The 72,089-nt window shown below is 40.6% G+C and overlaps 1 protein-coding gene across 6 annotated transcripts; it reads left to right on the forward strand.

The window, feature by feature from the left end:
• The first annotated feature begins 4,302 nt into the window (after positions 1-4,302).
• ZDBF2 (zinc finger DBF-type containing 2) lies at positions 4,303-52,230 on the forward strand. 6 transcript variants are annotated; one of them, XM_027589491.2, is made up of 7 exons: positions 4,303-4,436; positions 8,384-8,615; positions 25,748-25,800; positions 26,566-26,643; positions 27,696-27,800; positions 34,149-34,276; positions 40,217-52,230. In XM_027589491.2, exons 5-7 carry the CDS (start codon positions 27,741-27,743, stop codon positions 47,472-47,474), a joined length of 7,446 nt encoding a protein of 2,481 aa, XP_027445292.2. In that variant the 5' UTR covers positions 4,303-4,436; positions 8,384-8,615; positions 25,748-25,800; positions 26,566-26,643; positions 27,696-27,740; the 3' UTR covers positions 47,475-52,230. The 6 variants fall into 6 exon arrangements, with proteins under 6 accessions (XP_027445292.2, XP_027445288.2, XP_027445291.2 ...); XM_027589487.2 differs by lacking the exons at positions 4,303-4,436; positions 8,384-8,615 and adding an exon at positions 20,862-21,134; XM_027589490.2 differs by lacking the exons at positions 4,303-4,436; positions 8,384-8,615 and adding an exon at positions 21,278-21,362.
• The last annotated feature ends 19,859 nt before the right edge of the window (positions 52,231-72,089 follow it).

Raw genomic sequence — 72,089 nt, forward strand, 5'->3', positions numbered from 1 at the left:
CCTGCTCTGTTGGAAACCTGCTTCTCCCTCTTCCACTCCCCTTGCTTGTGCTCCCTCTCTCGCTGTGTCTCTCTCTGTCAAATAAATAAATAAAATCTTTAAAAAAATTGTTGCGGTCACATTTGTCTATTTTTTAAAATTCGTAAGTGCAGTATTTGTGTATTGCTTGTGTAATGAATATATTAATTGATTTCACATTGATTACTGTAAATGATTTCTATTACTGGGTTACAAATTGCCACACACTCAGTGGCCTCAATGAAACCCTTGTATTTGTTCACGGTATGTGGTCAGAAAAGCAGGATGTATTTGGAGGTGAGCCCAGTCTCTTCCCCAGTTTCAAATCCCAGTGGCACAGGTTCCTATATGTTTTGCAAAGGACCTGAACAAAGCCTTTCTTACCATCTTAACATGTGTCACTACACTTTTTTTTCCTCATCGAGTGGTCTGCATGAGGAAAAGCTCTTTAGTGCACTGCAGCTCTGAAACCAGGCTCTTGACCTGGCATTACCTGGGCACCTTATCTGGCTCCATCCCTCAGGTCTGCACTGTCCCCTACTCAGCACCACACCTCGGTTCCATAGGACACATGAATCTGCGTGGTTTTCCTTACCATATCGCAGCTCTATACCAAGGTAGTCTTTGGTGAAAGAGATTCTTTACCTCAGTACACTTTATTCAGGTTTCTAAATCCTCACTAGGGCTCATGTGTGCACTTGTTTGTAATTCGAGTATAAGAGAACCCTGATACACGATTTTTTCCAGAACATCCATATCTGAGCACCCTGGGTATGCAATCGGGATCCTCATTTCTCCTTACCTCTTAGGTGACATTTGGTCACCCCCTTCTGTCTTCAGCAAGACTCATGTTAGATGGGTTTAGCCAGAAACCCCCTTACCGTGACGTTCCATCTTAATAATATCCATGCACAGTCCACACGGGCTCCTTGTCTCCAAATGCACACTTGCCCTGCTGTATTCGGAGGTGGGCCAGTCATTCCCGCACTGAGAAGCGCCAGTTGGAGGGGTCCCTGTACCTAGTGCCAAGGTCCTGAAGGAAGCCTGCAATTCCCTTGTTTAACAAGGTCATTGAATACTCCTTTCCTTTACCAGGGTCAATGTGATGCGCTGCTGCTGAACTCTGGGGTGACGTCTCTCCTCTGAAACTCTGTGCAACTTCGTGAGCAGCATGGTACGCAGCCCGGCACGTGCGCCCCTAAGTGGTTCTGAGGCGGCATCGTACCTCGGGACCAGAAGTCAGTACCCTGCCTCGGCACCTTACTGCAGCTGTACCTCTGCCCGATACCTCTCACCGCACTTCCAGGCCTTTCCAGGCGCTGTTTGGTTCTTGATTCACCCTACTGGGTCAGGCAACTGAACTATCTCTTAGACTCTGTGCACTTCCCTTGTCAAATCGAGTTTAAACTCCCACCTTGCTAAGTCTGTTGAGCCAGAACCAGCACCCTCCACTTCTGATCACTTGGATATGTGATCGGGTTTGTCATCCTTATCATTGCCACTGATGTCTCATCACCTTGACCTGTCTTCTTTTTTTTTTTTTTAAGATTTTATTTATTTATTTGGCAGAGAGAGACACAGGGAGAGAGGGAACACAAGCAGGGGGGAGTGGGAGAGGGAGAAGCGGCTTCCCGCAGAGCAGGACCCAGGGGCTCGATCCCAGGACCGCGGGATCATGAACTGAGCTGAAAGCAGACGCTTAACAACTGAGCCATCCAGGCGCCCCTTGACTGTCTTCTTCAGGAATGCACCAGGGAGGGTCATCCAGAACCGTCTTTATCCTCGACATTTCCTGTTAGGATTTTTGATCAACCCACTACCTCTAGTCCTCTCTCTTGGTCTTCGGCTACAATCGCACACTTGGTCAAATTAAAAAAATCACCAAAACAATTACACGTTTGTTCTTGCTATATTCAGAGTGAGTCCTGTCTCTCCCCCAGTGTAAAGCCCAATAGCAGAGGTCCCTATATGTATTGCAGTGTCCTGAATGAAAGCTGCATTACCATTTTTAACAGGCGTCATCGAATATACATTGGTTTTTACCATGGTGTGGTGTAGGAAAGCACATCCTACCATAGTGCCATTCCCTGCACTGGCGAACCTACCAGTAGTAGTATACTTCAACGAAGTGGGGCAAACAGATTTATCTTTCTTGTGACTGGGTTATTTTACTGAATGAAATATCCTTTTTTTTTTTAAAGATTTTATTTATTTATATTTGACAGGGAGAGACACAACAAAAGAGGGAACACAAGCAGGGGGAGTGGGAGAGGGAGAAGCAGGCTTCCCGCGGAGCAGGGAGCCCGATGTGGAGCTCGATCCCAGGACACTGGGATCATGACCTGAGCCAAATGCAGATGCTTAACGACTGAGCCACCCAGGAGCCCCTGAATGAAATATCCTTGATGTGCATTCATGCCATAGTATCTGAAAAGTTTGTTGTTGTTGTTGTTTTCCTGAAGGCAGCAGAATATTGCTTTGTACGTGTGCACTCCATTTTCTCTCTACATTCTTCTGGCGATTTCTTTTGGGATACTCCATCTCTTGCCTTTTTAAACAATTTTGAAATGTACATGGGGGTCCAAATGTGTTTCTAACACTATTTTCAGTAGTTCTGGTTAAAACCACAAGTGGGATTCCTGGATCATGTGATAATCTCAATTTTTATATTCTTGAGTAACCTCTATACTGTTTTTATCAAGGAGGGGTACAGAATTCACATTCACACCAGCAGCATCTTGTGTTTTTAGCTCTCAATTCATCCCTCCTAGCAATAGTCATTTTTTGTTCTTTTGATAGTGGCCATCCAGATACTGAACGATAAGATATCATTGTGGTTTTGATATGCATTTCCCTGATGATTAGTGATGTTGGGTGTCATTCATATGCTAGTTGGCAATTTGTATACCTTCTTTAGAGAAATGTCTATTGAATCTGCTGCCTATATTAATGGGGCTATTTCTTTTGATCTTGTTGAGTTGCATAAGTTCTTGCAATATGCTGGATAGGAAACTGTTTTCCAGATATTTGATTTGTAATTATGTTCTACTGTCCTCTAATTTCCCCCTTACTCTGTTGATTCTTGCAATGAATTGCAAAAGTCTTAAAGGTTGATATCGTATCCTAGGTCAATTTTTTAAAAAATTGTGAGGGCAATATTTGTGTATTTCTTGTGTTATAAATATAACAATTGATTTTGAATTGATTACTCTAATTTTTTTTTATTGCTTTGATAGAAATTGGCACAAACTCACTGGCTAAAGGAAACTCATGTTTTAGTGCCCAGATTGTATTTAGAGCTGAGCCAGTCTCTCCCCAAATCAGGAATCACAAAGTCAGAGTTCCCTATACTTATTGCCGAAATTCCTTATAAAGCCTGTGTCATTATCTGAATGAGTGTCAGTGACTATTTGTTCTCCGTAAGTGGCACTGTGTGCGACACAGTACCGCCGCTGTGCACGGTCACTAACTTTTGCATAGTGCGCACAGTACAGGGGACATGTGCCACTCTGTACGTGGTGTCCTACGTGCACAGCAACCCTAAGCTCCCTGAAACTTTGTGCTGTGCACCGTACGTGGGTCTCCTCCGTGACAACGTTTTTGCTTTCCTATACCTCAGTCAGGCTCCTGAACTTTCTCCGAGGGTCATCTGTGCACCTCCTTGTAAATTGAGCTTTAGGAAGAACTCTGCTAGGTGAGCTGTGGCCAGAACCCCATCTTTCCATCTCGGTACACCCTAGATATCTCCTCAGGATGGCCATCCTTCCCCAGATGCTGCCAGATCCCTCCGAGCTGTCTTCAGCAAGAACCCTGTGTGCTCGCCTTAACCAGAACCCCTGTTCGTTTCTTCTGAGTATTTTTGATCCACTGTCCGCTTTGGAAATTCTTCCCACTTGCCCGTGCTGTAGTTGGAGTTCAGGGCGCTCTCTCCCCGAAGTGAATCCCAGTAGGAGGGGTCCCTCTGTCTATTGCTCTGATGAGAGTCAAGCCTGCCTTCCCATCCTAACAGGCGTCATGGAATATTCTTTATCTCTGCGAACGTTTGTCTTGGCAACAGAGAGCCACCTGAGCGCACCGCGACGCTGTGCTCAGCCCCATCAGCGCTCCTTGGCGGTCCCCTCGGGGCACGGGCACCGCACACGGCCGAGTTAGGGGCTCGTCTGGGTCCCCTGTAGGGCTCTGCGGGGCTTGGTGCTCCTCACCGCACTCTTTGAGGCAGCTTAGGGGGGCCCCACTTTCTAGGGACGTGCTGCTGTTGAGTCCCTTCTGTGAGCCCAGCCATCCAGGGTGTGTGTCCTTGGCTCTGTGGGGGGATCCACGTGCCTGCAGGCCCCTTGTCTGACCTACATGGCCTGCCGTTGTTTTGGGCAGAAAGAGAGAGGAACACAGGCAGGAAAATGATTGCCCTGAAGGAAGAGGTTTGTATTCTGCTCGCGGTCCCCTAAAACAGGAGAGTCGGCAGGGTGGGCAGGGCCAGCGGGATATTTGTATGGTCAGAGTTGTAATGTCTCTTCTTTTGTTTCTGATCTTGTTAATTGGATTCCTCCCTCTTTCTGTGTGTTTAGTCTAAACAAAACATGTCAATTTTGTTTGTCTTTAAAAAAGGGAAGTCTTATTTTGTGGTGCCTTCGTGGCATAGTCCAGTAAGCGATCTCCTCTTGGTTTTTCACCATCTCATGAGATGGTGGTGAGATCTGTCTTTGCACTCATCGCGAGGTTTCCTTAGGACTCTTTTCCCCTCTGGGTCTGTCCCTTCCCTTGCTCGGGCTCTCTCTGTAAAATAAATAAATCTTAAGAAAATAAAGAAATAAAACAGATCTCTTATTTCATTGATCTTTCTTTTTTTTAAGATTTTATTTATTGATTTGACAAAGACACAGCGAGAGAGGGAACACAAGCAGGGGGAGTGGGAGAGGGAGAAGCAGGCTTCCCGTGGAGCAGGGAGCCCAATGCGGGGCTCGATCCCAGGACCCTGGGATCATGACTGGAGCTGAAGGCAGATGCTTAACAACTGAGCCACCCAGGCGCCCCTTTTGTTAATCTTTCTATTGTCCTTCTAACTATTGTTCATTTCTGCTCCATCCATATTATTTCCTCCTACAGCTAATTTTTGATTTAGTAGCTTGTTCTCACTCTTCTTCCCTGAGGTTAAAATTAGGTTGTTATTTGAGATCTTTCTCTATACTTCATGTAATGTGCTTAGTATAAATGTCCTCTGATAACTGACTTTGCTGCATCTCAAACTTTCTTATATATTGTTTTCACTTTTTTCTGTTCAAGATTATTTTTTAGTTCCCTTCGATTTCCTTGGTTGACACATTGATTGTTCTTGTGTTGTGTTTCAATTTCCACAGGTTTGTGAATTTTTCTCTATTTCTCTTGCTATCCATTTCCCTGTTTACCCTAGCGTGGGCCAAAAAGAACTTGATCAGATTCCAGCCTTGACAGTCTAACATGCCAGGCACCCTTGGGGCACTCTTTGTGGGGTAGTCCGATAAAAGCTCTTACAGAGGCGTGGGGCTTGGCTCTGAAGGCTGCCCTGTGTATGACTGCTCTTGCAGGGAGCACAGATTTTAGGCTGAGAAATCTTGGCCGTATTGTACAAAAACAACAGAATGAAGTAGCAGTCAAGCAGCAAGCATGCCAACACGCAGCAGTGTCCCTTAGGTGGTTGCCATGTTTGCTGGGTCTGGTTGATGAGCGCAAGCAGCCTCTTCTTGGGAATCATCCCTGCTGTCTGCACCAATTGTTCTAATAAGATACCCTGGACTTAGTTTTGCAGATACTTACACGCACAGACACAAAAATGATTGTTATAAAGAAAAATACTTTTTCATACTCAAGGTGTCCTAGAATCATTTGACACAGGTAACCAGAAGGGCCCCTGTGGTAACAATGTGTATGATCAACAGGTGCTCTGGGTCAGGGGAGTGAAGGTGGGCAGAAAGTGTGGGCGAGAGTATAATTGGATGTTTCCTCAGGCAGAATGGGTTAAACAAGGGGGTGCCTGGCTGGCTCCATTGGTAGAGCATGCGACTCTTGATTTCGGGGTACTGAGTTCAAGCCTCACGTTGGTGTAGAGCTTACCTAAAAGACCAAAAAAAAAAAAAAAAGTGGGCTAAGCAAGGTAACCAAGGGGGTACAAACTATGGTGAGTTTGAACAGTGTGGACACTCAGCAGGGTAGAGCGATGGTTCCCAGCCATGGTCTCCAAGAGTGTAAGGATCTTTTAGTCAGTCCTGAATCTTAGGACAGCGAGCTATTTGCTTAATTGTTGCTTCTCCCAGACGATGAACCAAGGCTCAGAGCTCAACATACAGACACTTCAAGTTACTTTTCCCTCTGACCTGTATCATTTATGCCATTAAGGGTGTAAAAAATATTTTCCTAACGATTATCTTAGCCGTTTTTGAGTGTATAATTAGTGTTCAGTGTGTTCACTTTGTGTTGAACATTTCCTTAAGTCTTTTTTATCTTACAGTTTTGAAATTGTATAACCAATACACTAATGTCTCCTTTCTCTTTCCCCTAGCCTTTGGGAACTGTGATTCTACTTTTGTTTCTATGACTTTTGAGTAATTTAGATAGTTCAAACAAGCGGGATCATATAGTATTTGTCATTTTTGAGATTGGCCTATTTCTCTTAGTACAATATTATTGAGGTCCATTCATGCAGTCACATGTGAAAGGATTTTTTTTTTCTTAAGGCTGTGGAGTATTCCATTGTATGTATATACCCTATTTTCTCCATCCATTCATCTAGCAGTGAACATGTGGATTAGTTCTACCACAGGGCAACAGTGAATAATGTTGTGATGAAAATGGGGGTCCAACTATCTCTTTAAGATTCTCCTCTGAGTAATTTTGGATGAATATCACAAGTGGGATTACTGGATCATATGGTATCCTCTTTTTATATTTTTGAGTAATTCCTTACTGTTTTCTATTTGCATGGGTAAAGTATTTGGGTGCACTATTTACATTCACACCAATAGCTTTCGTGTTCCAACTGCTTGATCTCCCCCTACTCCTGCCCTGCAGCGAATTGTCATTTTCTGTTCCTTTGCTGAGGGCCATTAGATATGTGTGAGGCATTATATCATCGTGGTGGTGATATACATTTCCCTGATGATTAGTGATGTGGAACATTTTTCATATACTTGTTAATCATATTTATTCCCTTTTTGGAGAACTGTGTGTTGAATTCTGTGCCCTTATTTAATTGGGTTATTTGTTTTTCTCTTGTTGAGTTGTAGAATTTCCTGAAATATGCTGGATAGAAATTCCCTAATCAGTGTATGATTTGCAATTTTGTCTCTTTCTATAAGTTGCCTTTTACTCTGTGGATTTCTGCATTGAGTTATAGAAGTTTTAAAGTTTGATGTAGTCCCATAGATCACTTTTTCAAATATTTATAATGACCATATATTTCTGTATTTTATGCAATAAATATAATAATTGATTTCACATTGATTACTGTATTAGTTTTCATTGCTGTGTGTGTAACAAATTGCCACAATCTCAGCTGCTAAAGGAAACTAATTTACTAGTTCCAATTCTGTAGTCACAATTGCTGAGATTCGATTTTGAGCTGAGCCCAGTCTCTCCTCCAGTCACAAATCCCAGTGGCAGAGGTCCTGAATAACATCTTCTTATGGTCTTAACAAGTGTCATTACATTTTTTTACAGTGGTCTGTGCCTGATACTATACCCTGTATCCCACTGCAGCCCTGAACTGGGGCTCCTGACCTCGCAGTACCTGGGCGCCTTACCTGGCTCCATCCCTCAGCTCTGCACTGTCCCCTACTGTCCCCTACTCTGCACCACACCTCGGTTGTGTAGTTCTGTAGGGATGCTTCTCCTTACCATACCGTAGCCTTGTATCGAGGTAGTCCTTGGTGACAAAGATTCTTTACCTCTCTACAATTTATTCAGCTTCCTAAAACTTCAACTAGGGCTCATCTGTGCACTTCTTTATAAATTGAGTATGTGGGAACCCTGCTAAATGATTTTCACCAAAATGTCCATATCTGAGCCCCTGGGTATGCAGTCCAGATCCTCATGCCTCCCACCTCTCAGGTGATATTTGGTCATCCCCTTCTGTCTTCTGTAGGGCTAGAGTTAGATGGGTTTAGCTGAAACCCCTCTTACCCTGATGTTCCCTCTTAGTAATTTCCATGCATGGTCCGCATGGGCTTCTTGTCTCCAAATGTGCACTTGCCATGTTGTATTTGGAGTTGGTCCCAGGCTATTCCCCACTGGGAAGTCCCAGTCGGAGGGGTCCCTGTACCTAGTGCTGAGGTCCTGAAGAAAGACTGCATTCCCTTGTTTAACAAGGTCATTGAATGCTCCTTTCCTTTACCAGGGTCAATGTGATGCGCTGCTGCTGGACACTGTGGGCGACGTCGTCCCTCCCATACTCTGCGTGCCTTCGTGAGCAGCATGGTACGCAGGCCCACACGTGCGCCCCTAAGTGGTTCTGAGGCGGCATCGTACCTCGGGACCAGAAGTCAGTACCCTGCCTCGGCACCTTACTGCCGCTGTACCTCTGCCCGGTACCTCTCACCGCACTTCCAGGCCTTTCCAGGCGCTGTTTGGTGAGGACAATTCTTTCTTCACCATACTAGGTCAGGCTCCTGAACGGCCTCTTAGACTCTGTGCACTTCCTTGTCAAATCGAGTTTAAACTCCCACCTTGCTAAGTCTATTGGCCCAGAACCAGCACCCTCCACTTCTGATCACTTGGATATGTGATCGGGTTTGTCATCCTTATCATTGTCACTGATGCCTCCTCACCTCGAGAATCCTGAGAGGAGACTTATCTGGAACCCTCTTTATCCTTGACATTTCCTTGTAGGATTTTCCTTTTTTTCTTTTAAGATTTTATTTATTAATTGTCAGCGGGAATGAGTGATTGAGCACAAGCAGGGGGAGGGGCAGTAGGAGAGGGAGAAGCAGGCTCCCCGCTGAGCAAGGAGTCCGATGCAGGACTCGATCCCAGGACCCTGGGATCAGGACCTGAGCCAAAGGCAAACACCTAACCAACTGAGCCACCCGGGCGTCCCTCCCTGTAGGATTTTGGATCGATCCAGTCCCATACTGCTCCTTAGCTATAATTGCACACTTGCTCTTGCTATATTTAGAATGAGTCCTGTCTCTCTCCCAGTGTAAATAAAGCCCAATAGCAGAGGTCCTACTACCTACAGCAGTGCTCCTGAGTGAAAGCTGAATTACCATCTTTAATAAGTGTCATTGAATTAACTTCCCCTTTAACACTGGCTCCCTGTGGGAAATCATACCGAGGTACCACCATACCTTGGCGCTGTTCCCTGCACTGGCGAGCCTACCAATAGCACGATACTTTATAGAAGTGGGACAAACAGATTTATCTTTCTTGTGACTGCGTTATTTTGCTGAGCATAATGTCCTTGATGTGCATTCATGCCATAGTATCTGAAAAGGTTGCTTTTCCTGAAATTGCATAGTATTGTATTGTATGTATACACCCCATTTTCTCTCTCCTTTCACCTAGTGATAGACATTTGGGATAGCTCCATCTCTTGGCGATTGTGAACAATGTTGCAATGAACATGGGGGTCGAAAGATGTTTTAGACACTGCTTTTAGGAGTTCTGGATAATACTACAGGTGGGATTCCTGGATGATGTGATATTCTCTGTTTTCATATTTTTGAGTAATTTTTATACTGTTTTCTATCAGGGAGGGGTACAAAGTTCACACACCAACAGTGGTCTTGCGTTCTTAGGTCTCAATTCCACTCCCCCAACAATTGTCATTTTTTTGTTCTTTTGATAGTGGCCATCCTGATACTGTACGATATCATTGTGGTTTTGATATGCATTTCCCTTTTGATTAGTGATGTTAGGCGTCATTCATATGCTTGTTGGCAATTTGTGTACCTTTTTTAGAGAAATGTATTTTGAACCTTCTGCCCATATTAATGGGGTTATTTGTTTATCTTGTTGTAGAAGTTCCTGCAATATGCTGGATAGGAAACTCTTTACAGATAGAGGATTTTTAATTATGTTCTCCTTTTCTGTAAGTTGCCCTTTACTCTGTTGATTCTTGCATTGAAGTTCCGAAGTTTTAAAGTTTGATATAATATCATATGTCAATTTTTAAAAATTTGTAAAGACAACATTTTTGTATTGCTTGTGTAATAAATATAATAATTGATTTCACATTGATTACCGTAATTTGTTTATCGCTGTGTTAGAAATTTCTATGAACTCAGTGGTTAAAGGAATATCATTTTTTAAAAAAGATTTTGTTTATTCATTTGACAGAGAGAGAGAGAGAGAGAACAAGCAGTGGGAGCGGCAGGCAGAGGGAGAGGGAGAAGCAGGCTCCCCACTGAGCAGGGAGCCTGAGGTGGGTCTCAGGGCTCGGGACTTGATCCCTGGACCCCGGGATCATGACCTGAGCTGAAGGCAGACGCTTAACTGATGGAGCCACCCAGGCGTCCCAGGAATATCATTTTTAGTTCATGTTCTGTAGACACACCGGCTAGACTGTATTTGAAGCTGAACCAGTCTATCCCCCAATCATGAATGCCAATGGCAGAGGTCCCTATACCTATTGCTGAGGTCCCAGTAATCTGTCTCACCATCTGAATGAGTGTCAGTATTTTTTTCTATAATGTGGCATCGTATGCGACACTGTACCTCTGCTCCGCACGCAGCACCTACCTCTGCATGGTATTCAGGAGTAGTGGGGGACCATGCGCCACACTGACTGTGGTGTCCTACCTGCTCAGCGGCCCTTAGCCCCTTGGCGCACCATTCTGTGCACCTTACCTCTGCCTCCTCGGTGACAAAGTTTTCTGGTTTGCCATACCCTAATCAGGCTCCTGTACTTTCCTTAGGTTCATCTGTGCACCTCCTTGTAAAATCCAGTTTTAACAAGAACCCTGCTGGGTCAGCTTTAACCAGAACCCACACGTTTCACAACTGATCTCCCTGTCCTATTTCTAGCAAGAGTCCTTTTCGGTTGCTTTAACCAGAATCCTGCTAAGTTACCTCTTAGTATTTTTCATCAACTGTCCCTGACCATCCTCTTTAGCCATAATTCTCACTTGACCCTGCTGTAGTTGGAGTGAAGGGCGCTCTCTCCAAAGTGAAGTCCCAGTTGGAGGGGTCTCTGTATCTACTATTGCTATGATCCCAGTCATACCTGCCTTACCATCCTAACAGGCATCATGGAATATTCTTTATCCCTGCGGAGGCTCGTCTTGGCAAAAGCGAGCCGCCCGAGGGCACCGCAGCGCGGTGCTCAGCCCCATCAGCGCTCCTCGGCGGTCCCCTCGCGGCACCGCATGCGGCCGAGTTAGGGGCTCATCTGGATCCCCTGCGGGGCTCTGTGGGGCTTGGCGCTCCTCACCGCATTCTTTGAGGCAGCTTAGGGGGACCCCACTTTCTAGGAGGTGCCCGCTGCCGTTGGGTTCCGTCTGTGAGCCCAGCAGTCCAGGGTGTGTGTCCTCAGCTCTGTGTGGGGATCCCCGTGCCTGCAGACCCCTTGTCCGACCTACATGGCCTGCCGTTGTTTTGGGCAGGAAGAGAGAGAGAACACAGGCAGGAAAACGATTGCCCTGAAGGAAGAGGTTCGTATTCTGCTCGCGGTCCCCTAAAACAGGAGAGGCGGCAGGGCGGGCTGGGCCAGCGGGGAAGCAGCCTGCAAGGTCAGCGGGCGGGCGGGGGTGGGGGGGTGGGGGGGTGGGGGGGTGGGAGGGGGGCAGGGCATTGCGGGACCGAGTCTGGAGGGAGGATTTGTCCGGAAGGAGTGAGCAAAGCAAGGTCAAGGAGACGCACCAACTGAGGATCTAACTGCTTCTTCCAGGCTGTCCTGTTGTGGGCATGGAATTGATAGAGTCGTCTCTTCTGCCGCTTTGTCCTTCTGTGGTGGGAGTTGCAGTGTCCCTCTTTCGTTCCTGATGGTACTAATTGGAGTCCTCCCTCATTTTGTCATGGTCAGTCTATTAAAACTTGTCAATTTTCTTTATCTTTATTAAAGGGAACCCTTTATCACTGATCTTTTCTTTTGTCTTTCCATTGTGTATTTCTTTGATTTCTGCTGGCTTTACTATTTTCTACCTACCTGTTAATTTTCGGTGACGGTGGTCGTTCTCTCTATTGTTCCCTGTGGTTCATGTTCGATTGTTATATGAGATCTTTCTGCATTCTTAGTGTAATTTTTCAGTGAAACATTACTCTGAGCACCGCTTTGGCTTTACCTTATAACTTTGTTGTGTTTGTTTCAAGGGACTTTTTGGTTTCCATTTTGATTTCCTCTTCCATTCATTAGTTGTTCTGGTGTTGTGGTTTGATTCCACATGTTTGTGAATTTTCCAAAATTCTCCTGCTAATGAGTTTTATGTTCATACCACTGTGGTCAGAACAAAGAACATGATACGATTTCAGACCTGTCAGCCTAGTCTAATGGGTACTCTCAGGGGTGCTCTGTGTGGAGCGGTAGGAGATGCTCTGCAGCAGAGGCTTCGTGAGCACCTGTGCAAATGACTCTCGACATGATAGCTCAGGGAGCACTCAGCTCTTTGAGCTCTCCAGTTTTAGGCTGGGAAATCATGGCAATACCGGATAAAAAGAACACAGTTCAATAGCCATCAAGCAGCAAGTGTGTCAACAGCCGGCGGTGCCCTTTAGGCAGTGAGCGTGGCTGCTGAGTTTAGTTAGTGAGCCCAAGCAGTTCAGGAGGATAGCATCTCTTTCTGGTGTGAAACGATGCTGCTGTCTGCACCAATTGTTCTAATAATGTTCACTGGACTTGTTTTGAGGAGAAACTCTAAGAGACAGGGACATGAAAGTGATTGCCATGAATGAAAATATTTTCATTATACTGACGATCCCTTAGAAACAGTTGGCAGGTCTGCTAGGAAGGCCACTGGGGAAGGAGTTTGCCTGATTAGCAGAGAGAGGGGGTAGGGAGAGGGCAGGCGGGAGCCTTAATGGAGATTTTCTTGGGAAGGAAGGCTAAGGAAGGTAAGCAAGGCATACAAACTCTAACTGGAGAGTTTGAATAGTTTCTGTGGACTCTGGCTATAGGATGGTCTCCAGTTCTCTGGTACTTTGCCCAGTAGTGATTAGGGCAGGGAATCGAGTCCTGGGGTGTTGAGGTCCGATGAATGGATCCAGGTTGGGGGTATGGACTCCTGGATTGGTTCGCTTGCATATCAAAGCTTTGCTAGTAAGCAAGTTGTTATCTCTTGGATTTCGTTAATCCTGGGTGGGTGGTTTCCCCTGGGGTCGAAAGTCTCCAAATTCCACAGTGTGGAGATTACATAAATAAGAAAATATAGTTAATACTATTGGCCCTGTGGTACTTGGGCATCTCAAGGTGCTTTTGTGGAATTATGGGAGATATGTTAGCCCTAGTAGATCTGCAAGATGAGTATCTTCTATAGATCTGCTGTGCAACATTGTGTTCAGAGACAATAATACTATATTATACACTACCTGTTAAGAGGGTAAATCTCATGTTAAGTGTTCTTACCACAATAAAATAAAATATAATATGTATAATAGTAGGGAACTGCATTATTGCAATATTTTAAGAGGCAAATAAGGAGGAAACTGATCACTAACATTCCTATTAGTAAAATTAAGCTAATTTGGAAGCTGGTTCCTAGCCAGCCATGAAGATAAGTTAGGGATTTGCAGAATGCAGGCCAAAGAATCTTGACCCATGTTTCATAGGTGTAATGCCTCAAATTTTTAGGCAAAATTAGATAGTCTTAGATATTCGTTGATAGTTCTGTGTGACTTGATTTTGTCTGTCGTTGGCAGTGACCCCGGTTGAAAAGCCTGCAACTCCCAACGATATGACCTATTCCACATAATAGGAAACAACAACAGGGTCACGTCAATCAATGCCTTTGCCAAAGTGAAGCTGAAGGGAATGATGCTTGAGACTGATATATAGTCATGGGAAGCCCCGGTGTGAGCAAGACTGAATGGGAATCCAATTTCTATAGGGCAACACCAGGTACAGGTGACACTGATTTTTGTTAATAGGGTCATAAGAAAAGCCCAATCCCAAAGTACATGGCCTCAGGCAAAATTGGGATCCTAAGCATAAATTTTTGTAGGTTTTTGTGAGCTGTATGAAGGCCAAAATCACGCCTGTTAGGATGGAGCAAAAAATGCCACTAACGTTTAGCAGTGAGGGTTGGTACAAATCCTACCCAGAGGATCCCCTTAATTAGTACAGTTTTTTGAAATCTCGGGAGCTTGGTGTAATGGGAGTGTTGAAGTGAATTGGACTGTATCTTGGCTGGTTAGCCTTCACCAGTAAGGGAACTCAGAGCTACGTCAGTCGGTAGGATATGCAAATAGCAGGAGGATTGTGGAAGGTAAATGGACGGCAGGCCCCACAATTGCAGACATTTTAAACTCTGTGCTGCCATGTCAGAGTTGAATGTAAATATTGCTTGTATCAGAATGATTTTGTGGAAGACAGGTTGCTTGGCCTTTGGCTTTAAACGTGTGGGTCGAAAGGTTAATAGGCAAAGAATGAGTGGTGGGTGGGGGCTGTGAAAATTCTTGCGATGAAGTAGCTTTAGCAAGCTGAGTTGGTTAAGGCGTGTGATGAGGAATGCCTGGTAGCAGTCAGGAGCTAACAAGAATCAGCGGAGATCTGTAGCACTACACATAGAAGGGGCCAATCTTGCAAATGGAAAGTTGAACATAGTGTAGTAGTATTACGGGGTATATTTCAAGTGATAGCCGCGAAGATAGATTTTTTTTTTATGATCCCAGGTGCATGGTTTTTGTGTGTTTCGCTTCCCTCCATGAACATCATCCTTGTTCTTCTCTGTCTAAACAGATCCTACCCATCGCTCCAGGCGGAGCTCGTTTTCGCTTAACCATTGTATTAGAGGGTGAATTTTGAGAGATATCGTTAAGATACGGGTTTATGATCCCGTTGTTTATCTTAATGATCCCATGTTTACTAGCATCGCTTTGCAATCACGGGGCTTGTATACTTTGAGTTTGAAGGCAGGATAGGATACAGCAGGGTCCTAGGTGAAGCGAACTGCCAGCTCCCAGAAATAGACATTCGGTGGCTGATACTGTTGCAAACAATCGGGGAGAAGTTCAGGGTTAGGAGTCCGGGAGGATGGCATAAGTGTGGAGCGAGGCAACTGGGCTGAGTCCAAGGGATATTATTGAATAAGAGCTTGAGCAGGAGGTGAGGTCACTTTGAGCTGCTCACTCGTGTGCCGGCGGGGGCCATCCTCCTGCAGTGAGGTCCTCTCCAGCAGCGAGGCAAAATTCTTTCCGAGAAGTCAGTAAGTCCTCTGTAGCCTGGCTCATCTATTTTGATGCGAGGAAGCCACCACGCAGGGCTGTCAGGTGGCGGATGGTCTCTGTGTTCTCAGGCCTGTGATGGCTTGAAGTAAAATTGTTTAGGCGGACCCAGTTTCAGGTGGCAAGCAGCCCTTCAGATTTTGAAGGAAAAAAAACGACTCCAGTTTTGACTTCAGTTTGCTTCTCACTGTATAGTCACCCAGAAGGGATCCTGAAGTCCGTTTAGTTGCAAACAGTGTAGATGGTGTTTCTGATGATACAGACTTCCTCCGTGCACCTTCTTCTCCGTGTCTTCGGGCTGGGGTCCTGCTCCAGAGCCCGTCATCCAAACTTTGTTTCTCCCCTGTCTAATGTCTCTCAGTCTGAATTTTTATCTAGCTGCTATTTTAAGTGGAAAAAATTCAGAAGACTCATAAACCATAACATGATAAGTACACGGTGACAAATGTCACTCTCCCCACCTTCACCCTCCCGTTTCTCACCTCCTCGTTTTTGCCATAACTGATTATTTCCTGAGTTTCATTTCAGAGTTATTTTGTGGAAATATAATTATAAATTTGTATCCCAAGTTCTCCCTTTCTTACACAAAAATGTATTATGCTTTGCTGTTTTCACCTAATATATTCCAGAGCTCTTTCTAAATAATGTCTAAGTGTCATCAATTAAGTTTTAAAAACAGGGTCTATGGAATTCATATTAGCTCCTACATTTGTCCTTATAGCAACTATATTTAAATGGAATAGTTCTGTATTGTTGCAAGTTGACCAATGAAAACAATTGGGAGGGTTTTTTTAAGATTTTATTTGAGAGAGAGAGAGAGAGAGAGAGAGAGAGAGCACACAAGCAGGGAGGGGCAGAGCGAGGGGGAGAAGCAGACTCCCTTCTGAGCAGGGAACCCGATATGGGGCTCCATCCCAGGACCCCGAGATCGTGACCCGGGGCAAAGGCAAATGCTTAACTGACTGAGCCACACAGGTGTCCCAACAATTGGGAGTTTAAATAGAGGGAAAGGCTCAAAAATATAGTTCTCATCTTATAAAGACCGATACTAATTATTTTTATAATATTTTTAGTAAATAAATAATAAATTTTTTTTTTATAATAATCAGTTGAGCGGCTGACTCTTGGTTTCAGTTCAGGTCATGATCTTGTGGTTGTGAGATGGAGCCCCTGAGTCAGGCTCTGTGCTCCACAGGGAGTCTGCTTCATATTCTCTCTCTCTCTCAAATGAATAAATAAAATCTTAAAAATAATAAAATAAATAAAAAAAGAAAAAGCTGTGTCAAACTCTGCCCTATTGATGTCTTTACGTAAAGATGTATTCAGGTGTACCCACAGAACGTAAAAGTGGGAAGGAGTTGGTTTGATTAGATTGAAGCAAGAATAGAATGGGAAGAGTATAACAAAGAAGTTTGATCTCATTGCACATAATTTTAAGTTGATGTGGGGGAATCCGTGACGATATTGGAGCTGTGGTCACCTGTCCTGCTGCCACTCCTTTGCTCCTGACAAACAGAAGCAACTATTAAAAAATGTTTTATTGTCTTTAGTTCTGGTGGATCATCTGTATGTTTAGTTAGAAATAGACACATATCGGGATGCCTGGGTGGTGCAGTCGGTTGGGCATCTGACGCTTGGTTTCAGCTCAGGTCGTGAACTCAGGGTCGTGAGATGCAGCCCTGTGTTGGGCTCATGCTCAGCACAGAGTTCGGAGCACGAGCCTAATACAGGGTTCGATTTCACGAGAGTTCGCTTGGGATTCTCTCTTTCTGTCGCTCCTGCTTGTGTTCTCTCTCTCAAATAAATAAATAAATCTTAAAAAAAGAGGCTTATATTGCTCTGTAGTGTTTTGCCGATTTCAGCCATTATTAAATTCTTGTATGATGGTTGAGGATTAAACTCATCTATCTGCACGATCTCTTCCTGCACTCTTCTCCCCACACTGAGATCCACCACCAGGCTCCGTGTGTCCACCATATATCCCTGCAAATCTAAGCTACACACTTTCACTTGTATTCCTTTTTCAAGAACCTCTTTGTTCCTTCTTGTTCTAACTTCCATCCTGCCTTCTACCTTTCAAATGAAATTTTTGTCAAAGATGGGGACTATCTTACAGGGAAGAATCAAGAACAAGACAAAGTGAATAGAGATATTTTGTGATCATTCTTACTAATTTTAAAATTATGATTTGGAAGGGGCATATGAGTGAATCCTTTTCTATAAAAGATGACATCATACTCTTTATATACTTTTTATAAAAAATTCCAGCCTAGGGGCGCCCAGCTGGCTTAGTTGGGAGAGCAGGAGACTCGATCTCAGGGTGGTGAGCTCAAGCCCCAGGCTGGGGGTGGAGCCTACTTAAAAAAAAAAAAAGCCAGGCTAATGATGGGTAAAAGCTTCATAATGGTATCACCTGACTATAAATAGGTAGATGTGCACTGAGAGAAATTTTGGGAAAAATAAACCAAACTCTAAACTGATAGAATCTAAATTCTTTTATGATCAGGAATGAGATCTAGGTTTTCCCTTTTTCCTTAAGACATTAGCCTAATGTTAGCTTAAACAGCTTACAAAACACAGGCACTATCGGAATGATTTCTGACATGAAATAACAGTTTTTATTCATCCTTTTAAGAAAGAATGTGAAAGAGCACGTATATAGGATCCTTTTTCTCCCTGGAGAAGGAATGGGGTACATACAAACCCAACCTTGATTTTTAGTGTCTTCATTATTTACTTATTTATTTATTTATAAGATTTTATTTATTTGACAGAGAGAGCACAAGCAGGGGGAGCAGCAGAGGGAGAGGGAGAAGCAGGCTCCCCACCCAGCAGGGAACCCGATGCGAGCGCAATCCCAGGACCCTGAGATCATGACTGCTTAACCGACTGAGCCACCCAAGCACCCCTTTAGTGTCCTTTAAATAAGTATTTGCTGATCGGGTTTAGATCTATAATGGGTTAATAAAAGATTGTGGGGAACTGAACAATTTTAAAGCTTAACCTTATAGATAATTAAGCTCTGCCAGAAAACTGCCCATTGCCAGTAACCAGAAATCTAGTCTGGAAGGACTGCTAATCTGATGTAGGATGATACTTCCTTGAATTTTATATGATAGTATCATGCTGAAAAAAAAATGCTGTCAACTAAAGCACGTTGATTTTTTATAATTTAGTATTTTTTATTTCCTATGTAGTGAAATAGCCCTTTCAGACTAATATTTGGTATGTATCAATCTTGCGCATGCATATAAAGGGAAATATAAGTAAGATTGGTTAAGGGATTTCAAAAACTTTACATTCAGAGCCCAACTTTTTAAAATTTATTTTTATTTTTTTAGTAAAGATTTATTTATTTATTTGAGAGACGGAGAGAACACAAGCAGGGGGAGAGGCAGAGGGAAAGGGAAAAGCAGACTCTCTGCTGAGCAGGGAGCCCGATGCGGGACTCGATCCCAGGACTCCGGGACCATGACCTGAGCCGAAAGCAGCCGCTTAACCAACTGAGCCACCCAGGCGCCCCTGGAACCCAACTTTTCTAAGTCATTTTTTGAATCAGTTGTTGATGCCTGTGGTTTTCCATACAGTACTGTCTTCGGTGCCACCAGAAGTGTTGGTGATGCATCAAGTCTTAAAAGAGTGCTCTACTATTGAATCTAGGATTTTTTCCCCCAAGGAGCTGATCTTATTCCTCAGGTTTCAATGCTGGCATTTCCTGATCTAACCAGAAGAGGTCAATGGGTGGTTTCCCAGTAACACACAGGACTCACCTTCCTTCTTCCATGTTTTTTTTTTTTTTTTTGACCAAAACTTATAGGGGTTGTAATTGACAAACCATACCATCAGAAATAATACTTAAGTCATTTCACTATGTGTGTGTGTGTGTGTGTGTGTGTGTGTGTGTGTGTGTGTGTGAGGCTTATTTAACTGTTCAGATGTAGGTTTCCAAAATGCATTAAGAACTAATGTACTTGGTGAGTAACTCAGGTCTCTCAGAAGTCTAAGCTCTTTTTGGCCTGTCCCATCTCTTTTTTATGTGCTGAAGGAAATCTCTTTTGTAGGAAAGTCTGTTCTTTTTTCCTAGGAAAAGCTCTCTTCAAGTTTAAGAGACTCCTATGCCTGTTAATTTCCTCCTTTTAGGGTTGTGGGTTTTATTAAACAATGCACTTAACTCAGTGGAAATAAGGACAATGTGAAAAGCTACATCCAAGTTTCTGCATGTGGAGGTGATGACAACTAGGTTGATACAGCCACCTGGCCAGTACTACTAAGAGACCAGTTTGGAAAATGCACCCTGATTTCTGAGATGTGAAAGTGTGAAAAATGTGTGTCTTCGTATCTGTGAAATACATTATGTCATGGTGGCTGGGTTGATGTATAATAGGTTTTCCTTCACCATTTCCAAGGCTGGGATTGGAAAGAGCTTGCCTTAGAAGAAATCAGTATTTTTTTGTTGTGTTAAAAAATCTAAATAGGGTTATAAACCAAATAGTTGCAATAGCCCAGGTTTAAAATCGCAGAGAGATGTCCTGGGCGAGGCAAGAGCGGAGTAATACACAAAGAATGGAAACTATGGCTGCAAAAGCAATGGAGAATTTTTAAAAACGGGACAAAGTCCCTAAGCTTATCAAAATAAAAAATGTAAGGATAATTACAACAATAGCCAAAGAACAAGGTAGCTCACGCTAAGATTATTTTTACCTAAAACAGAGGCTCTCCCATCGGAGGCTCCCTCCATTTTAGGGACGATTATTTGCCTTATCACAGATTTTAATCGATTCAGGTTTGTGTCGCCCATTACAGTCAGCTGATTTTGCACAGCACCATGTTCGAAGTGGGTGGTACAGAATACCACTGACTGAGGGGATTTTGGTTAATATTCGTAACCCTTTCATGTGCAGGGGAGGCCTTTCAATACCTAACCTCCTTAAGCCTCAGTTTTCTCCTTTGTCGAAAGGGAATAGTAGCATTTCTAGTCAGGTCCTCTAAAGGCTTGCCCCGACCATGAAGTGCAAGAACATAGACATAAACCTGAAACACAGTGCCTAGCACAAAGTAAGCGCTCATTAAACAGCAGCTTTTGTTAGCGGCAGCTCACTGCGGCAAACACAGGCGAACGGCGCAAACGCCGAGCCCTCGCAAACGCATTTTCTTTTCTCTGGTTCCTATGTTGCTGCGAATTGGCAAGCAATGGCTCTCTGGGCCCTCAAATGCTAAAACCTCGGTGACCGTCTCGCGTCCCGAGTCCGCTGTGAGCCCAGTCATTTTGGTTGGTTAGAACAGGTTTGATTTTTACAAGCTCCGAGTGGGGCCCTGACCCCGGAGGAAGTGTTCGTTTTAAAAGATCTCCCGGAGGGGAGGGTGGGGGCGGGAGGAAGGGGGCTCCGGCGCCGGGGGCGGGGGTGGGCAGGGGGCGGTGCGCGGCTCCTGCGTCAGAAGGGGCCCTGTTTTTCGCACCTTCCCTGACGTCAAAGCTCAATCAGGACTGCAGCGCTACGCTCCCGGTGGATGTCTACGTGGGCTGAGTCGTGACTCGGGGTCCGGGGCTTGCGAGTGACGCTCGCACTTCGCTTCTCCTCTCGCACCGGCGGGAGAAGCCGGGGGCTCCACTGTCTGGCTCCGCGGGCTGCGGGCGGCAGGCAGCTGGCGGCCGCGGGGCCCTGGACGGCCCGGGGGTCCGGGCACCGCCATGGAACCGGAATAGGAAGGGAGCGCGCCCACCGGTCCTCGGCCGGCGCCCAGGCCCGGAAAGAATCCGGGAGGCCTCCGCGGAGGTGAGAACCGCGCCGCAGAGCACCGCGGGGGGCGCGGGCGCGGGCGCGGGCGGGGGCGCGGACGCGGGCGCGGGCCGAGCCGAGTCGAGGCGGCGCGCAGCCGGGGCGACGCCCGCGGGCTCCGTGCGCGCGGCCGGGGGTGGGGCCTGCTCGCCTCGCGCCCCGGGCGCCTTCTTCCTCCCGAGGGACGGCCGGACCGTTCGCCCGGCTCCTGCATCCGCCTCGCAGGTCCTCCTCGGCGTCTCGTCTCCCCACTCCCTTTCTGCACCTCCTGCGGGAGCGGGGCCGGCGTCTCCAGGCCCGGATCGAGGTGGCTGGAGCGTGGGGTGGAGGTGGGGCGCAGGCTGCCTTGTGCTTCTGTCGGGGGCCCTGGGTCGGAGGTGCCCGCGGACGAGGCCTTGGGCTGGGCGATGGGGAGGGGGCTGCCCGCGGAGGTCGGATTTGGGGCTTTGTACCCGCGGGGACTTGCGGGGGCACCTGTGGGGCCGAGATCCGGAGCCACCTGTCCACAAATCCCCTTCCCCCCCATGCCCTGCGCTGTGTCCAGCTGTCCCCAGACCTAGGCCTTTATCAGTCTCTGGCGATTGGAATTTATTTTGGAAGCGTTAGATTTTTGTGTTAACGGTCGTTTTACCATTGTCGCGCAACAGTTGTGTAAATCTGGGCAGATTACGCCGTCGTTTTTACGTGCTCCCGAGAAGGCCCTTTGCAGCCCCTAACATTATCCGTCGCGATGATTTTGGCCCCGCAGGGAAGAAATGCATAACGAGATGCTGGCTCTCAAGGAACTAAAACGTTTTTTATCCCCAGAATGGAATTGTATTTAATTTGTCTTACAGTAGTGATATACGATCAGAAAAAAAAAAAAAAAAACAAAAACTGAAAAAGCCCATAGCAGTTTCATCCTCAAGGGCGTCAGTATTAACAATTTGGGGTACGTAAACGCATATTCGTGTTACATAAAGGGGGGTACTAATGTAATCTGCCTTTTTTGCTTAATGCGTTGTGGCTTTTTTCTGTATCAGTGCATAAACGTCTTTCCACTGCCTTCTTGCACTGATTTGGACCCAAAGCCTCGAAGGCAAGAATTTTCTTCTTCTCCCTGCACCTTGGCCAGTGGCCAACCTTAGTAAAACTCGTTAGAGATTTGACGAAGTATCACCGCAATGGCGAAGATACTGGATTAAAAAAAAGCTGAATTCAGGGTAACAGCCATCTTCTGTAAATATTGTTTGTTCTGCTGAATAATGTGAGGCAGTGTTTTTTTCAGATTGCAGTTTTCATCCATTAGTGAATTGTGAAATTAATTTTGTGGGTCATAGCTAGCACTTGAAATTAACCAAATAAGATGGCATAGAAAATACCAGAATGCATTACATGTAGCTAGGATATTTTGTAAGCTTTGTTTTAACTGCGTTTCTGTGTGTGTGTGGGGGGGAGGGCTGGTGCGTGTGTAGGGTGCATGCGTGTGAGGGTGGCGTTGCATGTGTGACTGCGTGTGTGTGCTGGGTTGTGATATAAAATGTATTGCTTCCTCTGTGCCATGCTAATTAAGTTTGAAAGTCCCTAATCCAAGGTACTGTCAGCACTCATCTCAGAATGGGAGCAATGATGCAATTAAGCTAAATGTTATCTTTACTCTTTTCTTTGGAATATGTGACAGTGTTTATTGCAGCAAATTAGATTCCTAATTATTTGTTTTCATGTAATATTAAAACAATCAATTAGTATTCTTGAAAATACAGAGATGAAGCGTTTTATGGGAGTTAAGAGGTTAAGAGCATAAACTGCTCAGATTGACCTAGGGTCAAATCCCTGCTACACAGTGTATTGGTGTGTGACCTGGAACAAGATACTGCTTCTCTCTAAACCTCGGTTTCCTGATTTGTAAGGTAGGAGTTCCTGGGACACCAATTTCATAAGGCTGTTTGCTGTTCAGAGGGGATAATGCGTATGAAACTGTTGACATAGTGCCTAGCCCAGTTTAAGTATTCACTAAAATTTAGCCATTATTATTTTATTAAGACTGAATGGAGGGTCCAGGATAATGCTTGCCACCAGATGCATAAGATGGATAATCCAAACAAGTGGGAAGTTGAAAATGAGTTAATGTTGTAAGGAAAGGGACCCTGAATTAAAAGGGTCTTTTTATTTCATTTGGCTGTTGTTTTGTAATTGCTCTCCAATTGTTTTCCTATTGCTAGACAGGTGATTTAGATGATCTTAATAAACCAAAAGGCTTTCTATTGTCTTTTTAAATTTAATATTAAGTTGGTGTCTCTCTTGTTAGGCGGTTGAAAAATATTTCCCATAGGGATTCTGGATTTTTGTTAGCTCTTACTTCAAAATACCGCAGTCAGCTTGGGAAACACACACTACAGTTCTGAACTCATTTCAGTAGTGTGTTTATCTCTGCAGTGGGTACAGATCTCAGGTGTGCAAGAAATAGTCCAAAAAGAAAAAAATAAATGCAATTTTGAGACATTTGTGTTGAAGTCACCTCAGGGAGTTCAGAGGTCTTTGTTCACGGCCCCTGATCGGTTTATGCAGTTTTAAGTGTTTCATAAACCAATGAAATAGAATGTAAGCATTGTCTTTTAGTATAGCATTATTATTTTTATAAAAAATAAATTAAATCCTTTGCACTAAAAAAAACCCGCCATTGTTAAGAGTACTTAATTGGGTGTGACAACTGTAAAAGGTTGGGGGAAATCTTAAATGTTAATCATAATACTGCTCTCAGTTTTAGAAATGTCCTTAAGTTCTTGTTCTATTTTAGAGGAACCAAAGTGAAAACTCGTTGATGGTAAATTATGATGTGGTTTATGAAAATATGAAAAAAATATGACTGGGAACTCTAGCTGTCCTATCCGCAAAAAAACTAGTGAAACAAAAAAAGCTTAACTTGACCTTAAATCAAACATATATACATTTGTATATTTTAGGTTAGACAAAATATTGAAGATGTATGTATTTTTAAAATCTTCTAATTTTAAATAGTTAGCTCACCGACTGCTAGCTCTTATCTTGTCAGAAAAGAGGGCTTTTGTCTTACACGGGTAAAATACTATGCGATCATTAAAGATTCTGTTTTGGAATTATATATAATATCATGTAGAGGTGCTCTTCTCATTCGGTTAAGTGAGAGAAGAGGCTATAGAATAGACTGTATAGTACCATTCCATTTTTGTAAAAACATGTTTAGAACAAAGAATATATGATGAATATTAATGGTGGGTAGTGGGATTATGACTGATTTTTATGCTCTTTATTTTTATAATTGTACCATCAAAAATTTTTTCATAATAAAAATTAATAAAAGTAATTTTTAAAGAAAAAAATTAACGTGTGTTTTCCTAATTTGCAAGCATAAATGAGCCTAAGTCTTTGCTCTACTACTGATCCTTTGAATTTGGATAGTTTGGATATTAACTCATTCTCCAGTATTCTAGAAAATAGTGCTGAATATTTTAACTTACCCTGTGAAAAGCTCCTTTGAAGAGGGAAGAATCATTGTCCCAGAATTTTCTTAAATTCTGTTCCAGAATTTTCTTAAAGCTCTCTGCATATACTGCTTTCCATAAAAATATCCACACTGCCTAAATATGTAGTCTAAATTCTCAAGTTTTCTTTTAAATACAATCATGTTGAAACTGAATCTGCTTTTCTTTCTTTATTGCCCCTTAAATTTTTAAATGAAATCTTAGCTCCAGCTGAACTTGTCAGTTTACTATCTCTAAATGTACCTTCGCTTTCTTGCTTGTGTGCTTTTGCTTCTTTGTTACTTGGAATATTTTTTCCTGATCTTTGTTTAAGCAAATCCTACCCATTTTCCAATGTCCGGTTAAAAAACCATATCCACTGTGACATTTTGGCACTTACTATTTGTACATTTCTCAGATACCACCTGGTGTTTTTGCATTCATTTCCTAATGCCATTTTAAACTTCTTGAGAGCAAGAAAGCTTGTCTATTTCTATCCTCTAAAGCTTCTAGCATGGAACTCTGCACAGGGTAGGCGCTAAATATTTATTTGATAATACAATGCTGTCACTGGCTCTTCTGAATCTAAGTGTTGGAATTTTTTGTTAACCAGAAACACACTGCCAACAACAATGTGGAGGAATTAAAAAAATGGATAATTTGGCTTTATTGTCTTGATATAGAGAGATGATAAAGAATTGACAGTGTTTTTTCATTGAAACTAACATAGGAGCTGAGGGTTAGTCCAGGACCCAATGTTAATTTCATGTAAATATTTCTTTCAAACATTTCCCATGAACATTTCTCATGGGGGTTATAGCATCTTTGTTCTTAACCTTACCAGAGACCCAGTTTATTCTTTTGCAGCAGTTTGTTCCCGGACCCAGAGATGTGAAATATATGATGTTGGGTTATATGGGTTACTCTGCTCCAGAGCATCTTAGAAGGTCATGTGGGATTCAGTGAGTCATAGTATGTAAAGTCCTTTGTGTTCAAGAGTTAATCTTTTTTTCTCCCATTGAAACATAATTGAGTTATTTTTCAAACTTATCTATGACTGGGGGCTACTTACTTGGCCAATGGTAGATACTTAGGGGGCTTATCTTTTTTTTTAATTGCTTTAATTTACAGATGTTTGCCAAGACTAATACAGCTGATGTAATACCTACCCTTTCCTGCTCAAGGTAGGTGATTTGTTACCGAATGAAAATACCAGGTACCAGTAGAATTAAGAATTGGTATTAAAAGACCCATTGGGTCATGAAAAGTAATATAATCCCAGACCCCAAAGAAATGATCTCTTTAATAAGTAAGAATTTTATTAGTACATAAAAAATGACGACTTATGTAATTGCTTCAGCCTAGCTCAGAATCACCTTAGAGCATTTTAAATATGCATAATACGCATGTGCCTGGCTCCCCGCCAGGCGATTTTGATTCAGTAGGTTTTTCAGGTGGGGTTCCTAGCATGCAAAGTTTTAGAAATGCCCATCGGGTGCTTCTGAGTCATTGTAGCTAATTGTCATAATGGGGCATGTATGTGACACAAGATGAGAGAAATGTCATAGAAATGTCGGATAATAATGCGGAATGGGAATGGGAAATAAAAATGGGAATTGAAGGCTGTAAGTATTGAAGATCAAAAAAATAAAGGAGTTCAATTTTTTGTGTGTGTGATATTAGACTCATCCTTCAATTTTGCCTTTCATTCAATGATTGTTTTAAATATATTTTGAATTAAAGCATGAAGAAGTTTGTCATTTTATGATTTTCAAAGTTCAGGTTTAAGTGCTAGGGTTCTCTCAGCATGAAAATTGCCATATCTATAATACAACTAAAGCTTGTTTCATTTTGTTGCTTCAGGCTAATAAATGAAGTAAAATAATGGAAAAAAGACCAGAATTTAAGGAAGTCTTTTTTTTTTTTTAAATATATATTCTCTCTTTCAGAGGCTGGTTTAATTGATTTATTTTCCCCGTAAGTGTGGAAGTCAGAAAGTCAGAGTTTCTCATAATAAGACGTAACAGGTAAGTGAATGTTATGGTAGCATTTTGATTTACTGTTTTCATTGATTTCAAGGCTGTGATTTCATTTTAAAGGTTGATTTTAATGAGTAAACTTTTTGTGTGTTGCAGGATCATCTTACCAGAGATACTCAACACATTATAGGATCATTCTGTTACATATTCTCCAACAGACACGAATGTTAAAATAACTAGAATTAAAACTTGATGAAATTATTTCTTACAATTCTGTTCGTACTTTAACAAAACACAGCCAAAAAACTGAAATTGTATTGATTTATTACTTAAAATAATTGTTAATTGTAAACACTTTGTCTCAGTGAATAAATTGGCTGTGTATCAAAGTTACTTGGGGAATTAAAAAAAATTTGAATTCTAGGCTCTTTCTCAGCCCTGCTAAATCAGAATTTTGGGGAATGATTTTGATATTCAGCCTGGCTTGTGAACCACTGCAGTATGTAATGTTGAAGGATTATAGTTTTAAGGGGGTAGGAACTTGGAAACTTTTTTATTTGTAGAGAAATCTCATTTCACCAATTGGAAAAAATTCCTCATATTTAATTTGGTTTATGTGGTTGTCAGAAGAGAAGTGTCTTGTGTTTTAGACACGAATTAGTTGTTACTTTGATTTTTAGCAACTCTTTCAGATAATTTATTTTAAAATCTGCCCCTTTTTGGACTAAGCAGAAAGTACATGTGTTATCTTTGTTCTCATGACAGAATTAGACGTCAGGTGTAACACTGGAGTCTGCTGCTCCCTCTGCCGCTCCCACTGCTTGTGCTCGTGCGCTCTCTCTCTCTGTCAAATAAATAAAGAAATCTTAAAAAAAAAAAAGAGAGAGAGAGAGAGAGAAGAAGATGCACAGCTCTCCTATCTACTCCAGGGTCACCGATGGATTCAGCAGCTCATGGCAGCCTTATCTAATTTCATAATTGTTAGAAAGAAGAGGGGGTCGGACTCAGGGATGCATTTCTGTTTTCTCATATTATCAAAGCTGTTTTCCTCATGGTAGTAAGGAATGATTGTGTTTTTACCATTTCTCTTTTTTTTTCAGTTTGAGTATTCCAGGACAGTAGCCGCTTGACTTTGGTTATTCACCATGCAGAACAGACAAGGATATTGCAGTTATTGCTGCGTGCGCTATAATAACCTGGAACAGGTGAGAGGGTCCTGCTAATGTGCTTATACCTCAGAAGCCGTCGTTTATTTAATAAATTAAATTCATTTATTCATCCACTGAACAGATCATGTTGTGAACCTTCTCGTTGGTAGACACTGTTTAAGGTTCTCAGGATATGACTATGAGCCAATCCAGGTCCCTCTTTTCATGAAGCTTACTTTGTAGTGTGGTAAGACGGAAAATAAATAGTCATATACATTTTAGTACAAGATATGTCAGATTGGGATAAATGTTATGAGGAAAATAAAAGAGAGAAGAGAGTGCAGTTTTAGATAGGGTGGCCGGGCGAGGTGAAGGAAGTGACATTTGAGTCGAGATTTGAACGAAGTGTGGGGTCCAGGCTTGCTTATCTCTGGGGGAGGAATTTCTAGGTAGCCGGAAGAGAGAACAAAGACAGAGGCCCCAAGGCGGAGGGGTGGTTAGCATGCTAACCAAAAGCCAGCAGCCAACGGGGCTTCGGGGCTTCGGGGCTTCGGGCTTCGGTGCTGGTCAGGTGGAGGGCAGGTGTTAAGTGAGAGGTGAAGAATTCAGAGGATTAGATTCTATAAGACATCATGGAATAAGGGAAGGACTGGGAAGTTTATGCTTTCACACACAAATCTTTTAAGTTTTGCTGTAGTTAAATGTAGCTTTTTCTCCCTCATATTGTTGCTTGTGTTTTTGGTGTCATAAAAGATTCCCTAATCCGAGGTCATGAAGATTTATGCCTCGTATTTTTCTCTAAGAATTTTATAGTTTTTGTTCTTACATTTAGATCTTTGGTTCATTTCCAGGTAGTTTTTTTTTTTTAATATATTGTGATTTTAATTACCCCCTAAAAGCCCTGTCTCCCAAGACAGTCACATTGGGAGTTAGAACTTCAACGTATGAATTGGGGGGGGGGGGCACAATTCGGTCTGTAGCAATTAAATTGATTTGAGTTTTAGTTGTTAAACCAGTTTTGCATCCCTGGGCTAAATCCCACTTGGTCATGGTGTTTAATCCTTCTGTATGTTCCTGGATTTGGTTTGCCAGCGTTTTGTGGAGGATTTTTACATCTATATTCATAAGGGATATTGTCTGTAGCTTTCTTTTCCTGTGATGTCTTTGGTTTTGGTATTGGAGCTTCATAGAATGAATTGAGTAGTGCTCCTTTTTGTTGGAAGAGTTTGTGAAGCATTGTATATGGACATTTTGAAATAAGTAATCATGGTAAGAGTAGCTGTAGTCTTCTGACCGGGATTGTTAACTTGGAAGAGTCTCAAGGTTTTCTTCAGGGTCTAAGCTGAGAATTGTGTCATAGGTGAAGTAGTAATATAACGAAGCTCTGGTCCTGTTAGTGCTAAGCTGTTTTATCATAAGTGATATCCAAGACAAGTTGTAATACATAAAAATTCAGCTGTTTAGTAGTATTTGTTTAATTGTCAGCAGTCATCATTTAAATTCATACTAAGGAAAAGTTTTTATTGTTGTGATTTCTACATCTCTGCCTTTTTACAAAAAAAAATACTTTCTAATGCTGGTTATAAACATGAGGCAGCAGGTAATAAATCTCAAAGCTCTCTTTAGTGTTTCTGTCACGATTGATAAATTATAGCATCACGTGACTGGAAGATTATTTGCTGAACTTTTGATATTAATAAAACATACTAAATCTTTAACTACAAGCTCTATTCAGTAAGCATTCAGTCTAACTTTTTCTTAAGGTTTAAAATAATTTTTAGACATTTGGATACTCATGCATTAAACAGACATTAAAAAAGACTTTTTTTTTAAGATTTTATTTATTTATTTGACAGAGACACAGTGAGAGAGGGAACACAAGCAGGGGGAGTGGGAGAGGGAGAAGCAGGCTTCCCGCAGAGCAGGGAGCTTGATGCGGGGCTCGATCCCAGGATCCTGGGATCATGACCTGAGCCGAAGGGAGATGCTTAACGACTGAGCCACCCAGGTGCCCCTAAAAAAAGACTGTTGACAGTCAAAGTAATTTGTGCTAAGTATAAAGGCTTCAGTAAATAAAGAAATGGATAAGTTTCATGGCTTTGGAGAACTTTAAAGGCAATAGAGAAATACAGAGCCTAGATCTAGGTGAATATTCAACAGAAACAATGGAAGCCAAAAGGTAGAATACAACTACCAACTTATAATCCTATGCTTAAGAAATACATCCTTGAAAAAAAAGGTGAAATAGAAATATTTTCAGAAAACAAAAATTAAAGGAATTTGTTGGCAGCAGACCCTTACTGAAGGAAATCCTAAAAAGAGTTCTTCAGATAGAAGGAAGATGATTCCAGTTGGAAGCTCAGAGAGATGGGAAGGCATGAAGATCAATGGAAAGGTGGTAGGCAATCTAAATGAATAGTATCTTGTAGGAGGGAGTCACAACAGTGGCATAGAAACTGGAAAGAGAGTAAATCAAGTTAAGTCCTTGCTCAAGAAGAGAGTAAAGGTAATAAGTAATTTTAGATCTTGGTAGGTCAGGGCTGCTTGTTACAATGTTACCACTAATAGACTAGAAAAAGAGGCTAGCCTATAACTAACTGCCAAGTTAACAGAAAGGGGAAACTTGGAATAATAAAAAGCAATCCACAAGAAGGCAAAAAGAGGAGAAATAGGGACAATATTGGACAGGCAAGAACAATAAAACACAGATTTAAAAGTAAAAACAGATTAAATCCAAATATACCAGTAGAATATTAAGTGAAAATAGACTTGGTGCTATGAATTAAACTATATTTAATATTTTATTGGAGATTTAGCCAGGGGAATAAGGAAAGAAAAATTAAAACGACAAAGATTAGATAAAAAGAAACAAAACATTATTTGTACACAGTGTGATTGTGGACATAGAAAATTCTAAAGATCTCTGGGTAAACCGTTAGAATTGATAAGTGAGTTTATTTTTTGTTTTTTTATTTTTTAATTTTTTTTTTGGTGAGTTTAAAAAGTTTCTTGGGCCAACATAAAAAGAAATTGTATTTTTATTTCCAATGCCACACAGAAAATGAGATTTAAAAAAATGCTTACAACAGCATCAAAGAACATCAACTCTTCAGGAATAAATATAACAAAATATGTATAAGGTTTTTATATAGAAAAGTATAAACATCGAGAGAAATTTAAGAAAAATTAAATAATTGGTGTGATATACTGTGTTCATGGATTGAGAAAATCAGTATTATAAACATGTCATTTCTCCCCAAACATATATATTGATTCAGTGAAATTCCAAACAGAATTCCAGAAAAATTAAGTTTAATGAAAATTAAGCCTATTCTAAAAATATGTATGTACATGCAAAAGGCTAAGAAGAACCAGGATAATCTTGAAGAAGGAGAACAAAGTCAGAAGTAATAACTATCCAAATTTATTACTAAACTACAGTCTTTAAGACAATGGTGCAAAATTAGAAAGATTATGGAAATAAACCAGAAACTTCAGAAACAGACATGTGGATATTTGATTTGTGACAAATGTGACACTAAAGAATGGTGAGGATGGGACGTTCTTCAGTAAATGCTACTGGGTCGATTGGCTAGCCATATGGAGAAAAAGAAATGAAACTCTATTACTAAATCATCCTGGATACGAAAGTCAGTTCCAGGTAGATAGATGGTAGATGTAAATATTTTAGGTAAAACAGTCAAGCTTCTAGAAATCAGTAGAAAATCTCCATGATTTTGAGGTAGGGAGAGATTCCTAAACTGGTAACAGAAAGCACCGACAAAAAAATTGGTAAATTGGACTTCAGTTAAGTTAGGAAGCAGTGAGAGATGATTAAAGTAGAAAAGTGCCTTGTAACTATTACTGGAAAACACACACACACACACACACACACACACACACACACAAATAAACTTTATGAACACCCCACCCAAAAAAAGTGAAAAGGTAAGCCACAGAGAATGATACTTGGAACATAAAATTGAAAGAAGAGCTCATGTTCAGAATAAATAATTTCTGTAGTTTATTAAAAAAAAAAACATGCACTTGACAGGAAGAGACTTGGACATGCTCTAAAAGAAGATATCCAGGTGGCCAGGAAAATGAAAAGCTATCACAAAAATTGCAAATTAAAGCAACAGTGATATAACATGAACCCCCCTCTTCAGTAGCTAAAATTAAAGAGACTGACAATGGCAAGTGTTGACGCGGAGAGAGAGGAATGGAAACTATGAAACATTGCTGGGGAGGGTACAAATTGGTACAGCAACTTTGGAAGACTAGTCAACAAGAGGGTACTAAAGCTGAGCATGTGCAAACCTTATGACCCAGAAGTTCCACCCTTAGTAATACACTCAATAAAAATGTATGCACGTGGGTGCCAAAAGTCACATAGAAGAAAGTTTTTTGCAGCATAATTTATGACAGCCATGAGCTGCGAATGATACAAATGTCCATCAGGAATGGAATGAATAAATAATATGCGGTATATTCATATGATGGGATACTATACAGAAATTAAAGCAAACAGACTACAGATGAGTATTACAGATGTGGAGTGAAAGAAGATGAATGTAAAAGAGCATATACATTGTATGACTACACTTAAATTTAGAAACTTTCAAACCTAATCTATATTGTTAAAATTTAGTAATAGTTAATTTGGGGGAAGAGGAAAGGAATATTTGATTGGTCTGGGACATTAGAAGGGTTCTGAGTGCTCATTAGTTTTTCATGGATAGATGGTTTTGGATGTGTTTATTGTGTGGTAATTTATTGAGCTATACATATGATTTGTGCACTTATCTTTATGTAAATGTCAACTAAGAAAATTTAAAGACACTGACACCTTCTGGGCTATATAGTGTGTTTTCTGTGGTTTGTGTCAGTGTAAATTCTCCATTCATGTTGCCTTTTTAAAATTTTTACTGAGGCAGAGAGAGGATGAGGTTGGATTTTAATTGTTTGTTTCCTTGTACCTTTGTTCCCTTCATGAAACAGGTGGGCTAGGGTCCTGGACAATGGGGAGCTTTGAGGCCAGAGGATCTTGAGACTGTCATGATTCAGACTGTTACTGGGGCTAAGGCAGCATCAGAGTAGACCCCTGAAGTCAGCATGGAAGGAGAGAATTCCAGGAGTTGTAATAGTGATCAGGAGCTGGCAGCCCAGTTTAAGTTCTTTCGGCATCTTTACTATGGTCTTTAAAGTATGACTTTCCCCGGGTATTGTTAAATGAAAACATGTTACTAAATTGTCAGTAACTCATGTTGCAAATATGGCATTAGCAGTAGTGTGATATAGGGAGAGAAGATAAGCTTTAGAGGTAGATGCAGATCGAAATCCTGCCTTAATTGTTACTGGCTAGATACCCGGCTTGGGGCAATTTACTCCAAATCTTTGTGCTTTAATTTCTTTATATCAAAATGGGGACAAGATTCATACTCAGTGAAAATTCGATGAGATTACTGCGTCGTGAATGGAATAGCACTGTTTGATATGTTATAGGTGCTCAGTAGATGTTAGACTTCTTTCCCATCCCTTTTGATAGCTCACTAAATAATACTTGTGAACACAAACTGTTTCTGTGGAGAGAATTACAAAACAAAATTCTGTGTATTTATTCCAGAATTCTGTTTAAGTGAGGATTTGTAATCTCTGAAGAGAAATGATAGACTTTTTGTGTATTAATCTTCAACTTTTACAAATACAGTGATCCAACCCTCTTCTCTCTTTGAACAGATTTTTATTATAAAAATATTTGCTTGGTACAAATATAAGAATTTATAGTAAAGGCAAATGCTTAACCATCTGAACCACCCAGGCGCCCCCAAAAATTAAAATTACTTTTAAATGTACCTCACAGATGTAAATGCTTTTAAGATTTTGGTGTATTTTCTTCCATTGATTTGTCTGTACATTTCATTTTATTTTATTTTTGTTTGTATGTTTTAAAACCACAGTTTTAGGTAAGAGTATACATGTGATTTTTGCATCCCCCATTTTTCTCTTACTATCTAACATTTCTCCATGTTATGTAAAATTTTTTGTATTATTTTAGATAGTTTCATAGTATTACATCTTAGGTCATATTATAGATTTTCCTATTAGACACTTTGGAGATTTCCAGTTTTTTGTTGTTATGCTGTGATAAGCAGCATTTTTTGCATAAAGCATCCACATTTAGGATGATTTCCTTAGGGAGAGATTTAGAGAAATGAAATTACTATATCCAAGGGAAAGATACTTCTATGGTTTTTAGATACACATTCTAGAATTGTTTTGCAGAAAGACTCTATCAATTTATACTTCTACCAGGAATATCTAAATGAATCCATTTGTGAAACTCTCACTACTAATGAGTATTACCTGTTTAAAACTGTTTAGTGTGTTTTTTCTTTTTAATAGCATATGTCCAGTGCTCAGCACAGATACTTGACCACACAGAATCGACAGCGGATGGGCACCACTAGCTTGATGGAACGTTTCTTGCAGGACGTGCTCCGGCACCACCCATATCATTCTCAAGAAAGCAGGTAAAGTAGCTGAGTGGAATTCTGTTAGTACAGAGTTATTATATGTTATACTCGATGTTTGTGTGAACTCTCTAGTGCTTCTTAAAATGAATCTTTTCATTAAGGAATATGAAGTGAAATTTTACCTAGTAACTTCTCTGCTGCTATCTGAAAATTTTTCTAGCTTAAATAAGAAATTTCACTCACCACACCATGCTTTTTTCTAAAGAGAAGTCTTAGGTCAATAAATAGTTACACATCATTAAGATGTCCTACTAAGTATGTCATAAGATTAAGCAAGGGTAATGGTGGGGGCAAAAATAGCCTTTAAAAGATCAGGAACAGACCAGCTGGTGACTGTAGCAGAGTAAGTAAAAACTAAGTCAGTTCCACCTTAACTGAATTATTTGCTAACTGAATCGAAGAGATAGCAAATAGAATTGGCTTTTGAATGATCTGTCAGTGTCTTGATAGCTTTCTCTTGTATCAGTGTTTTGGTTGTTTTAATAAAAACAAATATTTTGATAATATTTAAGAGTTAGTGTCCTTTGTCAAAGAAAAACATTGGTAGAACATTAGTTTAACAACTATGTGCAAGTTTGCAGCTACAGCTGTATGAGATAAAGCAAAACAGATTACTAGCATATCTGTGCAGAATAGTTGAGATAAGCACCAGCAGTAGAAAAAGGATATTTTTGAATGCTTTGCTTTGCAAGTCACAACCCAGAATTTAGCAAATGGAGAAAAAGTTTAAATGGGGAAAAAGTTTAAAAAATGTTCTTTCTCAGCTGTTGGAAAGACAGATTATGTTGGGGTCAGTATAAATTTCCAGTTTATAGCTTGTGTAAGGAGTGCTTCAACAGACATATTTGTACATGCAGCTATTTCTGTGGTGTAGATTCCTAGAACTTGAACTTATGGGCTAAAGTTTCTGAGCCTTAAAAAATACTTTTTTATCTTTTAACCTTTCATTTTGGAATAATTTCAGGCTTACAGAAAAGTCGCAAAACTGGCACAAGAAATTCTTGTATAACTTTCCCCTGACCTCTTCAAGTGTTAAATCTAAAATAATGACAGTACAATGATCAAATCCATGAAATTACATCGATGCCATACTATTTATAGACTTTATTCAGATTCTGTCAGTTTTCTTACTAATGTCCTTTTTCTGGGACCAGGATTCAGTCCAGGATCACACATGGCATTTAGTTGCCCCATCTCCTCAGACACCCTTAATCAGGATCAGTTCCACAGTCTTTGCTTTCAAGCCTTAGACACTGCTGGCCAGTTATTTTGTAGGATGTCCCCAAATTGGAGTATGCCTGACATTTTCTCATGATTAAACTTAGGTTATGCATTTGAACAAGAATAAATTATAATTGGTGTTGTGCCCTTCTCAGTGTATTAAAGAGACCCATGTTGTTGTCATGTCTCATGGCTGGTGATGTTAACTTGGATCACTTAATTAAGGGGCTTCTCTACTATTATGTTACTCTTTTCCCCATTATAATTAGTAAGACTTGTGGAGGAGTACTTTGAGACTCTGTAAATAAATATGCTGTTTCTCATCTTATTTCCACCCGCTTATTGTAAGCATTAATTGATGATTGTTCCCTGAAACAGTTATTACGTGTATTAATTAGTCTTCATGAAGAAGAGCTTTCTTGTTCCCTCACTTATTAGAGTATCTATTTATATCATTATAAACTCATGGCTGTGTCTTCTGTGGGTTTTAATCCTTTACTCTTACTTATTTTCTTGCTCAAGCTGTGTGTGGAACTTTAAAATTCTTGAGACTCTTCCTTAGAAGGCTATGCCAATTTATATACAATTTATATAACATACATATACACCAGTAGTCTATGAGAGCGCTCATTTTTCTGTCACTCTTGCTAACACTGGGATTAGCAACTTCTTCCCTCCCCCCCCCCCCAATAACATAATAGGCCAAAAAAGCATATCCCTTCGTTAGCCTTTATTTACTTAAGAGTAAAATAGAACATCTCTTTATATATGTTTATTAGCCATATATTTATTTTATGGATTGTTTGTAGATGTTATCTGTTTTTCTATTGAATTGTTTATATATTTTGGGTTTGTATTCAATATTTGTAGATAATAGTCCTTTGTATTTTAAATATGTTATAATTATTTTCCCAACATCTGTCATATGTCTTTCATCTGTGTGTATTGTCTTTTACCATATAGAAATTAAACATTTTGACATAATATATGTAAGGAAATTTTCCTTTATGGCTTCTTTCATGTCTTTTTCTTCATGTCCTTATTTCTGCTTTTAAATATTTTTAATCTTCCTGGAATTTGTTATTATATGTGGTGTGAAGTAGGACTTCTTATTTTTTTGTGAAAGTATATTAATTATCTCCACTGATATAAAATATCACCTGTTAGGGCACCTGGCTGGCTCAGTGGGTAGAGCATGCAACTCTAGATCTCCTGGCTGTGGGTTTGAGCCTCATGTTGGTTGTGGAGATTACTTTAAAAACAAAAAAATGTCACCTGTAACATAAACTAAATTCCTCTATTTGTGTATCTGTATTTTCCCATCAGTATATCTGATTTTGAATTCCATTTTCTTACCTTGAGTTTTTTAATCCCTTGCTAACACATTATTTATATTTATAAACATTCTAAATTGTAGAGTTTATTTTTAAAAATTTCTTCCCTTCCCCCCCTTATCTAGACGTTGTAGGTTTTTGTATTATTTTAGCCTTCTTGAAAGTCAGCTCTTGCTTTATTTTTGTTTTCTGTTTATTGGTTTTTCTTTTTCCTAATTAATTTCCTCAAATTTCCTCGGTGGGGGGAATTTGATTATCTTTCTTCCTGAATTAAGTGCTCATTTAGTTAATTTGTGCCTACTAATTCTTTTTTTAGTGGAAGGTTTAAAAGTGTGAGGTTTCCATTTTGATCACATCTCATAGATTTGATATGTAGTTTTTAAATTTTACTTACAGATTTCAAAAATTTAGCACAAGAATTATATAAAAGAGAGGGTTTTTAATCTTTAATGGTTAGATTTTTAGAGGGCTTTTTTGTTGTGAAATTAGTTTAAAATGAATAGAAATATTGGGGCACCTGGGTGGCTCAGTTGTTAAGTGTCTGCCTTCGGCTCAGGTCATGATCTCAGGGTCCTAGGATTGAGCCCCCCATCGGGCTCCCTGCTCCGCGGGAAGCCTGCTTCTCCCTCTCCCACTCCCCCTGCTTGTGTTCCCACTCTCGCTGTGTCTCTCTGTCAAATAAATAAATAAAATCTTTAAAAAATAAAATGAGTAGAAATATAGATTGTGATTTCGTTGTTAATTTTAACCACATGCAAATACAGATGCAAATCAAAGCATCTAGATGGTGATTCCTAACTTTTTTGGGATTTTGCCTAATTTGGTTTATGAACCTGCCTTACTTCCTTTTCTTTGTGAAACATACAAGATTAATTTTGAGAATGTTGTGATAGCCTTTAAGACAAATAAATGGAGATGGTCTTCTTAGGGTTCTGAAAAACTAGGGTAAAGTGGTGATTGTACTGCAGTTTTATTGATTAGAGTTCAGAAGTATGAAACCTTCTGGAATTTTTTTGCCCTATCATATTATTCTGATATCTGGGTTAACTTTTTAATTTTACAAATACCAAAAAATGTTCTTTTAGTGTTAATTGTGATAAATTTTTATGGGAAAGAAATAATGATATTTATGACATCTTAAAAAAAGTTACATGTGGCTGACACATGTATATGTTTCTCTTAGATGATTGAAGCATCTCAAATTGAAAAATATATAATAAAGGTATTTTTAGGTGTTAATCTATTTTAAAATTATTTATTTTAAAACATTTATTTTTAAAGATTTTATTTATTTATTTGACAGAGAGAGAGACAGCAAGAGAGGGAACACAAGCAGGGGGAGTGGGAGAGGGAGAAGCAGGGTTCCCGCCGAGCAGGGAGCCCGAGCAGGACCCTGGGATCATGACCTGAGCCCAAAGCAGACGCTTAACGACTGAGCCACCCAGGCACCCCAAAAAACTTATTTTTAATAGACTACATTTTAGGACAGTTTTAGAGCAACAGAAAACTTGAGAAAGTAGTACAGAAGAGTTCCTATATACCCTCTCCACCTAGTTTCCCTGTTACTAACAACTTAGATTAGTATGGCACATTTGTTATAATTAATGAACCAATATTAATACATTAAGTTCTGTAGTTCATTCAGCTGTTCTTAGTTTTTAGCTAATGTCTTTTTCTGTTTCAGGGTCCCATCTGGGATAACCATGTTCCATTAGCTTGTCTCCTTAGACTCCTCTTGGCATTTAAAATTTTTTTCCGGGGGGGGAGGGGTAAAGGGAGAGGGGAGAGAGAATCTTAAGCAGACTCCACGCCCAGCACAGAATCTGATGCAGGGCTTGCTGTCATGACTGTGAGATCATGACCTGAACCGAAATCAAGAGTCAGATGCTTAACTGACTGAGCCACCCAGACGCCCCTGATTTTAGCCATCCTGACAGTGAGGTGTGAGGTGATATCTCATTGTAGTTTTGATTTGTACTCCCTGATGATGAGTGATGTTGAGCATCTTTTCATGTGTCTGTTGGCCATCTGTATGTTTTCTTTGGAAAAATGTCTATTCATGTCTCCTGCCCATTTTTAATTGGATTATTTGTTTTGGGGGTGTTGCGTTTTATAAGTTCTTTATATAATTGGATACTAACCCTTTATCTGATACGTCATTTGCAAATATCTTCTCCCATTTGGTAGGCTGCCTTTTAGTTTTGTTGATTGTTTTCTTCACTGTGCAGAAGCTTTTTATTTTGATGAAGTCCCAGTAGTTTATTTTTTCAGAGACATATCTAGGAAGAAGTTGCTGTGGCCGATGTCAAAGAGGTTACTGACTGTGTTCTCTAGGATTTTAATGGTTTCATGTGTCACCTTTAAGTCTTTAATCCATCTTGAATTTATTTTTGTGTATGGCAGCATTATCTACAATAGCCAAATTATGGAAACAGCCCAAATGTCCATTGACTGATAAATGGATAAAGAAAATGTGGCACACACGCACATATGCACACTGGAATATTACTCAGCCATAAAAAGAATGAAATCTTGCCATTTGTAATGACGTGGATGGAGCTAGAGTATCACGCTAAGTGAAATAAGTCAGTCAGAAAGACAAATACTATATGATTACACTCGTGTGAAATTTAAGAAACAAAACAAATGAGCAAAGGGAAAAAGAGAGGCTAACCAAGAAACAGACTCTTAACTATAGAGAACAAACTGATGGTTACCAGAGGGGAGGTGGGTGGGGGGAATTGGTGAAATAGGTGATGGGGATTAAGGAGCTCATCATTTGTGATGAGCACAGGGCGTTGTATGGAAGTGTTTAATCACTAAATTGTACACCTGAAACTAATGTTACACTGTATGTTAACTAACTGGAATTTAAATAAAAACTTAAAAAACGCAACAGTGTGTTAAATAATAGCTAACATTTGTGGATGATTATATTTTCCAGGCTTTTAAAAAAATGCTCTTTACATATAACAACTAATTTACTCCTCAAAACTATCTCATGAAGGAAAGTAATATTCCATTCTTTCTTGGGGAGAAAACTGAAGTCTAGAAGGTTATGTAACTTACATAACACTTTTTGCTGTGTTTACCACTCTGATAACTGACAAATATATGGCTTCCTTTTTTTTTTTAACAGTTTTTTATGTTTAGGAGCCATTTGTGTTTATTAAGTAGCAATTGGTGGAGCTGCGTCCACCTTCTGTGCTGATTTCCCTGCCTGCAAATACGTACAGGGTACAGCCTCATGTGATTGCCTTGATTCTTTGTCCTCTAACAAGAGGGCCCAGGATAGAAAGAAAATAACATTATTGTGCCTTTATTGTAACATTTTAAATAGATATTAGAGTATTTTTATGGATTCTCCCCCCTTCCTTTTTAGATCAACCCAAAATGAGAGACTTCTTACGAATACTGCGTCACCTCCTGAAGTGGTTCCTGTTGATGATTCTGTTTCTGAAGGAGCGACTGAGGATGCTGCTGGAGTCAAAGGAGAGAGCTCCACCAAGGGTTTTGAACCTAGTAAAGAGTTGCATTCTAGACCCAGCAAATCTCAGGAATATATACAGGGTGTTTCAGTTAGACCATCAGTTATTCAAAAACTGGAGAAGGGACAACAGCAGCCCTTGGGGTTTGTTCAGAAAATTGGGAGTGGCATGAAAGAATTTAATCCAGTTGGTATTGGCCAAGCTACACATACTAGACCAAGCTTAATATGTCCGTCAGTGATTTCTAGTGCTCCTGCTAGTTGTTTAGCTGGAAGTTCCTTTGATAGACCAGTTACAACTAAAACTACTAGGTTACCAGCTGCAACCAGTTCAGATTCAGGCAGGAAATGTGACCCAAACACAGTTGACAGATATGTTGAACAGCCAGACAGGGGCTCTAGAAATCCTGTGCTGTCATCCAGTCTAGAAACTTCTTCAGTTTCCTATCAGAAACCTAAAGAACCAAATAGGAAATCATTAGGTACAAATTCAGATGAATTGATTATACAGGAAGATGAAAAATCTCCGTGTAAAACTTTGTCAGCTGGCGCTAAAGTCCGTGAATTTATGGGCACTGAAGGCTCCTTAAAATCTGAATCTCTTTCCAAATTAGCTGTCAACCAAGGAATCAACCTGAATAAAAGTGGCATGCCTTCTAATAAAGGAATCTTTGAAGATGCTACTGCAAAGCACTGTGGGAAATTCTTTTCTGATACGGATCATACCCAAGAGGAAAAGCGTTTGGTTTTTAATAAGTCAGCCTTTTTGGGACAGAAGAGCTCAGTGATTTCTGAAGTGAAGTTTGCTCGTGGCTCTCTTCAGTCAGTGTCTGATCAACCCGAGGAGGCTGCGCAAGACCTTTGGAAGGAGGAGCAGATTGACCAAGAAGATAAAAACTATGAATCAAGAGCTTCTGAGATGAGTTTTGACTGCAGTTCCCCTTTTCATTCACCGACTGACGAATCTAAGGTGACTGCCAAAGAAATAAACCTTTCAAAGGAAGCATATGCTGATTTGCAGTGTAAGAATAATAAATCTTTCATTTCTGAAATAAGTTCTGATCGTGACGGCTCTCTTCCGTTGGCTACCAACCGAACTCAAGTAATTGTTAAAGGTGTAAGGGTTCAGAAGGCAAAGCCTATTAGCCTGGTTGATGAAAGCTATGAATCTAGTGATTCTGAGATTAATTTTGAATGTGATGCCTTACTTCAGTCAACCAATGACTACCCCCAACAACCTGCAAAAGAAGTAAACCTTCCTAAGGAGGAACACATTGACTTGGTTGATAAGAACTATGGATCTAGTAGCTCCGAAGTAAGTACTGATTCTCCATTTCCTCTTCAGTCAGTGGGCGACCGACTCCCAGTGGCTGCCACAGAAGCAAAACTTCAGAAGGTTCACATTGGCTTGGTTGATAAGAACTATGGTTCAAGCTGTTCTGAAACAAGTATTGATAATGATGCTTCTCCTCAGTCAGTAGTTGAGCATCCCCACCTGGTTGTCAAAGAAAGAAACCTAAAGGATAGACAGGGCTACCTGAAAGATAAGAACCTTAAACCCAGCAGTGCTAAAGCCCATCTTGATTATGCAGTCTCCCTTGAGACAGTGACTGATGAATCTCAGAGGGCTGTTGAAGAAATACATCTTCTGGAGGAGAAGAATGAACCTGTGGATATGAACTATGATTCTCACGGTTCTGAAATGAGTTTTCACACTGATGCTCGATTAGTGGCTGGCCAATCCGGAGTAATAGTTAAAAAAGTGAACCCCCGAGAAGTAGCTGTTGACTTGGAGGATAAGAGCGTTAAATCTAGCAATTCTGATCAAAGTTCTGATTCTCGTGCTTCTCTTTATCAGTCAGCTAGTGATCAACGTGAAATAAGTCTGAAAGAGTTAAATGTTGACATGGAAGTTAAGAGCTATGGGTGCTCCAGTTCTGAGTTGACTTTTGAATCTGATCCCCCTGCCATGTCAGGTACTGAGCAGTCTGAGATGGACATGGAAGAAATAAGAAAAAGGCACATTAACTTGGAAGGTGAGCACTCTGGGTCAAATAGTTCTGCAATAACTTTTGATTCTGATATTCTTCTTCGCTCAGGAGTTGACCAGTCTCAAGTGGCTATTTATGTGGAGGAACCTAGTCCTCTGGAAAACAAGACTAATAAATCTTGTGTTGCTGAAATAACTTTAGATTCTGATATACCTGTTCATTCGGGGACTAATCAACCGGAACTGGCTGTTAAAGACATAATCATTCAGAAAGAAGAATATATACACGTAGGGAGGAAGAATGAAGAACCCAGTGGTTCTGAAATAAGTTTGGATTTTTATGTCCCTCCTCATTCAGTGACTGACCCTCCTGAAGTAGCTATGGAAAAGCTAAATCTTCAAAAAGAAGAGCAGATATACTTAGAAAATAAGGACAATGAACCTAGTGGTTCCAGATTAAGTTTGGATTATGGTATTTTTCATTCAATGACTGGACATTCTAAAGATCCCATTAAAGATATGAACCTTCAGGAAGAGCACATACACTTGGGAAATAAAGGTAATGTGCCTAGTGTTTCTGAAATCAGTTTGAAATCTGACATTTCTTATCATTTAATGACTGATCATCCTAACATAGCTGTTAAAGAGATAAGCCATCAGAAAGAACACATACACTTACAAGATAAGGATAATGCACTGAGTGTTTATGAAACAAGTTTGGATTCTGGTGTCCCTCTTCATCAGTCAGTGACTCACAAGCCCGAAACAGCTGTTAAAGAAATATGGCTTCAAAAAGAAAGACATGCTAAATTCAAAAGTAAAAGTGCTAAATTTAGTGGTTCTGAAACAGATTCTGACATCCCTCATTATTTAGTGACTGAACCTCAGGTAGCTGTCAAAGAAATCAATGTTCAGAAAGAAGCACGTGTTCTAGAAAAAAAGAGTGATAACTATAACAGTTCTGGAATAATGTTTGGTTCTGATGTCCTTCCTCACTTAATGACTGAAACACCTCACATTGCTGTTTTGAAGGAGGACCATGTTGCCCCAGAAGGTAAAAGTACTGGCTCTAGAGGTTTTGCAGTAAATTTGGATATTGGTGCCCCTCTTCATTCAGTCATTGGCCAACCTCAGCTAACCCGCTTGAAGGAACAGAATGTTCATCTGGAAGATAAAAAGCGTGAATCTAGTCATTGTAAAATAAGATACGATTCTGGTGACCCTCTTCAGTTATTGACTGGACAATTTCAGGAAGTGGTTAAGAAAACAAACCCGAGGAAGGAAGGGAAAGTTGTAATGAAAAATAAAATGGTTCAAACTAAAGGTTCTAAATTAATACGTGCTTCTGGTGTTTCTCTTCAGTCTGTGGCTGATAAACCCGAAGGGGCTATTAAACGAGTAAACCTTGAGAATGAAGGTCATGTGAACGTGGAAGATAAGAACAGCCAATGTAGTGGTTCTGAAATGAGTTTGGATTCTGATTTCTTGGTTGAGTCAATAATTGATCAACCTCAAATAACTATTTTGGATCAGGACCATATTGAGCTAGAAGATAAGCACAGTCAATCTGGTGGTTCTGAAATGAGTTTTGACTCTGAGGATCCTCTTCAGTCAGTGGCTGAGCAGGTTAGAGAAACTGTTAAAGAAATAAGCCTTTGGAAGGATGAAGTTGATGTGGAAGATAAGAGGGATGAACCCAAGGGTTTTGAAATGGTGTATGATTCTAATGTCCTTTTTCAGTCAGTGGCTGCCCAAACTGAAGAAGTCGTTAAAGGGATGAACCTTTGGAAGGAGCATGTTGACTTGCAAGGGAAGATTGTGGAACCTAGTGATCCTAAAATAAATTTTGATTCTAATGAATCTCTTCAGTCTGTGGCTAATGAAATTCAAGATGCTATTGCAGAAATAAATCTTCTGAGGGAAGGACATGTTTGCCTGGACGATAAGGGCTATGAACCCAGTGATTCTGAAATAATTTATGTTTCAGATGTCCCTCTTCAATCAGTGGTTGAGCAACCACACCTTTTGGAAGGGGAACATGTCAATTTGGAAGATAAGAGCAATATTGCCTGTCCTGAAATAACTTTTATTTCTGATGATCATCTTCAGTCAGTGGCTGACCAGCTTCAAAAGTCTGTTAAAGAAGTCAGTCTTTGGAAGGAAGACCATATTTACCTGGAAGATAAGAGCTATAAACTAGGTGACTTCGAAGTAAGTTATGATTCTGATGTTCCTGTTCACTTCGTGACTGATCAGTCTCCTCTGGCTGTCAAAGAAATAAACTTGCAAAAGAGGGGTCATCATGACCTAGAAGATAAGAGCTGTGGACCCAGCGTTTCTGAAATAAAATGTGATTCTGGTATTCATTTTCAGTTAGAGGTTGACCAATCTCAAGTGGTGTGCAAAGAAATAGATCTTCCGAAGGAAGGGCATCTTGGCATGGAAATAAAGAGCAGTGAACCTAGTGATTCTGAATTAATGTGTGATTCTGATGTCCCTCTTGAAATAGTGGTTAATGAACTTCAAGTGTCAGTTAAAGAAGCAAATCTTCGAAAGATGCTATTTGTGGACCTGGTGACCAGTGATAGTGATTGTGAAGTGATTGCTGAGTCTGATATGCCTTTTCAGCCAGTGATTGACTCACCTCACATGACTGTCAAAGAAATCAATTGTATAAATACGGAAGGTTATGATCTAGAAGGTGAGTGCTGTGACTCTTGTGGTTCTGAAATAGGATATGTTTGTGAAGCCTCTCCTCAATCACTGGTACACCAATCCAAAGAGACTTTCAAAGTAGTAAACCAGAAGAAAGACTATATTATTCTGCAGGAGTCAAGCTGTGAGTCTTATGGTTCTGAAATAAATTTTCAAATAGATCCCCCAGATCGGTCTGTGACTCTCTCATCACAAGGGTCTGATAAAGAAATGGTCAAATATATTGACTCAGAAGAGAAGAGTTGTGGTTCTGATAGTCCTAAAACAAATTTCAAATGGGAAGACGATTCTCAGCCAATGGCTGACCAGCTTCAGGAAGAAGACAAAGGAATCAACATTTGTCAGAGGAAAGGTCTCGAAACTATTGGCCGAAAAGATAAGCACTGTGAATCTACTGTTTCTGCAGTGCGTTGTAATGCCTCTTCTGGGTCAGCAGTCCATCAAAGGGCTAGTAAAGGAAAACTACTGAAGCTAAAACATGCAGATCCAGAAAGTATGAGCTGTGAACCATGTGGTTCTGGAATGAGTTTTCAGTGTGATCTCTCTCTTCAGTCTGACAATGACCAGCCTCAAGAAGCTGTTAATAAAAAGGGACTGTATAAGAAGATGTCTCTGGACCTAGAAGAAACAAACCGCGATTCCCATTCAAGCTCTATTTTCGTGGTTGATCCTGTCAGGAACCTGGAAAAGGCAAAGGAGGTAATAGAAGAAAATCCGGATGAACCTGTTCTTGAAGCCTTGCCCCATGTCCCTCCTTCATTTGTAGGGAAAACATGGTCTCAAATAATGAGAGAAGATGACATGAAAATTAATGCTCTTGTCAAGGAGTTTAAGGAGGGTCGTTTCCACTGTTACTTTGATGATGAGTGTGAGACCAGGAAAATAAAAAAAAAAAATTTGAATGAAGGAAAAAAGATTACCTGGACTGACCCGAGTCAGGACACTGCAGCAATTCAAGTTCTTTCAGATTGTGATGATAATGCAGGTGGCATTTCAGATACTGATGACTTTTCAGTGGCCTTAGATAAATCTAGCCATCATTCTACAGTAAAGAGGCCTTATTATGAACAATCATGGCGACTGGCTTCTCGATGTCAGGCTGTAAAAGTCAGCCATGGAACTCAAACCAATTTCACAAACCAGTCAGACACACAAGACAGTGGACAGGAGGACGACTCACCAACAGGGAAGCGTTCGCTTCTACAGGACAAAAAAACAAAAAAGAAAGTGAAAATTGGGACACTTGAATTTCCTGAAACATGTACTAAAGTTTTGAAGCCTTTGCAACCCAATGCCTTAGTCTACGTTATTTCTTCAAATATGAAATTTCAGGACAGTGAAACTGCCAACTTCTCTAAAAAATACCGCACCCCCAGAAGTCGAGATGTTAGCATAGAGTACAAATATAAACGGAGCTCCTTTAATTACTATGACCCATTGAATAAGAAAATTGTAATTAATCCTCCACTGAGCATAGATGTATCAGACCCTGACAGAACTAACTGGCTTCAAGCTCATCTTAGCGACCTGAGCTCCAGTTCGGGCGAGGAAGATGCTGAAGACTGTGACCCAACAGCTGTTTTGACCATAAGGGATGAATTACTGGCCTATCCGGGGGCCCCCGTTTCTCCTGAGCCAATGCCAAGACCAGGGACTTCGAGCGCTGGTGCAGCTCCAAAGGAAAGTAATTTCCAGGTAACGCTTGTCGACCGCGATGCCGCCGGGACCTCTTCAAAAGCAGTTACCCGTAAGTTCTTAGAAGGTAGAAAGAAAATTCAGAGGCGGAGGATGACGACGAACGATAATAAGCCAGGTGTCCCCCAGAAGGTTTATAAACCAATTAGTCTCCACCCACAACCCAGAATCGCTTCAGAAAAACGGCCAATTTGGATTCAGACCAAACTAAATGATATAATTCGGAAGTATCTTTCAAAATACTCGGCCTTCTTGCGTCGCAAATATCAGTCCAGGAGCGCCTTTATTAGACTGCATCTGAAGAAGAAGAACCGCGACGTCACTAAGTTAAAGAAAGCGAAGAGCCCCACCCACATGGTTTTGAGGTCGTCGGTTTCGCGGGTTCCCTCGGGTCCGCCGGGTTCCTCCGTGCCGCCGGGTCCGCCGGGTCCGCCGGGTCCGCGGGGTCCGCCGGGTCCGCGGGGTCCGCCGGGTCCGCCGGGTCCGCCGGGTCCGCCGGGTCTGCGGGTGGCGGCTGCTGAGGAGCAGTTAATCGCTGCCCCCGGCTCTACTCCCAAGCAGCCTGGGCAGGGTTCTTGCCCCGCTGCAGGAAGAAAGAGGAATGGTGGTAAAAAACGCCCGAGGAAGAAAAGAAGAAAGCTTTCTCGACCTGTGAAGATATATGCTTTGAGAAGCTTATATTCTCAGGTACCATACTCTGATAGGATGAGGACTCGGCTATCAAACAAACCGCGGGCTAATGAGACCACCTAGAAGTGTTGAGGCTAGCTGAGGATTCAGTACTTCACTTGAAATATATTTGTGCACATAGCTTTCCCAGCTTTGGTGAAAAAAATGTACCTTCAACTATTTTGCTACAGACATTATTTTTCAGAACTTTTATAATTGATTTAAAATTAGTGTTTAAGGTCCTTTTTTTTTTTTTGAGAGTTAAATGCATCCTTCGTCCATTTGCCGTAGAAGAGCTTCATCTTAATTTATATCCATCATTTAGCACAGTGTATATACATTTTTTTCTCCCTCCAATCATGTCCCTCTTACTTATTTTTCATGATTGTATTTCATGTCAGCAGGTTATAATATTGCAAAAATGAATGTGGCAAACATTAAATGCTATCTTATTTTTCCTTTTTAAAAACTTAAACAAAGGAATATGTACTTCTGTGCGTTTCAGAGTGGCATTGTCAAAATCGTATTCTAACTGGATAATTAAAAAAAGAAGAAACTAGAATAAGTTATCTCCACTTTCGAGTGAGGTTGATTTAAGTAATCACAAAATATAATTGATCTTTTTTTTAAAAGCATCCAAGGAAACGAGATTCCATAATCTTTACTCCAGTTTTTAAAAACTGCCTAGCGATTTTATATACATAAACAAACTCCTTCTTCTTCATTTAAATTGGATTTGCAAGTCTCTGACTTTCCTTATTTGGACACATGCACATATACGATCTCTGTAGGTTTTTCTTTAGCATTATTAGATCTTAAGGGGAAAATGATCTTGCCAGTGTAATTATGTTTTCTACCACCTTTATTCCCCTCCACCCGAAGTGCTGGTGGTTTGATATGAAAATCTGGGTTGTCTTTATGGCCTTACCTCTTAAAAATGTTTCGGCCACTATCACATCATTTTCTGTTATTATTGAACTGAAATTGAACTGAAATTATTGGTTTGGTAATTTGGGCAGACCATTAATTGTCATTAACAAATTCTTTGTAAGCTTAATATTTCAAAAGATCTAATAAAACAGATAACCTACGTGGAGGCCAGTTTTGCAAGGGAAAAACTACATATTTGTATATTCGTTTGGCTTTCCTTAAACTTGCTAACTGATTTTAGTAGTTAAAAGACGCTAAGGTAAGCAGTTGGGTCTGAGATACTCAGAATATGTTAAAGATCCTTTATTCAGAGACACTGGTTGAGCTGGTACAGACACATCCAATTACCCTGTTAAGACAAGGATCCTGGATCCTTTTCTATCGTTAATGTTAAAGGAAATATGAATTTCAACTATCTTGTATAAACCACATTTTATTGAAACTAGATCAGTGTACCATGATTTCAGAGATAAAAATGTGTTACTTTAGAATTAATGAAATACAGTGTAACAGTTGGTGTCTAAATGTAGTTTTATTTCAGGGGCCGTTTTTAACCTGTGGGTATGTTATGATGGTGTTCTGTTGTAATTTCTTTACTTTTAATTTTAAAACAATAATCTGTTGAAAAACAAATGGGCAAATGTTTATATTTTTAGTTGCAAAGCAACTTCAACCTTGCCTCATATACAAACATTTTAATTCCCTTTCTTAAAATAGTACTATGGGGCACTAATTTAAAATAACCCTCCAATTTTAATTTAGAAAGAAAACTGTCCTACTGATTAGGAAGTAAACAAACAGTTAATATGTAAAAATGTTCTATTTGTGGATATTGGTGTCTTTTTTTTCCTGTAAAATAGACACGGTAATTTCCTTAAGTACTATTAGTAGGCATTCTGGATGCTTTAGGTTTAAGTTAAAAAGCAGGAGATCATCTGGAAATAATGTACTCAATGATTATGATGTGTCATATCTATGTGATTGCATCACGTAGAGAGGACAGTTCTTATAAGTCATATGATTAAAAGCAGTTAAAAAATTTTACTACTTTTTTCACATTGGAGACTTCTAAATACCATTTTTTTGAGAAAAAAGGTTTATATTTAAAATTTATATTACTAAAAATATCAAAGTATAATACAGTCCTGATTATTTTTTTTTTAACATTTTGGAATTGTTTATAAGTTCCTATAGTCATTACTTTAGACAAGCTTGAAAACTTGAAACTGGAAAAATTATAATTTAAATGAAATTAGAAATGAATTACTTTCAGAATTTGGTAGGATACAAGATGTGCCCCTTTGTCAAAATATGTTTTGGCTTCATTTGCTGATTAGATGAAACAGTTGGATGTTTTTTGTGTATTCAAGAGTGCATTAAATTCTTTTAATAGTGAAAAATCAAGTTATAACCACAATGAATATTTTATTAATCTTGTCCTTGTTCAGTATCTTGCATAAATTTTTATTATAATTGTCCCAAGTTATACAGTGTGTGGACAATATTGTGTGAAGTGTGTTTTGCATTTGTGCATTTAAATTATTTGTGTAATTAGGGCTCTGAGTGACACTTTTTGGTAAAGAGAAACTATATTTAAATATTCAAGCAAGTATATATTTCCATGTAAAGCTAATGTGAAGACTAATGTATTTTTTATAATGCAGTTTAAAGAGTAAATTTGTTTTCAAAGTTGCCAAGATAAAATTTATCAAATATTGAAATTTGTCTCTACTTTCTCCTCATGTTAGGAAGTTTTTCTGGGAATACTTAAGGAATCAGAGAATAATGAAAACAAGTTCATTTTATAAATGGTCTTAGAGATAATAAATAAGAGAATATAAATGTTGATGCTGGTGAGGAAATAGTTTAACCAAAGATATACAGGTATGTTCATGGAGTACTTATTTCAAAGGATTAAAATTAAACAACTATTTATTTCTCTGGTGGAGTAGCGGGTTAGCAACTTTTCACTTTGTATACCTGTATTGAAAGAGTCAGTGAACAGGACTGAGTTCAGGAGGCAGAAGCTACATCATTATTTGACACCTGCTGGGAAGAGAGAACTTCAGGGCCTCCAGTATCATAGTGTATGTTACAAAGGACAAGAAAACATGGAAAAGTATACATATGTCACTGAGGTTGGGGCCTTGGGCCTCAATAGTATTGATTTCTGGGTTTTTTTGGTCCAGGATTATATTGCTGAGATGTAACAGCAGCCTACTCTCTGTGATTAAAAAATTACTAAAGTAAAAATATGTGATGGATGTCCATATTCACTAAAGGACTTTTATGTATAGAAATAAAATGTGGAACATACTGAAAAATCATGTAATTAGGGAATTAACACATCAAAATGTCAACTTGAGAAGATGAGAGGCTGAGGAAGAGTCTCAACATTTCCTTAAACTTTATTTAGACCCAAAATATTAGGGAAATGATATAGTAAGTTTCCTTTGTTCTTCTTATACTTTATATGTATATTTAAAAAGTTCTCCCAACATAGTTTAAACTGTTTACCTTGATTAAGGAATAGGTCTAGGATGAACTATAATTTGTTGCTGAATCTTTAAATAAGTATGAACTTATACTTTATTTACATTTATAATTTATTATATGCATGTTGTTTTTTTACATGCATTTTATTTTCTAAGTTTTTAAGCTGGACGTGTGTGTGTGTGTGTGTGTGTGCGCGCACGTGTGCGTGCGTGTCCATCTTGAGCCCTTACTTACTAAGTGCCGGGCATTGTTCTGAGCTTTTAACCTGTATTATCTCATTTGATCTTCAAAGAGCCCTATGAGTTAGGTACTGTGATTGTCACTAAATAGCTCTATGCCTCAATTTTGGGATTACAAATGAGTTGTTATTTACTGTATTCAGATGGGGATTACAGTCAGTCCCCAGTGCCAGGACACCACTAATCTACTGTCTGTATAGTTTAGCCTTTTCTGGACATTTCATGTAAATGGCATCATACAATATGTGGTGTTTGTGTCTGGCTTCTTTCATTTACTATAATGTGTTTGAGGGTCATTCATGTTGTGGCATGTTATCAGTATTTTGTTCTTTATTGCTGAATAGTATTTATAATTAGTTTTTAATGAAGCTGGTAACAGAATGCTGGTCTCCTGATAAATATGATAAAAAGCTGTTAGGCTTGAGGCTAGCTGTTCCTTTATGACTCGCATACCTGTTACCCTTGATTATTACCCCAATTCCAAGACCAACTGGATATCTGCCTTTTTAAGTGCCCTTATCCCATACTTGAATGCTTTATACTCCCTCTGTCTTTGATTCTTACTCCCTTTACTGCCCATCTTGGCATTCTTTTCACTGTGCTTTGTGAATTCTCATTTTCACTGTCAACACATTATCCTGTGTTTTCTCAATGTTTTCACAGTGGATTGCTTGAAGGTAGCTGAACTGAGAATCACATCCAAGTTAGCCATTCTCCTCTCCACGGGCTGGAGAGCCAGGCAGTGTTGGTGATGGTGCTGGTCATGGTGAACGTTCTTTACAATTACGCTTCTCCATAACTCCAGTACACACCATCAAAATCAAGAAATCAGCCTTGATATGGTATAACTCTACTCCACAGACCTCATTTGGATTTTTCAGATTGTTCTAAAATTTCCTCCAGAGGTCCAGGATTTGACCCAGGATCACACACTGTCATGACTGTTCAGTTTCCTTCTGTATGGAGCAGTTCCTCAGCCTTTCTTTGTATTTAATAACTTGACATTTTGAAGTGTACAAACCAGTTTCTTTGTGGAATGTCCCTCAGTTTGAGTTTGTCTGGTGTTTCTTTATAGTTAATGCTTTGCGGGGGGGGGGCAGAAATTCTGTGGACTTTTCAATGTATCATAACTGCAGCCATGTGATGTCAGTTTGAATAAAAGTGGTGATTGAAAATATCCAGTCTTTGACTTTATCTTAGTGGAAGAACTTTTAATAATTGGAAATGGGGTAGTTGTGGGTAAGTTGAGATATCAACAGTTAGTTTTTTCACAGCTGAATTTTGAGACAGTTGGGACAGAAAATTTTGTTATTTATCATCCAACTCATACATAAGACAGGAGCTTATGTGTACACTTAACAAATACTACTCTCCATAACGTCAGCACCTCTGGTCCTATGCTAAGTCCTCTGGTGGGTGCCACGGATCCAAGCATCAAGCACACAAGCCTCTAGTTACTCACTTTCATTAACGGTTATGAATGGAAGAGAATTTCAGTAGTGGTAAGTTAGAGAACCTGCAGCATAATTAACACTTTTCAAAAGATCGCTAATAAACCTATATAGGTAACACAGGATACTGCTATCTGGCATGGAAAAATTTCTCAACTTTCTGCACTGAGACCATTTGCAAGGCATTGCTCATCATTATCTAGAAAGATTGCTTTCCTGTGTTTGCATTATTATGAATAGTCTCTCCTGTGTTGGTTTGATGCATCAAGATGAATCGTTACATAGACTCCCTTAGTTATTTGGGCACAGAAAAGACTTCCTAAGGACAAGTTGATATATTCATCAGCTGTTTAGGTTTTGAGTTGAGCTATTGTCAGCTCTTTTGAACTGGAAAAACTGAGGGTTTGTTAATTTTTTTGGAGAGTTGTTAATAGTGATCACAGATAATGAATACATGATATTATATCTGTTGAGCTGAAGTTATTTTATGAGATGAATGACCACTTGATTTACCATGATTATTTCACTGTACCAAATGGTGGTAGCCTCGTAACTGATTATTACTATAGCTTCACACAGTGTCCTTACATCTAGAATATATTTAAGTGAATATTTGGGGGGCATTGATGGCTCTCTAGAGTCAGAGAAGCCACTTGATTCTTGTAAGTCATAATTTTCAGGTTTTCATTCTGGGTATACCACTTCACATATCTATAACCTAGCAGAACTACAAAGTTCTTTTTTTCCTACAGAGAATCTCAAGTCCAATATGAAAAGTTGCATGACAATGTGTGACAGTCTTTTGAGAACAAACAGTAACCCCAAATTGCCCAGCATAATCAGTAGCGATTGCCAGGTAGCATTTGGAGCTAGGACTTTCTTCAACTCTGCTGAATGATCGTGTGAGGTGGCAGAACATGAGGGTAGTTTTAAGTGGCAGAGTGGAGGGGTGGTGTGTGTGTGTTGGGGGGGTGAAAAAAGGTGGCAGAATAAAAACAAAGCTAAATTTTATTTATATTTATTTATTTATATTTATTACATTATTTATAACCAAGTGGTCCTTTTAAAAGTTGATGATAGTGGGCGCTTGGGTGGTGCAGACGGTAAAGGGTCTGACTCTTGGTTCCGGCTCAGGTAACGATCTCGGGGTTGTGAGATGGAGCCCCATGACTGGCTCCTTCCTCAGCATGGAGTCTGCTTGAGATTCTCTCCTCCACCACTCTCTCTCTAAAGTAAATACATCTTTAAAAAAAAATTGATGATAGCTCGGCCATTTTTAATATGTTTGGATCACCTGATTAAATGACCTCACATTTTTTTTAAAGATTTTATTTATTTGACAGAGACACAGCGAGAGACGAACACAAGCAGGGGGAGTGGGAGAGGGAGAAGCAGACTCCCCGCTGAGCAGGGAGTCCGAAGCGGGGCTCGATCCCAGGACCCTGGGATCATGACCTGAGCCGAAGGCAGACGCTTAACGACTGAGCCACCCAGGCGTCCCTAACATTTTTTTAAATTTTATTTATTTATTAGAGAGTACGAGTGGGATGGGGAGGGGAAGAGGGAGAGGGAGAAGCAGGCCCCCCACTGAGCAGGGAGCCTGACGCAGGGCTGGATCCCAAGACCCCGGGATCATGACCTGAGTGGAAGGCTGAGGCTTAACCAACTGAGCCACCCAGGCGCCCCTAAATGACTTAACATTTAAAACATTTTTAAAATTTCTTTTTATTGTATTTTATATGACCATTTTATTGAAATAGCATTCATATGCCATAGAATTTACCCATTTAGAGTACAAGTCAATGGTTTTTAGTGTATTCACAGAGTTGTGTAGCCACCACCACAATCCATTTTAGAACATTTTCATCAAACCCCATGCACACCAGCAGTCAATAAATCGCATTTGAAACCAAAAAGAAACCCCATGCTTGTTAACAGTTGCCTTTCACTCCCTCAGCCTCTCCCTTTATCCCAACCTCCTGGCAGTCACTAATCTACTTTCTGTCTCTATGGATTTGCCTCTTCTGGCCATTTTGTAAAAACAGGATCATATAATATGTGGCCTATTTGTGACTGGCTTCTTTCACCTTGCATAATGTTGTAGCATGGTTTGGTACTTCATTTCTTTTCATTGCCAAGTAACATTTCATTGTATGGATAGGTCACATTTAATTTATCCCCTCATCAGTTTTTTTCCATGCCAAATAGCAGTATCCTGCCAGCCCTGATTCTTTTTGCTTGTTTGTTTTTGTCTTTTATTTTATTTTATTTTATTATGTTATGTTAGTCACCATACATTACATCATTAGTTTTTGATGTGGTGATCCACGATCCATTGTTTTCGTGTAACACCCAGTGCTCCGTGCAGTACGTGCCCTCCTTGATACCCACCACCGGGCTACCCCATCCCTCCAGCCTCCTCCCCTCTAAAACCCTCAGTTTGGGGCGCCTGGGTGGCTCAGTCGTTAAGCGTCTGCCTTCAGCTCAGGTCATGATCCCAGGGTCCTGGGATCGAGCCCCACATCGGGCTCCCTGCTCAGCGGGAAGCCTGCTTCTCCCTCTCCCACTCCCCCTGTTTGTGTTCCCTCTCTCGCTGTGTCTCTCTCTGTCAAATAAACAAATGAAAAAAAAAATAAAACCCTCAGTTTGTTTCTCGGAGTCCATAGTCTCTCATGGTTCGTCTCTCCCTCTGATTCCCCCCCTTCATGTTTCCCTTCCTTCTCCTAATGTCCTCCATGTTATTCCATATGTTCCACAAATAAGTGAAACCATGTGATAATTGACTTACTCTGTTTGACTTATTTCACTTAGCATAATCTCCAGTCCCATCCATGTTGGTGTAAAAGTTGGGCATTCATCCTTTCTGATGGCTGCGTAATATTCCATTGTATATATGGGCCACATCTTCTTTATCCATTTGTCTGTTGAAGGGCATCTCGGCTCTTTCCACAGTTTGGCTATTGTGGACATTTGCCAGCTCTGATTCTTAATGGCAGCTCTGGTCTCACCTCCTCCAGGCGGCCTTTCCTACTCACCTCTGTCACAGAACCGTGAACCTATCTTTTCTCGGTCTAACGCTCCACCACAACACTTTGAGGGCAGGAATGCGCCTTTCATTTCTGCATCCCTGCTACTTGGCAACTGGCCTAGCTTGGTGTTGCCCCCCTTCAGCTGTCCCTTCTGGGTGAATTTGGCACATCTGTATACCATCTATATTATTGTTTATATTGAGAGATTTATAAAATAAAGGAGAAAGCAAGAATATTTAATAAACATTCATGTTGCTTTCATCTAGATTACTAACATAGTGTTATATTTCTTTCAAGTCACTTTCTTTTTTACAAAAAAGGAATTGAAATTTTTTATAATTTTTTATTTCCTTTAATCATCAATTTTAGCCGTATTCCTTCCTCTCTTGCCTTCCTCTTTCTGAGGGAGAAAGTTTTTAAGGAAAAGTGGCAAGAGGGGTGCCTGGGTGGCTCAGCTGTTCCCTCTGTCTGCCATTCTGCCTTCTTGTGCTCGCTCGCTCTCTCTAATAAATAAACAAAAATTGAAAAAAATTAACAACAGTAACTAGTAATAAAATAGAACAATTCTAACAATACACTGTGATAAAAGTTATGTGAATGTGGTCTCCTGTAAAATACCTTACTGTAATGTTCTCACCCTTCTTGCATTGATGTGAGATGATAAAACACCCATGTGACGAGATGAAGTGTGGTGAATGGCGGAGGCTAACGAAGTTGAGTTAGGCTACAATTGACCTTCTGGTGATTTGCCAGCAGGCGGTCATCGGCTTCCAGACCAAGGTTGACCGCGGGGAACTGAACCTGCGGATGAGGTGAACTGTTGTAATCATTTGGTGTATTCTTGCCACTTTTTAGAAAGATCTATTTATTTATTTATTTGAGAGAGAGAGCAGAGGAGAGAGAGAGAGAACACAAGTGGGGGGAGGGGCAGAGGGAGAGGGAGAAGCAGGCTCCCTGCTGAGCGGGGAGCCCGATGCGGGGCTCGATCCCAGGACCCTGGGGTCATGACCCGAGCTGAAGGCAGATGCTTGACCGACTGAGCCACCCACTGTCCTAATTTATAAATTAAACTTTATCGTCAGTGTATATGTATAGGAAAAAACAATATATAGAGAGTCCAGTACTATCCCTGGTTTCAGGCATCCGTGAGCAGTGTTGGAATGTATGCCCTGCAGATAAGGGGCAACTACTGTATTTCAAAGCAACCATCTCTGAAGGCTTTTCAACAAAAGCACAAAGCCCACACAGAGGAAGCCGCGGATGTGTCCCTGCAGGGCACTTACCCTAATTCAGACAAACATGCCTCTATTTGGAGATAATTTCTTTCAGAGAGAAAATGTATGAAGTTCCTGTTAAATGAAAGATGTTGATGAGGATTATTTTGAAGAAAAATGGCCACTTCATTTTAGGTGTTAATCAAGGATGACTAGCTTCTCCTCCGATAATGTTGATTATACTCTTTCCAAATGATGTGGCTTAAGTTACGTAAATTAAAACTCTCTGGAATAGGTATGTTCTACGTCCGTTTGAATCATGAAGCAGCTAATTTCGTTTGCCATCGGTGAGACTATGGGCAAAAATTCCTTTTAGTTATGTGCAGGTATATTGTGGCAACAGATCTTTTGTTTAACAGGCTAAGTCCTTAAAGTACTTTTGGTACAGATTCAGTGAGTTAAATTACTCTAAGGAATAACAATGAAGCCTGATATTCTTCCTCAACCCCTGTCCCACAGAAAAGCTTGTGATTGCATTTTCAATATGTGACCTTTCTCTCAGACATCCAGAAAAGTTTGTATTATATAGTACTTAGGGCTTAGCATTCAGGTCAAGGTAATTCTCTTTTCCTTCTGAACCACAACAAAACCGTGTGGAAATGGTTCAGGAAATATTTGCTTGAGAGGCAAGTGCTTGATGATAGCTAGAGGCACTGAGCACTCGTCCCGGGTAAGGAAAGAGGGCCCAGTGGTTAAGCAGGGTTCTCTCTGCCTGTGCATCACCCCAGCCTCTGAATGAACACAATGAGCCTGTGGGGTGGGTCATGGAGAATCACCCAGTAGGCTCGGGATCATCTCTGTCTCCTCACTTCTTTCTTGGCCACCATCTCCTAATACAAAGTTGTATTCAATATTTACTTACAGCTTCTCCCATCTCCTCTCCTGGGGCCACTAACCTAGTCTTGAACTTCTTCATCTTATGCCTAATGTATTCTGAAAGATGCCGGGGTCTCGGGAATGATGGAATGAAGACCTCTATACAGCCTTCCCTTCCATAAAAACAAGGGAAATACTGAGAAAATATGTCAAAATCAACTTTTCCAGAACTCGGGAAATAAATCGAAGGCTTGCAATACTCTGAGGAATGTTTATTCAGGAAAAACTGCTGAATCTCAGTAGGGAACAGTGGGCTTTGTGGCATTCGAACCTGTCCTGCTCGCATTACCCTTTCCCCAGCTCCACTGTCGTCATGGAAACCCGCAGCCTTGCAGCTCCTGGAGGGGCCAGAGTGTGTATGGAGCTCCTCAAAAAGTCCTATCTCCAGAACACTGACTCTATGTGACCTGCCCATCCTGTAGCTCCCTGGAAGAAAACCCATGAGGAGAGTGGTTTTCTTTTCTTTTCTTTTCTTTTTTTCTTTGTCCTGATTCGAGTATAATCTGCAGAAAATCTCCTTCCTCAGGGCCCTTGTCGAAAACAAGGAGCGACCATTGTTTCCCACCACAGCTATGATACCAGCTGGGGCAAACAAGAGCCTGGCCCAAACTTTAAAAGTGTCCGTAGGAGGACTTGAAAAGCTCTGACATATTCCTGGGGTTCTAAAAGGCTCTGCAAACATGCAAGACTGTGTGCATGCCCGGAAAAGACCCGAGAGGGCCCCCAGTCTCTCACCTCTGGCTGGCTGGAGCTGGCTGGAGGCCCTGCGCAAGGAGCTGACAGATAAGGCAGAATTATAAACAGCCTGAGAGTCGAGGTCATGCCCCAACATACCTACCCACAGAGCTTCTCACAAAAGGTTGCAATTCTTATTGGTTCAAGGCATTTCAGGAAATCTCTGGCCAATCATTAGCTGGCCACTAAGCTAACTGAACAGAGAATTCAGTGGCTGCACACTCTACAGAATAAAGAATTATAATAAAATTAGTCTCTACAGAAAGACCACTAGTGTAACAAACAACAGCCCCAACAACAATAAAACAACAGCAACAACAGGCACTGGGGTGGGGGAAGTCTGATTTTCAGAGTTGTCACATTTTTCTAAAATGTCTACTTTTAAAAAAAAGAATTAATTAAGTAATCTCTCCACCCAAATGGGGCTTGAACTCACAACCCTGAGAGCAAGAGTCACATAACCCCCTCACTGAGCCAGCCAGGCACCCCTAAAAATGTCCACTTTTCAATAAAAAATTTTTATATAGTTGCAAAAAAACAGGAAAGCATGGCCCATGCCCAGGAAAAAACAAAACAAAACAACACTCTTAGAAAACTATTCCTGAGGGGTCTGAATTTTGGACTTATATTTATAAGATAAATATAAAGATGAATACTTATAAATATTAATATTATACATACATAAATGTAAATAACTAAAGGAAACCATATCTAAAGAATTAAAGTGTGAGAACAACGCTTTAGCAAAGAGAGAGTATCAATAAAGAGAAGCTGGGAAAAAAAAACAGAAGTTCTGGGGTTGAAAAGTCTTTTCAGTAAAATTTTTCTATAAAAATCATAGATATCATGTCCTCCTTACGATGTAGGCTCCTTCAAGTTGTAGTGTTTATCGTGTACATTACACTTTTAAGATTTTATTTATTTATTTGACAGAGAGACACAGCGAGAGAGGGAACACAAGCAGAGGGAGTGGGAGAGGGAGAAGCGGGCTCCCTGCCGAGCAGGGAGCCCGATGGGGGCTGGATCCCAGGACCCTGGGATCATGACCTGAGCCGAAGGCAGGCGCTTAATTACTGAGCCACTCAGGCGCCCCATGTACATTACATTTTTGTGTCTCTCAGTAGGTCTGGTGTAATACCTGGTTTTCCTGCTTAGCATTTAGCATACATAATTTGTGAATATGTATTTATTGTGTGCCTGTCTTCCCACCAGCTTGGAGACTTCATGAGAATCAGACCTTGTTTACTTTAGTCTTAGTATCTGTCCAGTATCTGACTTAATATCTGGCTGATAGTTAAGTTTTTAAAAAGTATATGTTGAATAAATAAATTACAAGCAGGAGAGCCTGGGTGGCTCAGGCGGTCAAGCGTCTGCCTTTGCCTCAGGTCCTGAACCCAGGGACCTGGGATCGAACCCCAGCGTTGGGCTCCATGCTCAGTGCGGAGCCTGCTTCTCCATCTCCCTCTGTTCCTCCTCCTTGCTCGTGCTCTCTCTCTCAAATAAATAAATAAAATCTTTAAAAAAAAGTTTAAAAAATAAATTATAAGCAAACTAATGAATGAAAGGAGCTATCATTTGATGAGCATCTGCTACATACTATGCACTGTGCTCGCTTTTTATATATATTATCCAAATTAGTCTTTACAGTAATCACTCCAGCGTGGGTATCATTACCTCTACAATCCGGATTAATTTTCTTATCTTGGAGGTGGTAGAGACCATTAGTAAAATTGGTTTGGTTGGCGTACTATTTGCAGGCTAACAATCAGATGATCTTGAAGCCAGGAAATTCTGGACCTTCCTGGTTCTCCCTACTGAGTATGGTTGGTTGGGTGTTTGGTTTCCTCCTACCCTTTGCAAATAAGCATCCACAGAATTCCAGATGTTTGAGTCTTTACATACGATTCACAGTGATAGAATTTAGGTGGGGCCTGCAGGGGAAGGATTCCCCTGGAGAACTTGGCGCTCTGGAGACCTTACACACACCCACATAGGTTATGTCTGCAAAAGTCCGAGCTACAGCTAATCTGAGTCTTGGCAGAACGCCTTATTATTCTCCCACAACGCGAGAGGACAGGAGATCTGTGATGAGCTGGCCCAAGGCCATCACCCCTGAGCTCCTCATTGCCTTAGGGTACTGTGAGGTATGGAGTTTTCTACCATGGCCCTTTGGAATATAGCTGCAGACTATACAACCACCTAGCTGCAGTCTAGAATTAGCTCTGCAGCAACGGGACACCCCACAGTGTGTTGCTGCAAGCTTCTGTCTCCTATTATTTGGGGGTCATCCTCTTTGTTGTGGGGGACAAGGATGACGGGGAGCTGGAGTTTTGGCTACTCTTTTGCTGTCTGTCTAAATTATAAACCTCCTACCTCTAAAAAGGGCTAGTGTGTTTTTACTAGTTGAATCTGTCCGCTGGTCTTGGCCTTGGTCTTCCTTGCTGCTGTGTGCTTTACAGGGCCCTGATCCCATAGTGAGAGTCCTCCCAACCCAGACCCGTGGGGTACCCCTTCCTCACCTGACTATGCCTTCCCTCCTCTGTGGAACTTAGCCCAGAGGCTTTGAAGTCCAGATTCTGGTGGTTTCTCCTAGATTCCTTTCAATTTTTAAGACTTTGTGGGGTTGGGTCTGAGTCATTGTCTTTTTTTTTTTTTTAATTTTGAAAGTTAAGTAGAAAGAGATGCTAAGAACTGGAAAGGGGAAAATTTACCGAGACATACACACTTGGAGTGGCAGCCTGCTTTTTTTTTCTTATGACTGGCCTTGAAAAAAAATACATATGTATATATTATATATATATGTATATATAATTAATAGCTTTAATTATTTATAAAACATATATTCAAATTGAAACACCTAGCATTGGGATTCTGGAAGGGTTAATCTCTTTTCGATTCCCACAGAGCTTTTGACTTCTTATTATGTGGAAGAAGGTTTTTTTTCCTTCCTTCCTTGAATTTCATTAAAAAATCCTCTTAAAAAAATCCTCTCTAATAACTTGATATTGCATAATGCTGTGTGTGTGTGTATGTGTGTTCATATGCGTGTTTTTTCTTAACTTAGGAGAGGTGGGGGAGAGGAAAAGACCTCTTAAATGAGAGAAAACTGAAACACAGAGACGGAAGACCAATTATAATCGATCAATAAATGTTGAAGGAACATTATGGTCCTCAGCAGCTTTTCTGATGTGCCTCTCCTGCATGCGTGCATCCGGGGCAGAGGCTTCTGAGGACATTGGTGTTTGGGCACTAGTTTTCCTTCAGGCTAGTTACTGGAGAGTACAATGTCCTCTAAATCCTTTCTCAGAGAACCATGAGGGGGATGGTTGTGGCCATTAAAAATATTTAGTTCTAGAACATCAGCTAACAACCTGAAAGTCATTTGTAAGATTTACTTATGGATATCCAAGTCAGAGATGTTGACTGACTTTTCTTTACGAAAAACAGAAATGAAAACACAAGTGTAAGAAATTTAAGGTAGCAGATTAGATAAATTTATCTGTTTATTGTAGAAAATTTTGAAGCTATGAATAAGCAAACTGGGAAAATTAAAATGATTCATAATCCCATAGTCCAGAAATAACACAGTTGGTATTTTGGTGTATGTTCTCCCAGGTACACATTTTATGGGATGATCCTGTAACTCGTGTATGGAGGATTGTTTTGTAACTAGCTTCCCCCCCTCCGACTACATATGTTGTGAACATCTTTCCTTGCCATATTTTCTATGACATCCTTCTTAAGGCTGTGCAGTATTGCATTGCATGGATAGCCAAATGTTTATGTAAATGGTTCTAGATTGTCATATATTAGGTTGTTTTCAGTTTATTTTTGCAAGTATAAAGAAACCTACAACTAATATTCCTATGAATAAGGCTTTTTGAATATCTATGATAATTTACCTGGGATAAATTCTTAAAAGTGGAAGTTGGAACAAAGCCTATGTGCATTTTTAATAAGTACTTTTTCTAATATAGGCCAAATTGGATTTATAGTTTTTTTTAACCAAAAAAAAAAATGCAGCGGAGATTTTTCATATGGCTCTCTCTTATCTTGGTCCATAATAAAAAGCTCTGTCATATGTGAAAGGCAATTTCATTGAGGAAAAAAACCAATATACAATAGATATGCATTTTTCTGGTGATCTGTCTTTTTTTATTGTCTGTCTGCTCCATTCGAATGTAAGATCCAGGGGCACCTGGGTGGCTCAGTCAGCTAAGTGTCTGACTTTGGCTTAGGTCATGATCTTAGGATCCTGGGACTGAGCCCTGAGTCGGGCTCCTTGCTCAGCCAGGAGTCTTCTTCCTCTCCTCTGCCCCTCCCCCCTGCTCATGCTCCCTCACGCTCTCTCTCTCTCTCAAATAAATAAATAAAATCTTTTAAAAAAAGAATGTAAGTTCCATGAAGAGAAGGACTTCCCCGGCCCCCCCGGTTTATTATATTTCTAGTGCTTGTACCTAGCACAGAGTAGGTATTAAATAAGTAATTGTTGAATGACTACATTAATGACTCAGGGCTTTTTATAGGAGCTGTAGCTAACAACACAAATTGAAGTCATTAGTAAGTGCTTGAACTGCATGGTGTTAAGTAGGGGGCCATTGGTGAGGCAGGAAATGTAAGTTAATTTTATTGTACTGACTGGTAAGAAAAATGTGATTATCGTATGTGTCAGCTCAGGCCCTCCAGGAAGAAACACTGGGATAGAGTTACAAATGCAAGAGACTCACTGTGAAACATCACTATCAGTTAAAAATCCCAGTGAAACCGAAACGGGAGGAGCAGGGAAGCAAGATTATGCACAGAACGTCTTCAGATACAATGTATGTCTGACACCTCCGAAAGGAGAGAGGGAAAGAAAGAGGGTTGGGTGGGCAGAGCCCGGGACTGTGGTGCGGGGGGATAAAGTCTCGGCCCCTGTCCCCTGCCTCCAAAGGGAGCGCCAATATAAAAATGACCCAGAGAGGAGTTCCACGCCGTGTAGCAATGGCTCAATCATTGGCAGGGGGCTGCCCAGGAGACTCATGGGCTCAGCTCATTCGGACCCCGAAGGGGCTGCAGAGAGGGGCTGTCCGCTAACTGCAGTCCTGACTTTGGACCCGCAAGCTCTTCCTAAGGGAGACCAAGAGATGCAGCTCCATGGTTACCATGGTCCTCTCCTGAGCCATGCTGGTGCACTTCTCCACACACATCGGGGGGAGCTGCTTCTCTGGGGTGTATTACAGAGTATTGCCTTTAAGCTTGCACCTTGGTGGGCCATTTCACTGCTGTTGCAGGCTGGTTGCTTTTTGGATAGGATTTGTATATGATACAACCATTGATCTCACGGTCGTGGGCCCACTACTGTACTTCCTTTGCTGTGAAGTCGTTTGGATGTTTAGTCGTGTGTGATTTCATGGCTGCAGGTGCGTCACACTAAGCCTTCAGATCGTGGTGGTTTTTTTTTTAAATTTTATTTATTTATTTGAAAGAGAACAAGAGTACAAGCGAGAGGGAGGAGCAGGCTCCCCGCTGAGCAGGGAGCCGGATGTGGGGCTCAATCCCAGAGCCCTGGGATCATGACCTGAGCCGAAGGTAGACACTCAACCGACTGAGCCACCCAGGTACCCCCAGATCATGGTTTTGGCAGGAAAGGTATAATTGGGAAAGACAACATTTTATTTTATTTTTTAAAAAAGATTTTATTTATTTATTTGAAAAAGAGAGAGAGAACACAAGCAGGGGGAGCGGCAGGCAGAGGCAGAGGGAGAAGCAGGCTCCCCGCTGAGCAGAGAGCCCGATGTGGGGCTCCATCCCAGGACCCTGGGACCATGACCTGAGCCAAAGGCAGATGCTTAACCAACTGAGCCACCCAGGAGCCCCTGGATGCTTCCTGATAGGTGTTAACATGCAATATAAAGATCTTTACACTTTGTGCCCCTTCTCATATATCCATCCACCTGCCTCTACTCCAGAACTCCTTGCTCCAATCTTCCAGAATTTTTCTTCTAGGCCCCTGACCAGCCTACCAGGCCGTCCATTACTGTCCATGATTCTCTCTCTATATTCTTACTTTGGATCCTTTCTCCTTGCGCACAAGGTCAATGATCAGGTGTACCGTCGAAGTTCCAGCCATCGTAAAGATTTTTCTCTCACCACTGTCTTTCAAAGTCACCCCTGAATGGGACTGTAATGCAGCCTCCATTTATTTTCAGCTTTCACTCACATCCAGAGCCAATCCATTTTCAAACGAAGGGCAGGCTCCCTCCTCTTGCTTCAGCTGCTCATGTGAGGCCCTCCATATCACCAGGAGGCATAAACAAAAGGAGCAACATTGGTGCAACTAGGGAAGGTACATGGGAGCCTGGACTACCTCCTCATGCAGCTCACACAAGCTCTGGTCCTGCTTCAGCTTCATCCCTGGTGTACATTTCCTAACTTAAAGGGGCTTCGCCGGGGCAGTTGTGTGCCACGACCCGGCCTCTACCATTTTGGGGCCTCCTTCTCACCATTGCTATGAAGGAGCCACTCTCTGTGCCTGCCTGTCCCGCAGTCAGCAGTAATCTGCAGAGGAGGACCGGCATGGGATTTTTAGTGATGTCACTGTCCCTCTCACCGCAGCATTTCTGATGGCCTTCGGTCCTCCTGTGGAATATGATCCTCTGAGTGGTCTTTTGGCCCCACATAATATATGCATCCCAGCATGTCCAATTCCCCGAGCCTTTGAATTATTTTCTCCACCGCCTGCCATGGCAACTCGTGCATTTCAAATTCACTTAGCACGGGCCATTGCTTTCTTCAGAATTTTAAAGCCACCCTACCAGTGAGTTTGTCCCATCCCTTAGGGTCCTTACCAGAGTGTTAACTCTTGTGTTCTGAGAGACTCACTAAGTCAGTGAGCGCTTGCTTATACAGGAGTTGGTCAAGCACACTCAAAATCCAATCCTATGGTGTCTACTAGCACATCCTAGCTAATCCTTGCAGCTAATTAAGGGTGTAATCTCTTCTTCCCTTGTTACTTCCAGCATACGCTCGATTGTGTTATCCTGGGATTTTGCCCTAGTTATTGATCTGGCAGCCTAGTGAGGAAGAGGGGTGACTAGTTGTCTTGCAGAGGAGAGGTCTCTGCAGTGTCTTTCTGCCGAGGGGCAATGCCAACTCCGAATAGGGTCTCACAGAGGAGATATTAACTCTCAATAGGGAGGGGTAGGTAGCTTCTGCAGTCTGCAGTTTCAGGGGAGTCCACAGAGCTCAAGCCTTTTAGGGGATACATCCCCATTCAATGTTTCAGCAGTCCATATTTTCTAGCCAGAGCTCCAAACTTAGCATAACAGACTTGCCTTGGCTGAGTATTCAATAGACCTTGAAGTTTGCCTATCCTGAATTTGTTCCACAGTGGTGTCTGTTCTCTTACTGCAGGAGATGAGTCTCTTTGTAAGCTGTCAGAGGGGTCCTTTGGCTCTCGGGCTTAGTTTTTAAATGTCAACTGCCTTCAGTTTTTCATTATCTCTTCATATCCCTTCATAATAACCAGACAATTCCATTGTCCTTTTATGCATCATTCACTCCCAAGCTCCTGTGTCATGGCACTTGCCGGAGCAGTCTCCACCAGAATCCTTTCCTGAGTTACCACTGGTCAAAGTTTAGTGAATAGGCTGCCATCTTGTGCCATCTTATATTATCAATGCCGCTGGGGCACCAGGTCGTCACTGGGCGGTGAGTATCCTAGCCGCGAAAGTCCATCTCGTTATGGGCTGTCTTAGACCACTCTTAGTATTAACTGAGTTTGGATCCTCTGGGAAGATGGTATTAAGCCCAAGTTGGCAGTGCAACAGATTCATGGGAGTAACCCTGTGAAATATAAAAAGGAGAGAAAATAGGAATAGGCAGGAAAGGAGAGAAAGAAGGAAGATGAATTAAGTATGAAGAGTTAAATCTCAGCCAACTCCATGAAGAGTTCCGGCGTAAAGACAGCTGGTAGAGAGGTTCTATGTTGTGCACATTACCAACCCCTCGTACACCTGCCACACTCAGTTTTCAGCTTGGGGCTGCTAGGGAGAGTATGGCCCATCCCGGAGGTGCTGTGGCTGGAGGCTGTCAGCTAATGACCCTCCTCATGCTGATTGGCAAGTTCTTTCTCAAAGACAGATCCAGGTGGTGCTCATCTTTGGCTGCCATCCCACATCAGTTATTTACATATAAACCAGGTGTGGTAGGTTAATAATGATTCTCAAAGATATGTCTACCTCCTAATCCCTGGAACTTGCGAAATGCCTGATTTGTAAAAAAGAGTCTTTGCAGATATGATTGAGTTAAGGATCTTGAGATAAGATTATCAGGGTGCATCCTAAATGCCACCGTACGTGTCCTTATTAAAAGAGGCAGAGGGAGACCACACACTGGCACGCTCACACACACGCACACACGCATGCGGAAAGCAGTGTGAAGACAGAGGCAGAGGTAGGAGTAATGTGGCCAAGGAATGCCAGCAACCCCCGAATCTGGAAAAAAGGAGGGACAGATTCTTTCCCAGAAGTTCCAGAGGGAGTGCAGCCCTCCTGACACCTTGATTTCAGACTTTTGGTCTCCAGAACTGTGAGAAAATAAATTTCTGTTGTTTTAAGTCACAAGTTTGTGTTTGGTTGTTAATAGCAGCCATAGCAAACTAATACACCAGGTTTATAATTTCTATTCTATTCTAATGTTTTTTTAAAATTGAGATATAATTCACATGACATAAAATTCTCCCTTTAAACATGTATAATTGATTTTCTAGAATAGTCACAAAGTTGTGCAAGCTTTACCACTAATTCCAGAATGTTTCATCACCCCCAAAAGGAACCCATACCTGTTAGCAGCAACTCCCCATTTCCCCTTCCCCTGGTCCCTGACAATCATTAATCTACTTTATATCTCTGTGGATATACCTCTTCTGAAACTTGCATATCAGTGGAATCATACAAATGTGACCTTTTGGTCTGGCTTCTCTCACTTAACATAATGCTTTCAAGGTTCATCCATGTTATAGCATGAATCAGTACCTCATTCCTTTTTATGGCCAAATAAATAATATTCTATTCTTTTTTTTTTAAAGATTTTATTTATGTATTTGAGAGAGAGAGCGAGCACATGAGTGGGGTGGGGGGCAGAGGGAGAAGGAGAAGCAGACTCCCTGCTGAGCAGGGAGCTCAACTTGGGGCTCTATCCCAGTACCCTAGGATCATGACCTATGCCAAAGGCAGACACTTAACAGACTGAGGCACGCAGGTGCCCCAACATTCCATTCTCTGGATGTACCACATTTTGTTTACCTATTCATCAGTGATGGACATGTGGGCACTATTTCTTTTTTTTTTTAAAGATTTTATTTATTTATTTGAGAGAGAGAGAGAGAATGAGAGATAGAAAGCACGAGAGGGAAGAGGATCAGAGGGAGGAGCAGACTCCCCGCTGAGCAGGGAGCCCGATGTGGGACTCGATCCCGGGACTCCAGGATCACGACCTGAGTCGAAGGCAGTCACTTAACCAACTGAGCCACCCAGGCGCCCTATTTCTTGAAATAAAATTTCTATAGCAGAATTTTTTCTATTAGAACTTATGTTATCCAGGGTCACCTGGGTGACTCAGTCAGCTAAGTATTTGTCTTCTGCTCAGGTCATGATCTGGAGCCTGCTTTTCTCTCCCTCTGCATGCCCCCCCCCACCCCGACTCCTTCTCACTCTCTCTCTCAACTAAATAAATGAAGTCTTTAAAAAAATTAAAAAAAAACACACACAAAACTTCTGTTACCCAGTTGTCAGTTTAAATCATCCTTCTTAATATTTTGAGTAAATCCCTATTCCAGATCTGAGAATCCTCAATATTTCTACAGATCCTTAAGTAGAGGGAGTGAGAAAGGCTTACATTTTCAGTCACCTCCGGCTCCTGTGTCCTGTATGGACTGGATTCTTGTTCTTTGTTCTGAATACTGAGGGTGATGCTTCATGTCTGTATTGATGTGATGCCGGTCTTGAAACTGCCTTTTCCTCAATATCAGTTCTGACTTCAGTTGCGAGTGACAACAAGCCGACTCCAGCTTAAGCAAAATAAAGGACTGTAGTATCTTGAGCAGTGATTTTCAAACTTTTTGGACTCAGGACCTCTTTATAGTCTTAAAAATTATTGAGGATCCCAAGGAGCTTTTTTTTTTTTTACATAGGTTATATCTATTGAGATTTACTGCATTAGAAATTAAAACTAAGAGAATTTAAAAATATTTGCATATAAATTCAATTAAAAATAGCAAAAACGATTTGACTACATGCTAACATAAACAACACGTTTTTAATGAAATATAACTATATTTCCCCCCACAAAAAAATAGTGACAAGAGTGGCATTGTTTTATGATTTTTAAAATCTTCTTAGTGTTTGGTTTAATAGAAGACACTTGGATTTTCATGTCTCCGTCTGCATTCAATCTGTGGCTTTGGTTGAATTATGAAGAAAATTGGTTCTCACAGAGATATAAATTGGAACAAAGAGGACTATTTTAATAGCATTGTCCTGTAATTGTGAATATTCGTCTTTGAAATTATACCAAAACATGACAAGAGGTAGTTTCTTAAAGGATAGTTGCAGTGTGGAATCTAAAACCATATCAACAATCTTTTTATGGTTTGTTACATTAAAATCCATTGATCTGTCTTGCACTTTGAGTAGATCTTTTACCCATGCGTGATTTTGTAACACCATGCATTGGTGTGGAAAATACCATTTCACTGAGTTATGCAGATCTCCCAAATGTTGACACATTTCATTATACCATATTGAAAAATCACATTTGTTTATATTACTACCAGTTTCATCAGAAAAGTCTTTAAATATTGGTAAGCTGTTAAGCTCATGGTGTTGGATACAGATTTCTAAAATTCTAATTTTCACTTGAAAGCTTGCATTTCATCATTGGCAACAATATTGTCAGTTGTTTTCCTTGAAGTTAAAGGCTCACTTTATTTTCAGTAAAATGTCTGCCAAATATCCAAGTCTGAATAAGCATACTTTGCCTGTCAGTTGTTCTTTCAAATAAAATGGTATCACATAAAAAAGCAGCCAGTCCAGTTTGCAAATCAACTGCTAATAAATGCTCTTCCTGGAGGCAACTATTTTACTTTAATATACAGTCCTTTTTTTTTTGAGAGAGTGTGGATTTTATTATTAAAATATTTTTATAATGAAAAAATCTTATTGAAGTATAGTTGACATACAGTGTTAATTTCAGTCACTATGTTGCCTAGTGACTCAACAATTCTATACATTGTGTAATGCTCACGTTGGCAACTCTAGTTACCATCTGTCACCATGCAAAGTTATTACAGTATTACTGACTATATTCCCTATGTTGTACTTTTCATCCCCATGACTTATTTATTTTATATCTGGAATTTTGTACCTCTTAATTCTCTTCACCTACTTCTTTGCTCATTTACAACCCCCACCCTCCAGCAACCACCAGTTTGTTCTCAGTATACTATAGTTCTTTATGTGTGCTTCTCATTTCATCTTACAGAATATTTAAAAGACATGTTCTCAACCATCCAGATTTATTTATTTATTTAAAAAATATCTCAGTGGCATGCTTTTTTTTTAAAGATTGTATTTATTGATTTGACAGAGAGAGAGAGAGAGAGAGAGAGAGAGAGAGGGAGAGCATGAGCAGGGAGAGGGGCAGAGGGAGAAGCAGGCTCCCGGGCTAAGTAGGGAGCCCTACGCAGGGGCTGAGCTGAAGGCAGACGCTTAACCGACTGAGCCACCCAGGCACCCCTCAACTATCCAGATTTAATAAAAATACAAAAATAAAAAATAATAATTTTTACTGATTCATCAAGAGCATTCTTAAGTGAAACTGTTTTTGTGTTTATTTTTTTTCAGTAAGTGCATTTTGGTAAAGAATATAATGGCCGCTAGCACAGGTTGGTGCCACTATCATGATCTATACTTTGGTGCCAATGGTCTCCTTCGCTACTGTTTTGTGCTAGCAATAGACATGTTGGCAAGGTGAGTCAAAATCCTCAGATAATGTCTTAATAATATTGTGAAATTGATTTGCTATCTCCTCAGCCCCTGAAAGGGTCTCCTGGATCTCCAGTGGTCCACGGGTCATGTTACTGCTGCCTTAGCATAGCTTTCTTCCCTGAGCCACTCGTAGGGGCTGGAGGTGCTCATCGTGTTAGCCGGGGAGACTGACAATAGAGGTGAGAGGACTATAAACGTCACAATTTTGTACTGAAGTTTGGCCAGATACAAAGGAGTTTTGACCTGTTTAAACTATCTATTTAGTTTAAACTATCTAAACTATCCACCAGCTATCTATTTATCATCTGGCTCATTTGCTTATTTATTTCTATCACGTGGTTCATATGGTTTATATTATAAGCTACAGCAGTGAAATCGTGGATAAAATTTTTATAAGTACTTCATAGTTGGTATGAAATAGATTGATGAGGTAAAGATAATCTTTCAGCGTGGCAAGTGAAGCTGTTCAGCTTCTATAGGTTCCATATGGTCCAAGGATATAAAGTCTCTTATAAAAGGGGCGCCTGGGTGGCTCAGTCGGTTAAGCATCTGACTCTTGATTTTGGCGCAGGTCCTGATCTCAGCGTCATGAGATTGAGCCCTGCATTGCGCTCAGCCCTGAGTGTGCAGCCTGCTTAAGATTCTCTCTCTCCCTCCACCCTTCCCCTGCTCGAGGGTGCTTCTCTCTCTCTCAAAAATAAATAAATAAATAAATAAATAAATAAATAAATAAATAACCGGCTTTGATTTAAAAAACAAAAGTCTCTTATAAGAATAAAGAACAGGGGCAATATCAATTTTGGTATCTCATGTTTGCCAAATCCATTTTGATGTCCCAAATTTAATAATATCATTATACCAGAATCTAAAAGCATGGCATTTCAAATGAGTTCTGTTTTTGTGAATTCCTGTTCAGAATGGATAACATTTACTGGCAACTAACTTCACAGAAGTTCCTGTATTTTTTTAAGCATATGTTTTAATTTAGGCCAGTTTCAGTTTAAGCATCCACAAGATCAAAAAGCTGTTATGTGGGTGGGCAGTTTCACATAAAGATATTTATTATGGTCATGAGGAGATATAAAAAGAATTTCAGTATGTCTTTAAATGATATGAAAGGATATGCTTTATTCTAGTAGTAGCCAGATATTCACAGATAATACTACCTTAAGGGAATCAAGATGTGATATACAGTTGCCTTGAGAGAGAAATTGGAAGGTTTGACCAAAAATTGCTAGACTTTCTTCTAAATAAAAGACTCTGATCCTAAGAATTTAAAATCTCCTTGTCAGGGTACTTGTCTGAAATAGTGACCCTCAAAATGGTGATACAGCTCATTCATTCCGGCAACACTTTTATTTTTTTAGTTGAGGGCCTGTTGTATTTTGGTGTACTTAATCGGATGGAAAATTATGAATATATGTCAAAGCTGAGTGTTGGCATTAACCAATATCCTAACAATAGTTCAGCAATATAATGATATGATACGGGAAAATGGAAACGTGGTACGAGGTTGAATGCATGCATATGGCCCTACACTCCCTATTTGTTTATTTTCATTCCAACTGTACTGCACTTTATCCTTTTGTTAGTTTTTCACCTTTTGATTGGGTCTTGGGTGTAACACATCTCCCTCATTC

Source organism: Zalophus californianus, chromosome 3 (genome assembly GCF_009762305.2).
Source record: "Zalophus californianus isolate mZalCal1 chromosome 3, mZalCal1.pri.v2, whole genome shotgun sequence".
Classification (NCBI taxonomy): domain Eukaryota; kingdom Metazoa; phylum Chordata; class Mammalia; order Carnivora; family Otariidae; genus Zalophus; species Zalophus californianus.

Excerpts from the sequence above, each read along its gene's own strand:
- ZDBF2 (XM_027589491.2), top strand. The coding sequence starts at position 27,741 with ATGCAGAACAGACAAGGATATTGCAGTTATTGCTGCGTGCGCTATAAT. Across the intron at positions 27,801-34,148 it reads GCTATAATAACCTGGAACAG|CATATGTCCAGTGCTCAGCA; the intron begins GTGAGAGGGTCC and ends TCTTTTTAATAG. Across the intron at positions 34,277-40,216 it reads TATCATTCTCAAGAAAGCAG|ATCAACCCAAAATGAGAGAC; the intron begins GTAAAGTAGCTG and ends CTTCCTTTTTAG.